Source organism: Lissotriton vulgaris, chromosome 4_1, assembly GCF_964263255.1.
Source record: "Lissotriton vulgaris chromosome 4_1, aLisVul1.2, whole genome shotgun sequence".
NCBI classification, from domain to species: Eukaryota; Metazoa; Chordata; class Amphibia; order Caudata; family Salamandridae; genus Lissotriton; species Lissotriton vulgaris.
The window spans coordinates 1183762186-1183834274 of NC_141691.1; the positions used below are offsets into that span (position 1 = coordinate 1183762186).

The 72089-nt window shown below is 43.8% G+C and overlaps 2 pseudogenes; both read left to right on the forward strand.

Moving 5' to 3' along the window:
- Positions 1-29139: 29139 nt before the first annotated feature.
- On the forward strand, positions 29140-29268 carry LOC147723020 (small Cajal body-specific RNA 14; annotated as a pseudogene).
- Positions 29269-35951: 6683 nt separating this feature from the next.
- LOC147723021 (small Cajal body-specific RNA 14) lies at positions 35952-36080 on the forward strand (annotated as a pseudogene).
- Positions 36081-72089: the final 36009 nt, after the last annotated feature.

The following is a 72089-nucleotide window of genomic DNA, read 5'->3' on the forward strand; positions in this document are numbered from 1 at the left end:
TTTCTTTACTGCTTATTATCCATCCTTTATCAATATCTGTCTGCCTTCTTATTATGTCTGAATGTATGGCACCTGATATGTCTATTACTTTCTTTGTTTTGAAACTAATAAAAAGATTTACAAAAAAACCTGCCTCCATGCAGCCACCAGACTACTTACCAGCACAAGGAAATTTGATCACATCTCTCCTAATCTGAATTCGCTGAACTGGCTTCCTCTCGAGGCCAGAATACAACTTAAGCTGACATGCATCACACACAAGGCCCTACACTCAAACTCCCCTGCGTATCATGCACAGAAACTTGTGATATCCGTAGGAATCAGAAACTCATGGTCTACCAGTGCCCTCCTACTGCAGCCTGCATGCTTTCGGAAAAAGAAACTATAATCAGGCATTCGCTCGGGCTGCACCAAGCATATGGAATTCCTTCCCACCTGCCATCAGAAGAATCCCCTCTCTTGCCCATTTCAAAAAGGAGGCTAAATCCTTCCTCATGAATATTTTCCTCGGCCAAACCCCGTCCCACAACCACCATAAAGCCTATTGCCTCCCTCCTTCGACCTTCGCCCCTCCAAGAAACCTGGGGCCTGTCCTCAGCAACTGTAATATTGACTGTTTTTGAATACTGCCATCCCTCTACTCAGCACCCCCTCCCTAATTTATATTATACTCTTGTGATACCATGCCTCTGGTACAACTCTATGACTCTGTAAACGGCTCTGATACCCTAACGGGTCTAGTTCGCACTCTATAAAACACTGAAATAAATAATATAAATAAACCAATGCAAAAAGGACAAACAGGTTATGTTGTAGAACAGCAAGATCCAGGGGATCCCCAATTAATGGAGAGTCAGGGCACATCCAGAGAAACCAGGAAAGCCCAAGAACAATAAAGATGACCCTCAGAAGGACCCACAGGCTGAATGACCAGGAGTCGCGAGGGGACCTCGATCAAGATTACAAAGGCACCAGCCCACGGAGCACACAGTGTGAGGAGGCTGGAGTTCTTTGGTGCAAATACTGCTCAGGGTCAGGACCATACAGAGTCCAATGCACAAGCTCAGGAATTGCCAGGAAGCATATCTACTTGCAAATCGATGCAGTGCACAGGGGTTCAGGTTACGAAGCCCCCACAAGGGATACTAGCCTCAACATTTGTGAGAAGGTAGATCAAGCTCATGGACCTTCAAGAACCTACCTCCTGTGTTGCTGAAATCTTCGGAGTCTACAGGAGCTCAGGAGCAGCTACAGGTCAGTTGTGCTTTAGGTGCCTGTGAAGCAGGGGAGTGACTCCTTCACTCCAAGGGAGATTCTTCTGTTGTTTGAAGTGCCCCACAGGTCCTGCAGGAAGCCTGCATGGAGTCATGGCACAAACTCAGATTCAAAGAGAAAGGGGGACGAAGTCAAGCCCAGTCAAGGTCCAGCGATGTCCAGGTGTCCAGATAGTAGAAGGTCAGTGGTTTCTTCTTTGTAGAACCTTGCCCATTTAAAATCTAATGTCCTGTAACCAGGTAACCCATTTTATATCGACGCCAGAGAGTTGGACAGATTCAGGGGACCCTACTAGGGGAGGTGCAGGACAGAGAGTTGGCTACACCCATGTCCTTTGTCCAGTTTCGCCCCAGAGCAGGAGCCAGTGACTCCCAGAACTGATTTGAGCAGGACTATGCACAGGGACACCAAATGTGCCCAAACTGCAGACTTTCAGGCACTCTAAGAGTGCACCCACCCAGCCCCAATACACTAAACCCTGTCTGGGAGGTGGTCACACCTTCCTGTGACAGGATGCCGATGGTGCTGCCTTCCCCTACTGAAGGTTGGCTAAGCAGCAGGAGAGCAGAAATGTGTCTCTGGCTGGCAGCATCCATTTTGTGCTGTCCGGTCGAGAAAGCTGGTACGGAGTAGACTGGTGACCCCACAAAGCTCTCTTCTTAAGGACAGAATCATACCTCCCATATCAGTTACTGGTGTGGAGGTATGATTCCAAGGTTTTTTATACAAACACGAAGTGTGTCTATGCAGCCGTTTTCGAGATAGCATTTACCGCAAGGATATAATGCACCTCTACCTAAATGTCCGGCTGAGTCTCCGAAGGCTGCAGAGTGGCTCTGCTCATGCAGGGGCACCCTCTCACATAAAACCCAGTACCCTGCCTTCAGGATTGTTAAGGCCTGCTGTAGGGGTTATTTATAAGTTTTAAGTGTAGTGACCATTAGATATAGTGAACCTAGATCTAAAGTAAGTGGTGCAAGCACCACCTTACACAGGCTGCAGTAGCGGACCTATAGTTCCATTTTGTATGGTCTCTCATGGGTGGCATAATACATGCTTCAGCCCATTGGAGGCCTTCGGGGTACCTATACCCTGGGTACACGGTGTACCATATACTAGGGATTGATAGGGGTAACCGCTGTATCCAATCTGGAGTGTACCAAAGTACATGTATATCAATTTAAGGGAGAAAGAAGATAGGTTGGAGCCCTGGTTAGTAGGATCCCAGTCAGACTAGTCAAAAACAGTGAAACATCAAGCAAAAAGTGGGGTAACCATAAAAAGCAGATTCCAACACTCCTCTTCTTCTTGGGCAGTATTAGCCACTACAATAGCTGATTGGAGGTGAATTAGATTTTCTCCTTGGATTGGACACTGTCCTCTGGTTCATCATTATCATCAGGTGCAATTATCCCTATGCCTTAAAGTACAAGTAGAACAAAGTTGAAAAATATCAAATATATTTATTGGCAATACTTCAAGAAACTAGTTTAACAAACGTTTTTAATCAACATAGCAGCATGTTATGCCCGCTGACATTTCAAAATTTGACAGATATCACCGCCATCAGAGCAACAGCGTAATTTTCTCTGTTGTTCTGGTGGAGAAATAGGCCGTCTGCCAAAATAAAAATCGGACCCTAAGTCTCCAAGTCATATTTGAGTACAGTCATTAGTCACTTTAAAAACAATCCAAAAGTATAATTAGGGTCTTGGAAGAAAAGTTATAGACATCCCCTTGAGCGTGAAAGTGAGATTGTTGTGTGGTGCTGAGTGACATGCACTGTCGTTGGCCTCCTGCACGTGTAATCATTCCTGACCCACTTGAAGCAACCAACTTTGGTTACTTCCTCTTCTCTCTGTCTAGTCCCTTCTCTGTGTTTTGTACTCTGCTGCTCAGCCATTCTCAGTGATGTCATGGAATGTTCCCTTTGTGTATCCTTGAGTGTAATTGTCAGTTGATGTAAGTAGGATAAGCAGCAGGGATGCTACTCCGATTGGGGCTTGTTCATCTGGTTTACTTAATTCTACATGTCTTCCTGTCATGACTGAACCTTGTAATAAAACTAACATCAAGATAAATCTACTTCCCAGTTTACCTCCTTTCATTGAACATCACACTAACTTTCTCAGAAAAAATTACTGCATAAAATAAATGAAAATGAAAAGTAGATTAACATAAATATTAACCCATTTGGGTATATGTTAGAGGCTGCCTTTGATGCATTTGATGAGTAGTCATGTGATGTTAGATAGATAGATAGATAGATAGATAGATAGATAGATAGATAGATAGATAGATAGATAGATAGATAGATAGATAGATAGATGTTAATGTTAATGTTAATGTTAGTGAAACTAATAGAGCGCACGAAGTCCCTGAGGTGTCTTGGCGCTGGATCAGAGTAATACCAGAAGGCAAAAAGGAGACGCAGTGCAGTTAGTTTGAGAATAGCCAGTTTTTTAATTGTTTTCTTAAAAGAGGAGAGGGAGTTCAACCCTCTGAAAGATGCAGAGAGAGTGTTCCAGAGTTTTGCTACACAGTAGGCCGTGCTCCCGCCTCCCCAGCTAGCAGTATGGATCTTAGGTACCAGCATTAATCTGGCATTTGACGATCTTAACTGCCTGCCTGGGTGGTACCATGAGAATAGATGTTTCAAAGGTACCTGTCCTACCCCATTTAATGATTTATAGGCAAGGCAGAGTGCCTTAAATTTGGAACGTTGCACCACAGGCAGCCAGTGGAGATTCCGTATCTCTTCTTTAATCGATTAGTACTTGGGGATTTTCAGAAGTAGCCTAGCTGCAGCATTCTGCACCATCTGGAGCTTCTTTAGATGTTGTTTTTGTAGCCCCATATATAAGCCGTTGCAATAGTCCAGCTTGGGCAACACCAAGGTGGTTACCACTGTTTTTCTAAGATCCTGAGAGATAAATGATAGGACCTTTTTGAGTTTCTTCAGCAGTTAGAAAGAGGCTGAAACTGGCGTTAATTTGATGTACATAAGCGAGCCCTTTATCTATCAGAACTCCGAGATTTTTGGCCTTCACCACTGGTTTTGGGGTTTGCCCTAGTTCAGCCGGCCACCATAGCCCATCCCATTTTGGTTGTAGATTGCCAAAAGTAATCACTTCGGTTTTATCCGAATTGAGTTTCAAATAGTGTCTTCCCATCCAAAGGCTGATAGATAGATAGATAGATAGATAGATAGATAGATAGATAGATAGATAGATAGATAGATAGATAGATAGATAGATAGATAGATAGATAGATAGATAGATAGATAGATAGATAGATAAATAACACATAGAAGGCTAATGTCTAACCTAGTCCAATACTCCCATCAACAGGTTAAGGTGACATTATAAACCACTGGGCCGGCCGAGTGGCTTATGAATGTTAGCAGAATCCAAAGATGGTAGTATAGGACTAAAATATACATGGTACCCATAATGTAATTTTTATGATGCATGTTTATTTTGGGGCAGTTAGTTTGAAACAGATGTTTTTAAAAGAATTTCAGTTGACAATGAAGTACTTATAGGAATTTGAGTGTTTAGGGTGGATCTACCTTCTGTCCCAAATAAATAAAAATCTACTGACAGAAAATTTGCCACTAATTTGCATTTTTTGATGCATAAGTTAGATAATCTTGCCTCATAAGTGGATCCTCCCTGCTGCTTAACACCAGTAGACCTTACAATGTTAAAGCGCTGCAGAGCTGCAAATAGATTTTAAGAAAGGCATTCATGCCAAAATACATCACTCTAATTGGTTTGCCTTCACCTTTCCACATTGCAAGGAGTTTATCCCCACTTTTTCCCCATTTGGACTATTAGCTACTGGGTTTTCGACTTTGAACATGCACTGAGGCCTAGTGTCCAGCCTCAGTGCCAATCTTCTGACCAATTACAAAAGGTATGTTTAATTGGCTACACCCAATTGGCAAGGACTGGCTTACATATAAGTCACTAGTATATGGCACCCAGGGTACCAAGGGTATGTAAGGCAGAATGTTCACCCAGGACTGACGCACTATTTGTGCCACCCTGTATGTGACAGAAACAACATAGATCCCAGACTGCCACTGTAGATCGATAGGACAATGTGTGACACTGCTAGTTCAAATTTGCCATTTCTCCTAATGGCAATTCCACCACTTGCCTTAAGGATATATGTAAGTCTCCCTCAAGGAAGGTCTATGAAGCCCTATGGGAGGGAGCTTAAGTAAGAAATATAATTTTTAGTATACCTTAGCAGCAATATTTCTAAATTGTTGTTTTGTAGTGGAAAGTTTAGGAGCCCCATTGGTTTAAACGTTGCCACCCCAACTCGTCTTAGCAATAAATGAAACCCCCACCTTGCGCACAACCAAAGGCCATGCAAGGCATGGGGTTGGCTGCCTGTGAGGGGTTGACCACAACCCTAACCCTGCGGCCAACCCCTGTGTGTACATTTGGTAAAAGCACAACTAGAAATTCACTAGAAAAAAAGGTTAAAGTGACGTTATAGTTAGGTTAAAATTTCGGTAACAATATAACTAAAAAAGAAAATCCCTGAAATTCACCAATTATTGTTAACTCAAGTAACTATAACTCATTCCCCAAGGAATCTATAACTCACGCCCTTGCCATGCACTGCTAATTACCCCACGTATTGCATCACTCATGACATATTGTATGACATCATTGATAACATCACGGCAACATTAGAAATGCCATCATTGATGACAAGGCTGTGCGTGGGGGCATGAGTTATAGTAATCTACTTTTTGATGAGTCTTCCTTGCATTCAAGGAGTGCAGACTTTTCATGGCTAACAAAATGCATGAGTTGAAAAGGTGAAGGAAAGCATATGTCTTCATTTCATCCTTATGTAGCAGCTGCAGACGTAAGAAAAATGGTTGGATTAGAGGCACTTTTTACATGGCTGTAAACATGTTTAGATGCTCGTTGAAGAGATGCACATGTGGACACGCTCCCAAAGTAAATTAAAACAGGCTTTTCCTGCTCCATTCCTAATGAAGGCGAAAACAAAAGTAAACTTCTTCAAGGATCGTAATGCTGTTGAAAAAAGTCAATGTAAGCATGCCCAATGTGAGATATTGGTTTTGAACACAATATTGACTATTATAGTGGCGTTGCTATGACCGGCAGGGAAGTCACTATCCAAATCTAACATACATCTAACTCATTCTCTGAGACGCTGACATTATTATATAGGTAGGAGTTCCAGTGATGGAGTTACATAGCAGCACAACATTAATTTCAACAACTGTTGGCTCTTCATGATAACACAGACTTCTGTAATCATAAACCCCCCGAGGTGTTGACGCATTTCATGGCCTCACAAACGTGGCCAAGAGAGGCTTTGTCATTAGATTTCAAAGTTCCAACTACTTCAGCACTAACACACATTTAACTTGTGTGGACAATTACAACATTTTCATTGGTATCGAACTCCAAGTAATAGCTTCATTGTTGGACGGTTCTTCGAAATGACTGAGATCCCAGTAGATAAACAAAGGGCCTGGCCTTTTAACTCTACCTGTCTATGCTTGCCTGCATTTGATAACTGTAGGATAGCTGGAAAAAATAAGCCTATTTTAGAAGGCAGATTGACATGACACCGTTTTCCTGGGAAATGTGGCAAATACAAAAACACGTTTTGGGCATGCTTGGTGCAAATTATTAATATACGACGGGTTTTGTTATTCTGCAGCCTATTGCATTTATTGGACAGTAAACTTCAAAACAAAATTATCTAAAACGAAAATCATGTGTACATGGTGATAAAAAGTACAATTTGTTTAGCGTTTGATAATGGATCTACCCAATGTTCCCGATATCTGGGTAGATTTTCAATGATTAAAATAGCATTTAAAAAAAATAAACTATGGACTCCAACCATGCTGCAAACTATTATAGTCTAAAATAATCAGTTCTAACTCCAATACGTTATAACAAACAAGACAGTGATTCTCGATTTTTTTTTTAATGAAAACAAATAATTCATTACCCTATTGACTGACTTCTAACATGGACTGCAATAAATAATATCCAATATACACATCTTTAGCGACTGACTCAAAGATGGCGCAGAAAGCTCTCTGATTTAGAGAGGCAGAAGTACAGCAGAAGAACGTGCGGCCTCCTGGTTTAGGAAATCCCACTAAAGAAATCACCTTCATATTTAGCACTCCCTGCTCACCTACACCTGGGTTTTTTCAGTTACCACCTAATCCTAAAGCTGGCACCTCTGTAGTTCGAAGGGCTGATCTCTGCTGACATTCCTATATTAATTAGTTCTGTAACTTGTTCATGAAGTACTAAGGGTAAACCTGAGAAAAGGTGCAAAGCCAATGCGAATGTTTGTAATAGATCATAATGAATTAAAATAAACTTGAAGGGGGCTGTTTGATCCAGGTTATTTCACGCAGTGTGATGCAGGCCCCAGACAATGTAATGTTGAAAACATCACCCGCCTTGACAACCCTGGGTTCTGTACATTTTACCAATCAATCCCTCCCGGTTTTACCATGTCCATTGTCTTTAGGGAATCCAAGGGGATATGTACAAGGAAGTGGTGGAGTGCTGCCTTAGGTGTCATGGCTTAACACCTCACTCTGCCACTTCTGAAATGCAAGGCTGTGCCTTATTTACAAGGATATGGTGTAGCCTTGCGTTTCCCCCGGCGCTGGCGCTACACTTAGCAGTGTAGCGCCAACACAGGCACCCTTGCACCATAACGCAAAGGTGTCTGCGGGCACGGGAGGATTGTTTATCTGTAGGAATGTGTCCCTTCCTGCGCATAAACAATACTAAAATGCCATTTTGTCACTTTTACGTGTGCTGCTTCATGCTGCACATATAAAAGTCACAAAATTGATATTTTTTACAGATTGTTTATATACAGGAAGGGACACCTTCCTGTACATAAACTACCCATGGCAGTTTGCTTTTTCCATCTTTGCTGCACAAGGCATCAAAGATGGAAATAGCAAAAAGGAGTAGAAATAGTGCATGTTTCCATATTTCGCCAAGTTAAGACCAGGTTTTCCTTGGTCTTAATTTTGGTGCTGCTTCCTATGCATGCTGCCCTTGTACATAGAAGGCAGCATTAATAGCAATGAGTGTTGGGGTGGAACGCCCACCACAACATCCACTGCCCACCACTTTCACGCTAACCATAACATGAAAGGGGCCTTATTTACAAGGCAGTGTTGAGCCTTGGTAAGTGGTTTTACTCTGCCTTGTAAATAAGGCTAAGCCCCTTTCGCCACCACAATGTCGGAGAAAGTGATGTTGTGGTGGTGATAGGGGCTTGTACATATGCCCCCCAGTTTCTTCCCAGACTCCACTTTCTCCATCTTCCCCTAATTGTTTAAGGTCATAGGAGATAGCACTATGAATGATAAGTCTGATGGACTTTCAGCTCTTCAAAAGGAGACACTCCCAATTAGGAATGACGAATATTTTGATAAGACTCACAATAGACTGAATAACATTCAAGAATAGAACAAGATATGCCACACCCCACCTAAAAACACTGATCAACGTCTCTGTCAGCTAGCTAAGCTGGCCCATTTCCTGAGGAGGACAAAAATTGCTCTTCTTCTGTACAATAATAGACTTACTCAAAAAAATATTGCTTCTCCTTGGATACTCATTAAACTTTGTGAACTTAACTGCTTGTGAAACTCTTCTAGAGAAGCCTTGTAATTTAGATAACTCAACATAAAATGTGCATCTTGGTGACACTAACATGTAATGTCAACCTATATGGTCTGCTAATCAATTAACACAATAGCAAACCTGAGATCCTCAGTCAAAATATCTCAAACATAAATTCAAACACTTTCCCATGTCTACTTAACCCCTTGGGTGCGTCCACGATTCTGCGCCTGTGCTGCACATTCCGATCGCGGGTGCAGTCATGACGGCCGGGACCCATCATCAGCGCACGAGCACTGTGTGCCATGACGGCTCCCGGCCATCATCTGCATGGAAGGGGTTAAGGTGTGACCTTGGGTTATTCAGAAGGGTCCTAGACTTCATAATTTTATCACTCTTTGTATACACATTGCAACCTCTTGTTTTATTGACTACATGCTAAACAATTAGGATGCACCAGCCCTAATTCCACTATCTTATTTTATTAGGAATCATGCACACATGCCCCACATGCATCATTTCAACCAACCAGCTCCTGACTACAGCAGGTATAATACTGTTTTCCTCTGAACAACACTTCATTATCAAAGATTTCTTTAATGCCAACCTCATACACTGATATAACAAAATTAGGAGATCATCTTTAAGAATTAGGCGCATTATTCATTTGGGGGAGGGTGGCCCTAATAAATAAATAAAATGTAAACTTGTTAGGTTACAAAATAGTTCACAGGCAGCAAAGGCAGACTCCGTAGGCTTTACCCTGGAGAAAAGCGTGATCAGTTCAAGTAAAATCAAACTGCACTGAAGTTAAGAACACATGCACTTAAAATCCCAAACTAACTTTGATCAATTTAGAAATCTATACTACTATTATAAAGAGAGAAGTCTGACCTTTGAGCCAGGTAAACTCGAAAAGTACACCACCAATCTAAACGCCCAAGGCATCTACGAAAACCTCAGGGCAAGCAGAAGGACATAGGTGATATAAAAATAAAAAATATACGTTATTTAAAACATTTACGAATAAAAATAAAGTAGTCCCTAAAAAGTAGCGCCGGCCGCGACGTCTGCGTGATGACATCGGGAGCGCGGGGAGGAGCGGCGTTCAGGAGCAACAGGAAGAGCGGAGGACATGAGCGCAAGGAGGAGCTGCGGAGGACAAGCGGAAAGGAGCGGCGAGAAGCAGAGGAGCAGTGGCAGTGCAAGGAGGAGCGGCGGATGAGGTAGCAGACAAACGAACAGGAGCGGCGAGAAGCAGGGGAGCAGTGGAGCGGTAAACACAGCAGCGCGGGGAGGAGCGGCGGATGATGTAAGTCAAGTAGCCGCTGGTGCGCAGCAAGGGACGGGCGGGGGCCATGAAAAGAGAGTGAAAGTCGGGACTGCTGCGCCTCTCCTGCTGCGATGCTGCCTCCAGCCCCTTTCTGCCCTGGGCAAGGCCGGGGCGGGCTGCTAGTATATTATAAACAAAAAGTTAAAAAAATTATTAAACAGTAAATTTGACAACATTCCCCATAGGATCAATCTATACACTAACTTTAAGACTCAAAATATTCCAAACGTGTTACCCATTTATCTTACATTCAAATACCACTTATTCACCATAAACAGAACCACAAAAGATAGTGAAAAATAGTACACACAATTTTAATAATACACATTTATCAAGAATAAACATAAATCTCACCTTTTCTGTACATGTTCAGCATTTGAATCACATAAAGAAGTTAAAAACATATATCCCACATCTCAGTTGTTCATGTAGAGTTTCCCAGTGTACATCAGATCCTGCACGGTGAGCAGTCTCAAGGTGGTGGGAAGTTTAATGCATTTCGAGAACTGGACCTCTTGCCTCCATATAGTAGCATTGGATCTGTAGGCTTATGTGCCAAAAAAAAGATGCCCGAAAAAAAGAAACAAGAGTTAGATATTGAGTTTTCGGTTTTGAGGCCAGTCCTGTTTTTAATATTAGAAAACTCTTAACAAACCAACAGGTTGAATGATATTACTACCAGTGGATGATGTGAGGGCACTTTACACGTATCCAATGGAACAATGATCAGAACATTTATTTCACATATTCTAAATAGGAAACAACGTTTACAACCCTGGAAATAGCACGCGGGTAGATAACAACTCGGACGTTACATTGTCCGCGTTAATACCACGCATGGCAATACATTGCAAGTTGTTTCAAAACCTTGCGCTAGATGGTGGGCCACACCAGGGAATGTGTTGGATTTTAAATCCAGTACATTCCCTGCTGTTGCGCTAACTGAAGTAGGAATAGTAATTTATACTATTCCTAAATCCAGCCATCTAGCGCAAGTCATAGAAACCCCTTGCGATGTAAAGCCATGTGTGGTGACAATGCGGACATGTAATGTCCGCGGTGTAACCTACTGCGGGGTAATAGATGGCATAGTAATGTTATACATTCATTTTAAACACATTGGAGCGGATGGAGCTAAATTTCTCTCAAAATATTACCTTGGGATTTTTTTATGTGGGCGATACAGCCATTTGTGTAGTCCTGAATACGGTGTTTTATATTATCATTTCCACTGAAACACATCAACGTATATATATGCAGGTTCTGCTGTCCACTGGGCAACCCCACACAAGCAATTAAGAGAATCGTGAATCCCTGTGGATACTAATAATAGACCTGCATATATTTTTATTGTTGATATATGTGTATTATTAAAAGTGTGTGAATTTTTCACTAACTTTCGTGGTACCTGTTTATGAGGAACAACTGATTTTTGAATATAGGATGAATTGATTGGCAAGTTTGGAATCTTTTAAGTTTGGAAGTTAGTGTGTTGGTTGATCCTAAGCGGAAGTTTGTCAAATGTACTGTTTATAGGTATACTGCCCCCTTGGTGAGAGGGGTCCCTCTCGTTTTGGGAAGACAAAAGAGATTAAAACTTGTTTGAGAGAACTAAATATATGGACTTTTAAAGTTGTAAGGCTAAAAGGCATTTGGAAAACATAGAACGTCAATATAGGTCAATGGCTGCAGTTGACTGGAATTTAAATGTGATTCCAGGCAGACTGAGATATAGCAGTCTGTAAAGCCTTACGGGTATCACTAGTCAAAAGTTTTGACATGGACTTTGTCACTGTTTTGGTACTCAGGTTCTTCTACCATGGAAAAGTAGGTTACTAAAGCTGGCAAGGCTCCCTCAATGCCAGATACGTTGAGTTTGGGCTTTCTCTCAAGCCTCTGTCACTATAAGCTTGGAGCATGACAAAGCTGAATTCTGTAGATGCTGAGGCTGCTCTGCCAATGGGGTAACAGTGTCACCTTGTCTCATCACATTATTGATCTTCAGGCTTAAATTTTTGGCTCTCAAAATACTCTACACCTGGGTAATGTTGGTTGTGGTACCTGGAATGGGGTTCACAAGACCAACTACTCTGCCATTGGGTAGAGCTGAACCCATTTCTATGCAGCAAAAAGCTCTGAGCAATACACACATTTAAATCTTGTCTGCTGAGTTTGTACCTCCTCTCAGTTATGCTCAGGACATTGTCCCTTCCCTCAGAGGTTGAAGACTGTGGCAGAACAGAGAGCCTGCCAGCTGACCCTGGGTGAGCAGTTCCAATCGCTAGGATTAAGTGGTGAACCGGGGATACCTCATGCTCCTTCAAGGCCGAATCTATGTGGAATGTTCACCAAAAATAATTCACCATTTACAGCACTCCCTGTCTTAATCTTCTAAGAGGATTCCTTTATTCAAGTAGACAGCATTCACAGTTTTCTCTAAGAATAGATAAGCTGTCTCCCACATCCAACCTGTTGAAATGAGGAATGTCTTCCTCTTACTGATCCAGGGCAGGTTTCTTTCCAGCTGTGAGCAGAGACACATTTCTGAAAAGACTCTCTGGAGTCTATAATATCAAATGTTGAGGCTTTGCTTTGATCCTTTATGAAACTATCTGTTCTTGGTCACTCTCAAACAGAAAATCTCAAAAAATTGGATATGTTTTGCCTCAATCAGTTTCCGATCTCTAGGTATTGGTCTATTATATTACGTTAAAGCACTTTTTCGCACCTAACCAACTGTTACTAAGTGACACTTGAGAGAATTTACTGGTACTAGTTTAGTACTGTTAGTATTGTAACATAAAGTATGATTTTTAAAGCACACCTTTCCAGTATAGGTTTAAAAATATACTTTCATGACCAATCTAGATTTTTGATAATGAGTTATAGACCGGTTTGTCAAGTTTCTAATATTTTACGGACTGAAGTTATGAATATATATTTTTTTATTTTGGAGTAATTTTATTGATCTATTACAACAATGGTCAATACACACAAAATCAGAACACAAGCGTATACATAGTCCCATATATGTGTACTTAGCCACTCTTGCTCCTCTCGAGTGGCACCATAGTAAACACCCCGGGCATAAACATAGACGTGGCAGGCTGGACGGTGCTGCCAAACAGAGTAATTTTAGCACTGGGATATATATTTTGTGAATGAAACAAAAAGAGGAGTATCCCCAACGGAGAGTTTGAAAAATTCTCTGGAGAGTGAACTTTCTGGCAAAAAGGAAAAAATTCAACCTTTTGTTTAAAACCCCTCACTCACCAACCTAGTGGTGACATGCTTCATCATCGGGGTCCACCCTGGTGACCTAGCGTCACCAGGATGTGCTTCAACACCTGTACTACAGTGGGGCGGGTTGTGACTGTAGGTGCAAAAAATTGTTAAAAATTGTCCTGGTTTAACTCAAAACATAATTTTTATTTTGGAGCAACTGAACAATATTAAAAATATTAGTGGCGAGATACTGGTAGGTGAGTTACGACCAGAGAATCTCTATATGTGTTTGTGTGAATTGGTCAACATGTTTCTACCAAATGGGCGATTGCCCGGTATTCCTCAGGACCAAAAACAGGTGAACGGGAGGTGTGGGCCCCCTAAAAGGCGCACCCTGTCCAGAACCCCTGTGTACCTTATGGCAAATGGCCAGTGGTATATGCGCTCGATCAAATAGATGAGCAGGCAAAAAAATGAAAAATGAAAAACGAAGAGACTTAGGTAAAGGCTCTAACGTGCTTCAACGGGCAGGGGGTAGGCTCTTCACGCCAAGGAAACATATTAGTTGGTGGGCGAAGGAATCGGCCATTAACCTACTGCTACCGTCCTCTGCTCGGCTAGTCGAGCAGAGGTCGGTAGCAGTAGGTTAATGGCTGATTCCTTCGCCCACCAACTAATATGTTTCCTTGGCATGAAGAGCCTACCCCCTACCCGTTGAAGCACGTTAGAGCCTATAACTAAGTCTCTTCATTTTTCATTTTCCATTTTTTTTGCCTGCTCATCTATTTGATCGAGCTCATATACCACTGGCCATTTGCCATTAGGTACACAGGGGTTCTGGACAGGGTGCGCCTTTTAGGGGGCCCACACCTCCCGTTCACCTGTTTTTGGTCCTGAGGAATACCGGGCAATCGCCCATTTGGTAGAAACATGTTGACCAATTCACACAAACACATATAGAGATTCTCTGGTCGTAACTCACCTACCAGTATCTCGCCACTAATATTTTTAATATTGTTCAGTTGCTCCAAAATAAAAATTATGTTTTGAGTTAAGCCAGGACAATTTTTAACATTTTTTTGCACCTACAGTCTAAACCCGCTCCACTGTAGTACAGGTGTTGAAGCACATCCTGGTGACGCTAGGTCACCAGGGTGGACCCCGATGATGAAGCATGTCACCATTAGGTTGGTGAGTGAGGGGTTTTAAACAAAAGGTTGAATTTTTTCCTTTTTGCTAGAAAGTTCACCCTCCAGAGAATTTTTCAAACTCTCCATTGGGGATACTCCTCTTTTTGTTTCATTGAGTTCCTTCCAGTGGAATAGGAGTAATCTCTTCTTCACTCTTAGTGAACAACATCCCTTGCTCTCTCTTTGATTTCAAATATATATTTTGTGAACACAAACTTTTGACTGTATTGATCTCAAAACATCGGATTGTAAAAATATGGCAGACTTCCCCAATTGTCAGGGTGAAATGATACAGCGGGTAGTCAATATACTGGAACAGTAGGACTCGCGCTATGCAGTTACAGCATTACTTCAACATTTGACTTCTGAAAGCTCTGAAGAAGCCCTTGTCTAGGGAGAAATGTGTTGGTTGCATCTATTTGTAACAATCACAAGATAAAAAAAAGAAACAATTAAAAATCTATTAGAGAATATTTGTCCATACCAATGGAATTGTTCTTGTTAATGAACTCGATGCTGCATGTGCTATGTTCATCTATGTGTTGCCTCTCAGGCTCAGTATTCATAATTATACCTTTGGCATTTTTCTTGGTGTGGTCCAAGTGATTGCCCCCATCATGGGTGATATACCTATAGATGAATCTCTCTTCCAAGAGGGTCGTGGAAATCATGGGTCAGTCTGTCATAGGCCCTCCATCTCCCTCAAACTTCTGCAAATTTCCCGGGGCAGCCCAGCGTTCATAGACTGCCCTCTCTTCCTCCATACATTGATTCCTTCCCTCCCACCACATGGCTCCCATGGGTGTACCATTCCCACCCAGAGTTTGGTCAGATCTCTTTTGGCTTCGATAAAAGCCTGGCATACAGAACAGTATTTGATTCCATACGGTGTCCATATTGTTGGGTATGCCTTGATTATTTAGTTGTGGTGTTTTTTTTCGAGAGGCAACCTCCACTAGAGGCGGTTTAGTTGGCATTTACTGAATTTTAGATCACCCCTGTCAGTCTGTTTGCTTGCTTTTTAGCTAGGATCTTGCTTTCTGCATTCCACAAGGAGATCACTCTATAGGAGAAGAATAGGTTGGGTGGTTTACCTTTCTTAGGCATAACTACGATAAGAGCATATTTGCAGTCCAGAGGTAGGTTTCCATCCTCTTACACTGCAATAAACAGGCTCAGCAGGTGTGGATGGAAAAGCATCGCAAAATGCTTATATAGCTCTATTAGAATGCCTCTGGCCACCAGTGTCATTCCCAATAGCATAAATGTTACTGCTTTTCCTGTCTACTCAGTCATCAAGTCAGCATCAAGGGCATCACTATGTGTAGTTCCTAAGACAGGGATGGGTGCTTCTGCAGTAATTCTGTTATTCTGTGATCTGCGTAGTCCCTATGAGCCCCATTGTGCCCGTCACAAACATCCAGGCAATGCTCTTGTTGGAGCAAGAGAGTCCCACATTGTCAATCACTACTTCTGCCACCCATCTCACCTCCTCCTCTCTCCTACTGAAACACATGAGGAGACGGCCCGCCTTCTCTCCTGTATCATAAAGGCATTGCCAAACCCCAATGTAGTGTTTTCGGGCTGCTTGCATCACATGATGATGGTTCTGATCCATTGTTGCCCCCAGGAGCAGGAGGGAAGTTTCCTCTCCCAGGTCCATCCAAGACTTCTCCATCTACAAAAGCCGGCATTCCAACTGGTATGTCCTCTCTTCCCTATGGTGTTTCTTAATGGCAATTTTGGTCAGGGCTTTAACTCAGAGGACCTCTTTACATGCCTCCCAGAGGGTAACCCGGGAGGACACTGATCCCTTGTTTCCATCAAAGTAAAATTTAGTGTCAATTCTTAGGGTTTACCCGATGTCTGCTTCTTTCAGAGCCCAAGCATCTAACTTCTAGGGCTACTTATTCAGGGGATGTTCGTTACCCAATCTAATCAGTAATGAGAGTGATCAGATATCCCCCTAGCTAAATAGTGAGCTTTGTTCACCCAGGTGATCTCTGTTTTTGGAATAAAAACATAGTCTAGTGTGACAGGGACCCGTGGGCCCCAGAAAAAAACAAGTCTTACCTCATGTGCTGGTGAAAACTCTGCCACAAACGTCTAAGCCTCTGTGAAGCTCACAAGCTCCACGGACGGGCTTGCTTTCACTGTCCAGTTTGTACTTTTATCTAGCTCAAATCAAGGACCTCATTAAAATTCCCTCCCATTAATGAAGGTCCCTGGGTGTCTCTATAAGAAAAGGGTCCAAGCACTCCAGTGTTCTCCTCTGATGTTTCGGGGGGCACACATTTATATTCAAGTTATTCTTCCTGTGCCACCTGCCTTTTATAGCCATGTAGTAGCCCTCAGGATCTACCAATGTTTTCACCACCTGAAAGGGGGGCCTCTTCTTGACTAGGATTGCAGTGCCTCAGGAACCCTTTCTAATCCTGCATGGGCCACGACAATATATCTGCCTCTTTGCAGACTCCTGCTGGGGCTCTGCAGCAGGTGTGTCTCCTGAAGGAGCACCAGGCCCGGGGAGTGCCCATGGAGTACTTTGTTACATTTCCTCTCTTGATTTTAGAGCCCTTTCCATTCACATTCCACAAGAGTATCATCAGTGGCTTATTGTGCAGCATTGTCATATGCACTGTTGTCATAGTCCCCACTGTTGATCCCATCAGTATGTCTGCCGTTCTCCCTATCTCGAACCAAGCTGTGCCTATGTGGTCATGCATGTTGCTCCACCCAACCATAAACAACTGAACGTAAAACCCCCCAACTGGACTCCCCATTCTCCATTTTCCTGGCATGAGCTTTGAACTAGTAACAAGGAAAGGAACCTGGGGTGGACAATTTTTAACGGGGTCCAGTGTACGTGTCCGAATCACTAGTAACAAACAGAAGTATAAAGTTCCCCGGTAGGACTAGATAGGAGGCGTGTGTGTGTCCATGGTGTAGACAAAAATATCCAAGAGGGAAGGAGGAAGGGGGAAATTCCTTCTCGGGAACTAGAACCCTCCCACACCCAGCAAGCTAGGTGTCATGCTTCATCATATGGGTCCTGCTCCTCGTCAGACTGGCGCTGCAATGTCTGACGGGCACCCGCGAAGGGGCTCTTTAGTGGAGATCTTTTGTTCCAGCCATATGGTGCATGCGTGTGAGAGGGCAGGTGAATGTGTAGTCGTGAAAAATGGTGGTGAATTAAAAAAGGTGGGTTAGTCTACAAAGAACTTTAATGGCGTGGCTAACTCCCTTGGGTAAAATAGTGGGAGGGGAGATAGACGCCACGAGTATTGGCGGCGAAAATATCTACAACCCTCTGTTTAGGGCAGTGACCACCACTAAAGTATTAACACAATAACCAGTCACAATCATCGGGAAAACATGGCGGCAGTCGGCTGACTGCGGCAGTGCTCCGCTCCGTCTAACCCCGTAGATGCCTTGTCATTAACCGGAGGAATCTGACTCGCCAGCAGTTTAATCTTACGGGTTTTGGCCTTTCAATCGGGTAATTCAGGAGCGTGTCTTTCGTTTAGTGTGCCGCTTGATGTGCCACTTGATGTGCCGAGTTGCTGTGATCCGGAGTTGCGGTCTGGAAGCAGGGCGCGGCTCCCTCAGTAACCTCAGCAGCGAGCAAGGAAGGGAACGCCCTGCTCTCAGCGGTTTCTCACCTGCATGGTATCCGTGGAGGCTAGCCGCTGCCGAGCTGCGTAGAGGGAGACGCTTCCAAAGTCTCTACGGCGTCGGCTTCTCTAACGGAGCACAGCGCAACTTGAATAAGCTCAACGAATCTCCGCCTGCACTGTATCCGGGGAGGCAGCCCGATGCCCAGCTGCATAGAGGGAGACGCTTCCAAAGTCTCCTCGGTGTTGATTTCTCTAACGGAGCTCTCTGCAATCTGAATACCGGTCCCCACGCCTCACCTGCTTTCAAACTACATGAGGATTGTACCTTTTTTAAAGTCTCCAGATCGGTTGAAGTAAGTAAAGTACGAGTGAATGAATGGTCTGGTAGCAAGGCTTATTACGCTTCCCACTGCCAAAATCAGGCATACATGAGTGCTGTTGAGCCCGTGGAGCCCGTTAGGAAACTCAGAGGGAAGGGTGCATCAAAGGACTTAGTGGGAGCAGCAGCACCTCGCAGAAAGAGAGGAAAGAGTACATTGCAAGTTGTTGCCGAGGAGGTGGATAAGGAGGCTTCTGAAACAGGGGAAAGTTCAAAATTAGATCAATTGAACGAAGAAACATCCTCTTATCTCTCAGTGGAGGTTAAAGCAAAAAGGGGGAGAAAACGTGCCAAAGCTAAACCTTTAACAGCTACCATTCCTAGAGTGACCCCCTCTCTGCGCTCATATTTCAAAGTGATTCCTCAGATCTTGAGCCTTGGGAGAGAGCAAACCCAGTCCAGTAGTAATATTTCTAAATCAGGATTCAAGACTATGGAAAACAAAGAGTCGGATGTGCTACCTAGGACCTTAACCACTTTAGTTGAAAATCAAGCTGCCTGCACGGATCCATCCCATACTACACAAGTAGAAGAGACTCCTTTGGTGGAGTTTGTGGCAGAGAGCTCAGATCTGAAAAATATAGCGGAACAAGGCACAACAGACACTGAAAATGCAATGGCAATAGATGGAGTATTATTACCGAACTCCTCAGCAGTTGGTAGAAATGATTCAGTTGAGAGCTCTATCAATCACATTGAAGACAACTATGAGGCTAGAATATTCGATGAAACTTCTTTGGGCGTGTCCCAAGAATTAAGTGAAGTGGTTGTTACAGGCACAGAGACTATTTCTGTAGCCTCGGTACAAGCAATGTTTGCAGCCTTATCTGCAGAGATTAAACAAGGATTTGCTGAGTCAGCGTCTAACCAGAGAGAGATAAGAACTTTTTGTGAATCTCTTGATGAGAGACTAGGCAACCTGACGCTAAGAACTCAAGCTTTAGAAGAGACAGTGGGCCAAATATCAATGAGAGCTGAAGGCACCACGGAAGACATTGTAAAGCTTAGGAAAGAAGAACAAGCCCTCTCCGAAAGAATGGAGACTTTGGAAAACAACGCAAGGCGGAGTAATGTACGTATTTTGAATATTCCTGAGGGGAGCGAAGGTGCTGATATCAAGAGTTATATAACTACCTTACTAAAAGAAACACTAAATATTTCTCAATCTACTGAGGAGCTAGCAGCAGATATTCAGCGTATACATAGAGATCCCTTCAGACGTAACATGCAGCGGGCCAAGCCCAGGAAAATTCTCATTAATTTCCATACCTACTCTTTAAAAGAACACATTTTGAACCAGGGACTTAAGCTCAAGTCACAGACATACAAGGGATATAACTTCCAGATCCGCTCTGATCTATCCCGCTTCACCTTGGATAAACAATGGGAGCTAGGGCGAAGGATGGACGCTTTCCGCAAGTTAGGCGCAACAGTACAGATGGGCTTTCCTGCTTCTCTTAAAATCATGATAGACAACAAAATGCACAACATCAGATCAGTGCAAGCTGCAGATGATCTCCTAATGTCTCTTGGTAATAAGAAACAAAGAGTGTGACATTATGCATTGAGGTCATAATCTTCATATATGGAGAAATCTCCCCCAAAATATAAGGGGAAAAAAAAAAAAAAAAAAGGAACACATAACTACATAACTACATAATTTTATCACCATCAGTTAAGTTCCTAATGCCTGTGCGCAAAAAGTCTTGTTAAAAAAAAAAAAAAAAAAACTGAACGCTACTAAATATTGAACTATCAGGAAAAAACGGGAAAGGAAAAAGAAAGAGAAAAAAGAAAGAGAAAAAGAAAAGGAAAGGAAAGAGAAAATAGGGAAAAAGGAAAAAAAAAAAAAAAAAAACATAAAGAATAAGGGAATAAAAAAGGAATGAAGGATATAAAAAGAATAAGAATAAAAAAAAAAAGGGGGGGAAAAACACACAAACTAAATAAATACACACAAGAATAGTACTTGCCTATAATATGTGTGAATATTTAATGGCGAGTTCACACTAAATATAGTAGAGGCACAAAGGGTCGAGACGGGGAAGAGCTAGGGGCACTTACTTCCGGAAACTCTTCCGGGTGGTGAGCACAGGGTTTTCCCAGGGGGGGAGGGTTGGGCGTGGGGGGGTGGTGGGGCATAAGCACATTTTCATAAAAGAGCTCCAATCTTTGCGTTTAATTAAGTTTGTGGTTATAAGGTTTTATACTCATCTCATCTTAGATAACATGAATCTATACAGACAGCCATATACTTCATTAGTTCTACAGTTAGTCTTACCGAGCAGCCTAAAGCTACAACACAATGAGTAGACTCAAATTACTATCCTGGAATGTTAATGGTCTCCGCACCAAGCCCCGAGCGAATAAAATTATGCAATATCTTCGTGATACGGATGCGGGGATCATTATCCTCCAGGAGACACACCTAACAGAAAGTGAGATACACGAGTTGGTCCAAAGGAGTAGATGGATAGAATCTTCTATTTCCACAACACAAGGTTCTAACATACGGGGGGTTTCAATCCTCTTCAAAAAATCAGTAAGGTTTAAGATAAAACAACAAAAAGTGGATCCTGGAGGGCGTTGGGTCATTGCAGCAGTAGAGTTAGGAGAAGCAAAGGTAACATTAGTGTGCTATTATGGTCCAAATATAGATGACCCCTCTGTATTGAAAACCCTTTTCAATCATTTGCTAAATTTCCCAGACCCGGTGATTATAGCTGGGGATTTTAACATCACTTTAAATCCACTTCTAGACAAATCCCCTAACAGCAGACAAAAAACCACCTCTAAATCTAGATCTTGCCTAGTAGGCTTAATGAACCAGTACGATTTTATCGACATTTGGCGGTTTAGGGAGGGTCTGAGGCAGGATTTTTCATTCAGGAACTCGAAGTATAGACACAAATCAAGAATAGATTTTATTCTCACTAGTAGAGTTCTGGCTGACAATATCACTTCAATATACTATAATCCAATGCATCTTTCTGACCACTCTGCAATAGTGTTAGAATTAAAGTTGGACACGCCACCTCTAATAAGAATGTGGTCCTTTGATAGGTCTTTACTCAGAACAACAGAGGATATCGAATTTCTACAGTCAGAAACCTGCCACTTTTTTAACACCAATATCGGCACAACCCCAATAGGAATTCTATGGGATGCATTTAAATGTACATTGAGAGGTCTTATTAAAAACAAAGTGGCCTATAGAAGAAGACAATATGCAGAGGAAGTAACCCTTATTGAAAACAATATCTTATTAGTACAGGCCGACATAGATAATACAGGAGGAATTGACAACGACAACGACCTCGCCGGAAAACACGCTGAGTTGGACAGGTTAAAGCACTCACTATCCGCAGTTCTAGAGAAACGTGTCCTTCAGAGATGGGAGGCAAGTAAGCTTTCGCATTTCCAATACGGGGAGGGAGCAGGGAAATTACTTGCCTGGAAAATTAAATCAGACCGGGTTCGAAACAACATATCGTCTGTTACATCCACGGAGGGCACCTTTTCAAGGGATGATGAAATTAGAGTAGTTTTTAGAAATTTCTTTCAATCCATCTATAAAGATGACTTAAACGTTACCCAGAATGACATCACGAGTTGGCTAGAAGGTATCTCTCTACCATCTCTAACACCAGAACAGAACCACTCTTTGGACGAGGAGATAACTATTATAGAGGTAGAAGAGGCAATAAGGAAAGCAAAGGGAGGGAAGGCTACAGGCACTGACGGTTTGCCAAGTGAAATATATAAAAAACTTATCACTCAGGTCTCTCCAATCTTAGTGATTCTCTTTAACCAAATACTAAGACACGGCGAAATACCACCTGAATCATGGGACAATGCCTCTATAACTCTTATTTTGAAGCCCGGCAAACCCCCCACAGACTGCGGCTCATATCGGCCTATTTCTATATTAAACGCCGACTATAAAATCTTTGCCACCATACTGGCCAAACGGTTGGGTCGGGTGGCGCCAGATATTATAGCACATAACCAAAAAGGGTTTATTAAGGGGAGACAGCTCTGTGAGCTTACGTATGAATTACTAGGCTCTATAGACATCGCTATAAAGGAGGCTATCCCTCTGGATGTCCTCACGTTGGATGCAACAAAGGCCTTCGACAGGGTGAATTGGTTGTACCTGTCGGAGGCCTTGAGGAAGTTCAATGTGGGGGACAGATTTTTGAGAACGTTGAATTTGTTATATAGGTGCCCATCTGCCTCACTTTTGATAAACGGGGGTTTGACTGAGACCTTCAGGGTCACGAGGGGAACTAGGCAGGGCTGTCCCCTGTCACCCCTTCTTTTCGATGTCTATATAGAACCCTTTGCCCAAATCTTAAGAGACAGTATACTGATTAAACCTTTTATTTTTGGTGGCTGGGATAAAAAGGTGGCACTTTATGCAGATGATATTATGATCTTTACAACGAATTATGATGAAGCATACCCAGAGATAATTGACCAGGCTCTAAAATTCGGTAAAGTTTCTGGGTATGAGATTAATGCCCAAAAGACAGAGTCAATGTCCTGGAATAGTAACTCAATTGGCAACAATGGCACATCTAAAACCCAACTTCGATATCTGGGGATCAATATAGTTAAAGACATTAATTTGATTGCTTCACTTAATTTCAACAAAATAGCTGCAGAGTGCCGGAAACATATGAGAGACTGGTCACATCTTCCTCTCACTGTTTTGGGAAAGGTTAACTTAGTGAAGATGAGTATTTTACCTAAAGTTTCTTTTTTGTTTAATTCTATTCCACTTTTTTTTGACTCAAAATTGATTGTAAAGCTACAGAGCGCGATAACCAGCTTTATCTGGAATAGCAAGAGCCCAAGAATTTCGTGGAAAAAAATCAGGCGACGGAGGGAGAAGGGAGGGTTGGCTGGCCCAGATCTCCAAATCTATGCATGGGCTTTTCAGCTCACGCACACACGTATGCTACTTAAAACCCCTACTTTAACAGGGCTGGGCCTTCTTTTTTCTACATTACTTGAATGTGAAGGAGTAGACCAATCTGCTTTTTTGTTTAAATTTGGTGACCCCAAATTCTTCAAGAAAATAAAATTGAAAGTTTTACAAGGGATTGCATCTACTTGGTATAAAGTGAGGCATGCGATAAATGTTGGATACTATTCTGGGAGGGCTCCCATATGGGATCTACCCGTCCCTCCCGCATGGACAACAGATGCCCTTACTAACCCGCTAATAGAGGCAGGTATAAATAGGTGTGATGACCTGTTTATGGATGGGACATTACTTCCATGGGACTATTTAACAAACAAAGTAGGCACAAGTTTCTCGAGATTTAAATATATTCAGATCTCCAGCTGGTCACAGTCATACAAAGAGCAGCCAGCACGGATTAGTAAGCAGCCTATAGGTGGCAATAGTGACTTGGTAACTTGCCTCATGGACAGCCCCGCCGCAAAAAAAGAAATTTCATGTTGGTATAACAAAATAATCGATGAAATAGATGCCAACTTTCATCTACCGACGTCACTATGGGCTGAACTAATGCCAGGCGTAGATGTTGAAGAACTTTGGATAGCCTCTTGCTCAATGCTTTGGGACCTAGTTAAACCGGCATGGCTTCGTAGAAACCACTTATTCACTATACATAGGGCATACTATTCCCCTCAGAGGTTGACTAAGTTTTCTTTAACAGGCCCAGTCTTATGCCCAAGATGCGGGTTAATCGCAGCATCAGACACTCATATGTTTTATGATTGTCCAAATTTATCCGCTTTTTGGGAAGCCATTAGTAATAAGCTTTCACAATTTCTGGGTGAACATATCTCCATAGACCTTGCTCTTGTTATATTTGGTCTCAAGAGTAAAATCCGCAATGCCGCAACCAATCTAATATTCTTCTCCATTTTAGCGGCGCGTAGGGAGATATGTAGGCATTGGAAAGATGCTCAACCACCTACAGAGCATGAATGGCGAGTTTCACTTCTTCAAATTTCCAAACTCGATCTCGCCAGAGCAGGAAACCCCAATAGGAGAGCTTTTTGGGCAATGCTGGGATAGTAGCGATGAGCCTGGGTTTTTTTTTTTTGTTTTTTTTTTTTTTTTCCCAGGTCCTATGATTAACACGTACATTGCTTATCCTTGCTGCCTCGACTAACAGTCTTGGAGCTATGGGGGTCTCGATAACTTGGGCACTATCTCCGGAGGCACATCCCTAAGCAAAATCATGTTTGGCTGTTGTGATTGGTGCTGTGGGGAACCGGTCTTCTTCCCTCCCGAATGAACTTTCTCCTACCAGCTATAAGCTGAGACAGCACGGCACGCGACCATTCTTTTCTTTGCTCTGTGGCGGTCCTTTGGTTTTGATAGATTGGAGCTATGCACGTAATATGAGGACAAAAAAAAAAAAAACCCTCTGTTTAGGTCAACATGTTTCTTGCTAATCTAGCAATTCCTCAGGACCTCAGTGCTCAATCTAGCAATTCCTCAGGACCTCAGTGCTCAGTACTACACAGTGAATTAAAAACTTGTTAATACAACCTTGAATCTTAAGGTCTGTAATGGGGCAGGCCAACTGGTCCTGCCTCGAATGGTGCAACCCTAAGTATATCCCTATGGTGCCCTGCAGTCTGCTCCTGTGGGACCTGCACTGAAGAGTCAGGGACCCAAGCGGTGTGCGGTCTCTGCCTGCAACCTACCCCCACGCTCCAGATCCCGTACGGATTACGCGTGGATAGGGCGGGCCAAATGGGCAGAGCTTGCAAGTAATTTTGCACATTTTCATATCTGTAGTAACTTAACAGGAAAGCCATGCACTGTGCTCTCACCAAGAGATGGCAAGGAGGAACCTACTCATCACTGTCACTACAGAAGAGATTGCACTCTGACAGATCAGCTATGCATTAACCTGCATTTAAGGATTTCAGATCATTTTTCAAAATGGAATTGTTGAGAAAAAACACTTGCTTTACCTTCGCCAAGCCCAAGAATTTAGGCTGATATGCAAACTCACATGATGCCACTGTGTCTGACAAAATATCTGCTCACTTCATACGTTCTCCCTGTGGAGATGAGATATCACACAGTAATTCCATGCCCGGTAAGTTATGTCAGATTGGGTGATTTCCCACACAATTGGGTGACATTTTTTTCTTTTGTTCGGGAACAATTATCACTGGTGGCTGTGGGTCAATGATTGGACTGGATTCTTTCTTAAAGCAATTTGGGTGCCCGCTGCCCATCTTATCAGGAGGTGCAGACCGGGTCCCTGCCTCAGCATCAGTTCTATAGTTGCTACCAAAGACAATGTGAGGATGGCTTGGAAATAAATTTGCCCATCTATCCTCTGCTGTGTTATATCGTCCTATGTCCAAAGTCGGACCAATAGATATGTGTTGTTCCCAGGTCCTCAAAAGATCCATTAATTCATGGAAATGGGAGTCAACACTGTTTTGGTAATGTGGAGATCTCATCTAATATAATAATGGCTAGACGGGTGGAATGGATTGGTAACTGCCCTAAACAAATTGATGGTGATTGCATCATTGTCAACCTCAATAAACGCGATATAGCTGCCAGGCTTTTTTGGGATGCCTGTGAGTTAGTGAAGGGAGGCATTAGGGCCCTGCCTCTGAGTTTTTTCTACTCCCCTGTAAGATGATTGAACGGGAATGCTAACACTGGTACTGGGTCAGATCGGAAGAGGTCTTATCAGACTCCTTGCTTTACCCGATATAGGATGTGTGGTCCCTGTCTAGAATGGCTTCTTTGGTGTGTAGAAACAGATCCTCAATCACAATCCCCAAGGCCAGGCAACAGAAGTGGAGATTTAGTTTTAACAAATAGATTCCTCCCTCTGTCTCATCTTGACATGAATTACTGACTAGAGGACCCACTGGCTTGTTCTTCCACCCCATGCTTAAATTAACGAGCTTTAGAAGTTGAATTTGTCCAAAATTGAAAAATGGTTAGTAGGAATATTGCTGGTATTAGATCTAATAGGGATGACACGCGGTGGCAGTTATTCATAAAACAATATGCATAAGTGCCTTGCAGGAAATGTGGGATAGGGCGAATAATTTTTGGCTGGATGGTTTTGAATGTTACTGTTTACCTGCACGCCCCACCATAGCTGGCAGAGCCACGGGGGGCCTAGTGCTTCTTTTTTCACTAAAGTTAAAAGGGACATCAAGGATGTTGGAGTCGGGATCTCATAATTGTCTGATAGAAGAATTATCCACCCCCAATTACCATAAAATTGTATTTTTTAATTTTTATAATTCTGGGGAATGTGATGTGATGAACCAACATTTATTACCTTTTGAAAGTTTTTTAGAAAATTATAGATCAAAGCAATCCACTTTGTTCGATATCATTGTTACGCCCGATTATAATATTCATTGTGTGAAAGAGATTGCTGTATAGATGACCATCTGGGACCAGCTCACTCAGTGATGCCTCATTTTGAGCACTCGCCACAGGGGAAGGCTTTGGAGCATCTCCTGGCCGAAGCTAACCTCTTTGAACCTGGATTTAGTGCTCAAACTGACAGGGTCTCCACGTTTAAAGCTGAGGATACGGACACCATTATTAACTATTTTTTTCTGTCAACTCCATTACTAGCTAAGGTAGTGTCTTACAATGCTAGTCTGTCCCCCTTTAGCGATCATAATACTGTTATCTTAGTGGTTAATAAAGACAGTGGCCTGTTGGGAACAGCAGGAAAGGCGGGAGTTAGCTCTGTGGCACCAAGTGACTAGGGGAGGAGGCTAAAATGGTCCAAAGGTATTCCTGATTCTTTCCATGCTGACCTCTGTGAAAAGGCAAACGATAACAATATGTGTGGACCATACTTCCTCAAAGGCAGAGAGTGTGAGAGCCTTTGAAGTAATTTGTGGACAGATAGCTTCTGATTTGACTGTTAAAGCTAAATCGAAACGCCAGTGGGTGAAAGGTGGTTTGACAGTAACTGCTCACGGGTCCATCGAAATCTACTTCAAGCTTTGAAAAATACTCCAAGAGATAGGGAATGCATAGTAAGCTTGAAGAAATCGTATAAGCTGGCGATTCACTCAAGTAAACAGGAGATTAAAGAAGATGCTTGGAATGCACTTTTTTCAGTAGAGGTTTTAAAGGATAGTGCGAGATTCCGGGCCATTGTTAACACTCTTTTTTTTCCGGTGTAGAGAATGATCCCATGGAGAGCAATATCACAGTGGAGCAGTGGCTCACGCATTTTGAGGTACTTTATGGGCTCAATGTGTATGGGGATCCCCCTCTGAGTTTGGCAGCTCGCAGGGCCTTGCTCCTACTGATATTTGACGGTGGATGTAGAAAAGGCAATCATAGAGACTTCTAATAATAAAGCACCTGGCCCTGATTGTTTCCCCACAGATCGGTATAAATGTGAACCCAAATTTTGGGCAAGGATATTAACTAACGTCTATGATGCTTTGGGTACTCAGGGGTTTCCTGCATCATGGGCCCTATCAACAATCTTCCCATTTTATAAAAGGGCCAGAGAGGGGATCCTCTGTTTTATAGACCTATATCCTTAATTGATTCAGCAATTAAAATATTGGGCAAAGTTGTTTTGGTCAAAATCACAGACTGGGTGATTGACAATGAGGTCTTCTCTAACCTCCAATATGGATTTAGACAGGGAGGAAGTACTTTGGATCTTTGTCTGAATCTACATCTCATAATAAGCAAATATACGATAGCCTAAGAAGGTTATTTATATATGGGTTTCATGGACCACTCTTCAGCATTCGACCGATTAACAGGTCGAAGTTGTAGATTATTTTGCTAGATATGGGCATTGATCCTTCTCTAGTTTATTTTCTGGATGATCTGCATCGGGATCTTTCTGCAACAGTCAGGGTTACACAGGATGGCAAATGTTTAAGGCATTTTAAGTCAGGGAGGGGAGTCCAACAGGGATGTATTTTGGCCCCATATCTTTTTACCCTTTTTAGGTCTCCTGGCGTTTAACAGCGCGTCAGCGCTGTGTCCGCCAGGAGATCTTTTGTTGCTGACTATGCTTCCCAGGAGACAGCACTGGCCGCGCGCAAAGGCGATCGGCGTAGGCCACGCGCGCGTGAACACGCTCAGCTGCCGTCTCCTGGGAAGCTCCAACACCCTACATGCATGCGCATGCGCATACGCAGAGACATACACAAACACACACGAGCGCCCATGCACGCATGCACCCCCACATAAGGAGAACTCACCCCTGCTGTCGCATACACACACACACACACACACACACACAAACACACACGTGCACCAAGCGCCCCCGCCCCCCGCCGCCGCCGCCCCCCCGCCCCCGCCACTTACCGCTACTCCGGTCTTCAGCTGCCACCGCGGGGCTCTCTCTAGGGCATGGGCTTCTCTCCGTGGGCGCGGCTTCTCTCCGTGGGCGGTTCGATCCCCGGCCGCTCCTCCTCACACGTGGGTGTCCTCCCTGACGGTTGCATGCGTCAGTAATACCATGTGACCCCAAGGCAGCCACGTACAGCAACGAGAGGGGGACCACTGCCGACAGGACCACCAGGTGCCTGTGCTACGGCTCCCTACAGCATTTTAAAGGCGGCGCGAGGACGCCGCGCGAACCTGCACCGAGATATGGAGATACCGAGACAGGAAACAAACCAAACGTTTCCACCGAAATTTGTACAGACTGGAGCAGTGCGTAGCTTTCAGTGCACGCGCGTGTGTGTAAATAAGTGCGAAGTGGGGATGGGCAGGCCATTTTACAAGCATGCAAAACACACTTTGACGTAAAGGCTCTAGGTTCTGTAATAACTACCTTCAAGGTTGAAGCAGATGGTTATGAAGCCGGGCTACGGGGTTCGAGTCCTTGCAACGGCTCAAACACCCTGTGTTTCCGTGGGGGTTACTTTGGGCTGGCATACGCGCGCAGGAGATAAATTAGTGGAACGGGGGTTAAATGGTTTCCGGTTACCCTGTGTGTAAATGAAGAAAGGAAATACGTGCACAAATACGTGCCATGGCTTATTATCTCCCCTGCGCAAGCCGACCCCTGGTTTTGCTACTAAAAGTTGGTCCTTAGTTATAAGCTGAAGGAATTTGCTGGGGGGAAACAGTTTAATGTGCAAAATGCTTATATAGCTCTATTAGAATGCCTCTGGCCACCAGTGTCATTCCCAATAGCATAAATGTTACTGCTTTTCCTGTCTACTCAGTCATCAAGTCAGCATCAAGGGCATCACTATGTGTAGTTCCTAAGACAGGGATGGGTGCTTCTGCAGTAATTCTGTTATTCTGTGATCTGCGTAGTCCCTATGAGCCCCATTGTGCCCGTCACAAACATCCAGGCAATGCTCTTGTTGGAGCAAGAGAGTCCCACATTGTCAATCACTACTTCTGCCACCCATCTCACCTCCTCCTCTCTCCTACTGAAACACATGAGGAGACGGCCCGCCTTCTCTCCTGTATCATAAAGGCATTGCCAAACCCCAATGTAGTGTTTTCGGGCTGCTTGCATCACATGATGATGGTTCTGATCCATTGTTGCCCCCAGGAGCAGGAGGGAAGTTTCCTCTCCCAGGTCCATCCAAGACTTCTCCATCTACAAAAGCCGGCATTCCAACTGGTATGTCCTCTCTTCCCTATGGTGTTTCTTAATGGCAATTTTGGTCAGGGCTTTAACTCAGAGGACCTCTTTACATGCCTCCCAGAGGGTAACCCGGGAGGACACTGATCCCTTGTTTCCATCAAAGTAAAATTTAGTGTCAATTCTTAGGGTTTACCCGATGTCTGCTTCTTTCAGAGCCCAAGCATCTAACTTCTAGGGCTACTTATTCAGGGGATGTTCGTTACCCAATCTAATCAGTAATGAGAGTGATCAGATATCCCCCTAGCTAAATAGTGAGCTTTGTTCACCCAGGTGATCTCTGTTTTTGGAATAAAAACATAGTCTAGTTGTGACAGGGACCCGTGGGCCCCAGAAAAAAACAAGTCTTACCTCATGTGCTGGTGAAAACTCTGCCACAAACGTCTAAGCCTCTGTGAAGCTCACAAGCTCCACGGACGGGCTTGCTTTCACTGTCCAGTTTGTACTTTTATCTAGCTCAAATCAAGGACCTCATTAAAATTCCCTCCCATTAATGAAGGTCCCTGGGTGTCTCTATAAGAAAAGGGTCCAAGCACTCCAGTGTTCTCCTCTGATGTTTCGGGGGGCACACATTTATATTCAAGTTATTCTTCCTGTGCCACCTGCCTTTTATAGCCATGTAGTAGCCCTCAGGATCTACCAATGTTTTCACCACCTGAAAGGGGGGCCTCTTCTTGACTAGGATTGCAGTGCCTCAGGAACCCTTTCTAATCCTGCATGGGCCACGACAATATATCTGCCTCTTTGCAGACTCCTGCTGGGGCTCTGCAGCAGGTGTGTCTCCTGAAGGAGCACCAGGCCCGGGGAGTGCCCATGGAGTACTTTGTTACATTTCCTCTCTTGATTTTAGAGCCCTTTCCATTCACATTCCACAAGAGTATCATCAGTGGCTTATTGTGCAGCATTGTCATATGCACTGTTGTCATAGTCCCCACTGTTGATCCCATCAGTATGTCTGCCGTTCTCCCTATCTCGAACCAAGCTGTGCCTATGTGGTCATGCATGTTGCTCCACTCAACCATAAACAACTGAACGTAAAACCCCCCAACTGGACTCCCCATTCTCCATTTTCCTGGCATGAGCTTTGAACTAGTAACAAGGAAAGGAACCTGGGGTGGACAATTTTTAACGGGGTCCAGTGTACGTGTCCGAATCACTAGTAACAAACAGAAGTATAAAGTTCTCCGGTAGGACTAGATAGGAGGCGTGTGTGTGTCCATGGTGTAGACAAAAATATCCAAGAGGGAAGGAGGAAGGGGGAAATTCCTTCTCGGGAACTAGAACCCTCCCACACCCAGCAAGCTAGGTGTCATGCTTCATCATATGGGTCCTGCTCCTCGTCAGACTGGCGCTGCAATGTCTGACGGGCACCCGCGAAGGGGCTCTTTAGTGGAGATCTTTTGTTCCAGCCATATGGTGCATGCGTGTGAGAGGGCAGGTGAATGTGTAGTCGTGAAAAATGGTGGTGAATTAAAAAAGGTGGGTTAGTCTACAAAGAACTTTAATGGCGTGGCTAACTCCCTTGGGTAAAATAGTGGGAGGGGAGATAGACGCCACGAGTATTGGCGGCGAAAATATCTACAACCCTCTGTTTAGGTCAACATGTTTCTTGCTAATCTAGCAATTCCTCAGGACCTCAGTGCTCAATCTAGCAATTCCTCAGGACCTCAGTGCTCAGTACTACACAGTGAATTAAAAACTTGTTAATACAACCTTGAATCTTAAGGTCTGTAATGGGGCAGGCCAACTGGTCCTGCCTCGAATGGTGCAACCCTAAGTATATCCCTATGGTGCCCTGCAGTCTGCTCCTGTGGGACCTGCACTGAAGAGTCAGGGACCCAAGCGGTGTGCGGTCTCTGCCTGCAACCTACCCCCACGCTCCAGATCCCGTACGGATTACGCGTGGATAGGGCGGGCCAAATGGGCAGAGCTTGCAAGTAATTTTGCACATTTTCATATCTTTAGTAACTTAACAGGAAAGCCATGCACTGTGCTCTCACCAAGAGATGGCAAGGAGGAACCTACTCATCACTGTCACTACAGAAGAGATTGCACTCTGACAGATCAGCTATGCATTAACCTGCATTTAAGGATTTCAGATCATTTTTCAAAATGGAATTGTTGAGAAAAAACACTTGCTTTACCTTCGCCAAGCCCAAGAATTTAGGCTGATATGCAAACTCACATGATGCCACTGTGTCTGACAAAATATCTGCTCATTCATACGTTCTCCCTGTGGAGATGCGATATCACACAGTAATTCCATGCCCGGTAAGTTATGTCAGATTGGGTGATTTCCCACACAATTGGGTGACATTTTTTTCTTTTGTTCGGGAACAATTATCACTGGTGGCTGTGGGTCAATGATTGGACAGGATTCTTTCTTAAAGCAATTTGGGTGCCCGCTGCCCATCTTATCAGGAGGTGCAGACCGGGTCCCTGCCTCAGCATCAGTTCTATAGTTGCTACCAAAGACAATGTGAGGATGGCTTGGAAATAAATTTGCCCATCTATCCTCTGCTGTGTTATATCGTCCTATGTCCCAAGTCGGACCAATAGATATGTGTTGTTCCCAGGTCCTCAAAAGATCCATTAATTCATGGAAATGGGAGTCAACACTGTTTTGGTAATGTGGAGATCTCATCTAATATAATAATGGCTAGACGGGTGGAATGGATTGGTAACTGCCCTAAACAAATTGATGGTGATTGCATCATTGTCAACCTCAATAAACGCGATATAGCTGCCAGGCTTTTTTGGGATGCCTGTGAGTTAGTGAAGGGAGGCATTAGGGCCCTGCCTCTGAGTTTTTTCTACTCCCCTGTAAGATGATTGAACGGGAATGCTAACACTGGTACTGGGTCAGATCGGAAGAGGTCTTATCAGACTCCTTGCTTTACCCGATATAGGATGTGTGGTCCCTGTCTAGAATGGCTTCTTTGGTGTGTAGAAACAGATCCTCAATCACAATCCCCAAGGCCAGGCAACAGAAGTGGAGATTTAGTTTTAACAAATAGATTCCTCCCTCTGTCTCATCTTGACATGAATGACTGACTAGAGGACCCACTGGCTTGTTCTTCCACCCCATGCTTAAATTAACGAGCTTTAGAAGTTGAATTTGTCCAAAATTGAAAAATGGTTAGTAGGAATATTGCTGGTATTAGATCTAATAGGGATGACACGCGGTGGCAGTTATTCATAAAACAATATGCACAAGTGCCTTGCAGGAAATGTGGGATAGGGCGAATAATTTTTGGCTGGATGGTTTTGAATGTTACTGTTTACCTGCACGCCCCACCATAGCTGGCAGAGCCACGGGGGGCCTAGTGCTTCTTTTTTCACTAAAGTTAAAAGGGACATCAAGGATGTTGGAGTCGGGATCTCATAATTGTCTGATAGAAGAATTATCCACCCCCAATTACCATAAAATTGTATTTTTTAATTTTTATAATTCTGGGGAATGTGATGTGATGAACCAACATTTATTACCTTTTGAAAGTTTTTTAGAAAATTATAGATCAAAGCAATCCACTTTGTTCGATATCATTGTTACGCCCGATTATAATATTCATTGTGTGATAGAGATTGCTGTATAGATGACCATCTGGGACCAGCTCACTCAGTGATGCCTCATTTTGAGCACTCGCCACAGGGGAAGGCTTTGGAGCATCTCCTGGCCGAAGCTAACCTCTTTGAACCTGGATTTAGTGCTCAAACTGACAGGGTCTCCACGTTTAAAGCTGAGGATACGGACACCATTATTAACTATTTTTTTCTGTCAACTCCATTACTAGCTAAGGTAGTGTCTTACAATGCTAGTCTGTCCCCCTTTAGCGATCATAATACTGTTATCTTAGTGGTTAATAAAGACAGTGGCCTGTTGGGAACAGCAGGAAAGGCGGGAGTTAGCTCTGTGGCACCAAGTGACTAGGGGAGGAGGCTAAAATGGTCCAAAGGTATTCCTGATTCTTTCCATGCTGACCTCTGTGAAAAGGCAAACGATAACAATATGTGTGGACCATACTTCCTCAAAGGCAGAGAGTGTGAGAGCCTTTGAAGTAATTTGAGGACAGATAGCTTCTGATTTGACTGTTAAAGCTAAATCGAAACGCCAGTGGGTGAAAGGTGGTTTGACAGTAACTGCTCACGGGTCCATCGAAATCTACTTCAAGCTTTGAAAAATACTCCAAGAGATAGGGAATGCATAGTAAGCTTGAAGAAATCGTATAAGCTGGCGATTCACTCAAGTAAACAGGAGATTAAAGAAGATGCTTGGAATGCACTTTTTTCAGTAGAGGTTTTAAAGGATAGTGCGAGATTCCGGGCCATTGTTAACACTCTTTTTTTTCCGGTGTAGAGAATGATCCCATGGAGAGCAATATCACAGTGGAGCAGTGGCTCACGCATTTTGAGGTACTTTATGGGCTCAATGTGTATGGGGATCCCCCTCTGAGTTTGGCAGCTCGCAGGGCCTTGCTCCTACTGATATTTGACGGTGGATGTAGAAAAGGCAATCATAGAGACTTCTAATAATAAAGCACCTGGCCCTGATTGTTTCCCCACAGATCGGTATAAATGTGAACCCAAATTTTGGGCAAGGATATTAACTAACGTCTATGATGCTTTGGGTACTCAGGGGTTTCCTGCATCATGGGCCCTATCAACAATCTTCCCATTTTATAAAAGGGCCAGAGAGGGGATCCTCTGTTTTATAGACCTATATCCTTAATTGATTCAGCAATTAAAATATTGGGCAAAGTTGTTTTGGTCAAAATCACAGACTGGGTGATTGACAATGAGGTCTTCTCTAACCTCCAATATGGATTTAGACAGGGAGGAAGTACTTTGGATCTTTGTCTGAATCTACATCTCATAATAAGCAAATATACGATAGCCTAAGAAGGTTATTTATATATGGGTTTCATGGACCACTCTTCAGCATTCGACCGATTAACAGGTCGAAGTTGTAGATTATTTTGCTAGATATGGGCATTGATCCTTCTCTAGTTTATTTTCTGGATGATCTGCATCAGGATCTTTCTGCAACAGTCAGGGTTACACAGGATGGCAAATGTTTAAGGCATTTTAAGTCAGGGAGGGGAGTCCAACAGGGATGTATTTTGGCCCCATATCTTTTTACCCTTTTTAGGTCTCCTGGCGTTTAACAGCGCGTCAGCGCTGTGTCCGCCAGGAGATCTTTTGTTGCTGACTATGCTTCCCAGGAGACAGCACTGGCCGCGCGCAAAGGCGATCGGCGTAGGCCACGCGCGCGTGAACACGCTCAGCTGCCGTCTCCTGGGAAGCTCCAACACCCTACATGCATGCGCATGCGCATACGCAGAGACATACACAAACACACACGAGCGCCCATGCACGCATGCACCCCCACATAAGGAGAACTCACCCCTGCTGTCGCATACACACACACACACACACACACACACACAAACACACACGTGCACCAAGCGCCCCCGCCCCCCGCCGCCGCCGCCCCCCCGCCCCCGCCACTTACCGCTACTCCGGTCTTCAGCTGCCACCGCGGGGCTCTCTCTAGGGCATGGGCTTCTCTCCGTGGGCGCGGCTTCTCTCCGTGGGCGGTTCGATCCCCGGCCGCTCCTCCTCACACGTGGGTGTCCTCCCTGACAGTTGCATGCGTCAGTAATACCATGTGACCCCAAGGCAGCCACGTACAGCAACGAGAGGGGGACCACTGCCGACAGGACCACCAGGTGCCTGTGCTACGGCTCCCTACAGCATTTTAAAGGCGGCGCGAGGACGCCGCGCGAACCTGCACCGAGATATGGAGATACCGAGACAGGAAACAAACCAAACGTTTCCACCGAAATTTGTACAGACTGGAGCAGTGCGTAGCTTTCAGTGCACGCGCGTGTGTGTAAATAAGTGCGAAGTGGGGATGGGCAGGCCATTTTACAAGCATGCAAAACACACTTTGACGTAAAGGCTCTAGGTTCTGTAATAACTACCTTCAAGGTTGAAGCAGATGGTTATGAAGCCGGGCTACGGGGTTCGAGTCCTTGCAACGGCTCAAACACCCTGTGTTTCCGTGGGGGTTACTTTGGGCTGGCATACGCGCGCAGGAGATAAATTAGTGGAACGGGGGTTAAATGGTTTCCGGTTACCCTGTGTGTAAATGAAGAAAGGAAATACGTGCACAAATACGTGCCATGGCTTATTATCTCCCCTGCGCAAGCCGACCCCTGGTTTTGCTACTAAAAGTTGGTCCTTAGTTATAAGCTGAAGGAATTTGCTGGGGGGAAACAGTTTAATGTGAAAAGGGTGTGGCGCAGCGGCTAGGGTGGCTGGTTCTGAATGCTGGTTGAACGGATCGATCAACGGCAGCAGGTTACCGCAGCAGCATGTGACATTTGCCAATAGCGCACTTAATGTAACGTTGTTGTAAAAGTGAGTACACACGTTCTCAATCTTGGGGTAATTGTCCCAGTTGAAAAAAACACAAATTACGGCAAATGTTTTCCCCAAGGCAAACGTATGACACAGTATGCCTGCAGCACTCCCAGTGCAGTAATTTGAGACAATAGAGAGCTTCAGGGTAGTGGTCACGGAAATTCGATGCGCAGGAGTACAGTCGTAAGTCGTAGGTAGTCACTAACATATTACGGCGAATTCCAGGCGTATTGTATGTGTATCTTGCCTACACCAGAGGGTGTGCGTGTAGAGGGTGGGCCATTAAATAAGAAAGCTATTTACAAATACGGGAAAGCTGGACTGTAAAAATTGCTTTCTCACGTATGTTAATTCCGTACACATCGTCAAATACATTGTCATGCTTAGGTTACACAGAACGTGCATGCTTTTCTGCCCCCCTTCCCTCGTTGTGCCTGCTAGTCCCTGCTTGTGACCCGGTTGCTGTGTTAGGTGGGGCTAGGGGGAGGGTGGTGGGAGGAGTCCGCTGGTGGGCAGGTGTGTGTGAGGGTGCGGTAGAAGCACTGCGGGAGAGAAGCTATGGTCTGGAGAGCACACACCAACCACGGGGCAAGAACTTGGAGCAAGAAGAAACCACAGTGACGCCCACCCTCAGCACCACTGCTCTCGCCCCAGCACCCGCGCATTTCCAATTGCTGTTTCCCAAGTTTAACCTGCGCGTTTGCCAAAAGAGCTCTATTCTGAGCCCCGCGTCCATCTGCTCCACCCCCTCTTGTGCCCTCAGCTCTGACCGGTGCCCGGGTCCGACATAGCGGCTCTTACCCCTTGGTCATCAACTCTTGCCCCGTACCGCCCTCTGACCTCAAGCAGGGCATTCGTCCCTTGCCACTTTACAAAAATGTCAGAAATACAAATACAACTGGATATCATTTATTTACCTTATTGGCTGGGTAACCTGGCTCATAGTTGACTCTTCATTATTCTAGTTTTAGAGAGGTTACTGCCAGTGCCTTTGAAGATATATTTCTACATGACCAACAGGATGTATCAATACATCTAAGTCCTGTAAATACAACACAAATTACAATAGAAATGCTATAGGTGTCACATTTGCAAAAGTTAAAAAATATTGGCATTGTCATACACAATGTCAATAACTCAAACTTTAATGCTCCGAGATCTATTGCACTGCAAATGCTTGTTTTTGTACTCTTGCGTGGTGAGGTGCCCTCGGGGGAGGAGGAGGCCGTTGTTTTGGGTTTGCGGACAGTCGCAGAATCGAAAGCAGACTTTCAGTGAGTGTTTTTTTTCATTTATTTTTTAAATCGATTGTTATGACTATGCTTTTGTCCCTGCCTGTTCAGCTTCATTACAATAGCGATTGCGAAAGCTATCAATTTCAGTGCTGCTTTTTCTTGCAGCATTTACCATCTTTATACAACAATTCAGAGTTTGATAACAAATTAATGTAACACATTGTAATATACAATGCCAATAGCTCAAACTTTAAAGCTGGGAGACCTATTGCATTGTAAATGCTTGTTATTAATGCTTTGGAAAAATATTTGGTGGATGCTTGTTCGGATATTCCGCGTGTAGTAGAACTGATTTTTCTGGTCCTCCTATACGCGGATGATGCAGTACTATTAGCTGGTGCTGCTATAGGCCTCCAGCGGCTCTTGAATGCCTTTGGTGATTTTATGAAATCTTTGGATCTGATAGTTAATATCAAGAACAGGTAAAAGACATAGGAAAATTAAATTATTTTATTGTAATGGAGGAGTGGTATCTAGGGTGCCCTGTTTTACTTACTTGGGGGTGCTATTTGATGAAAGAGGTTCCTGGGTCCCCCAACAGAAGGCACCAAAGAATGATGTAGTCAGGTCAACGACAGCCCTCTTAGGGTTTGTTCAACATTTTGTGTGCTAGACCTTTTGAAGACATGCTTGGCATTTATGGATCCAAATGTTTGGCTGTTGCCACATATGGCTCAATGATCTGGGGCTATAAACAGCAGGAAGAGGTACAGAAGGTGGAAAATAGATTTTTAAGAACCTTCTTGTCTACCTCTACTTTTGCCATCCATCAGGAACTTGGAATGGGCTATGTAACTGAGTTAATGAGAATTGCCCGTGGTTTGTTGGCTCAAAACATGGCTTAATCCAGTCTTAACCCTGAACCATTGTATCCTGCGGGATTGTGTTTCCCTGGATAAAGCCAGTAGTATCCCTTGGTTGGTCTATGTTAAAAATATGTTTTTTTAAATTAGGACGCCCTGATCTTTTTGCCCCATGGAAGGCATCAGAAAGGAAGTTGTGAAATGGACTAAAATCCCAACTCTTAAATATATTGATGTTGGAATGTGAGGAGCGGGAGCTACATAAACCTCTTGTTAGGGCCCATTATCTGTTAATATCCTCTCCATCAATTGAGCCTACTTGAGATTAGTGACCAAGCCCTTCCATTGGTGGCTCCTGACTAGATTCCGTTTCAATTTAATTAATTTTTCCCTGGGTATTGTCCCCAGCTGGAGTAAACCAGAGAATCTAGGTCCATGTCAGTGTGATCATTTTTCACAACAGAATACATTGCACTTTATAATGTTTTGCGAGTTTTTACACTGAAATACGAAAGAGGTTTCTAGTTCCTCTTTTGAGGGGCAAGGGTTTTTTACATGTCAGGCCAGCTCTCCTCTATTTGCAAATACTTAGCAATACCTGGGACATTTTTAATATCGTTATCTTTCTGGTTGCAGCTGTATGACTTAAAAAAAAAGATTTTCTTTGCTAAATCCTGTTTGAAATCATCTATTTTTACATTGAATGCATTTTATATCTACCTGACTGATTTTAACTTTAATGTAATATCTACTTAAAAATGTTTTTATTTTTTTTTACACGCCCATAATGCTCTATATTTGATATGATTGTTCTAATTCTATAATTTGTATTGCACTTTTTGTGATTTTAAATAATCGAATAAAAGTGGCTTGACTGACTGTCTGCCAAGTCTGCTCTCATGTTATTGAATGCCCTGAGTGAACCTGTTGGACTGTAATGTGTAGTACAGAAATGGTTCCACTAACACCCCCTACAAAATGAACTATTTTAACCCCTCTCTGTCTACAATTGCTCTCATCTGGTTGCCTACAGTTCTCCCTTTAGTGCCCACAGACCTGCACTGTGCACACAAAGCTCTCTAACTCCTACCGGAGAGGCATACACTGTGGCTAGGGCAGGGTGAGGGATCCTCTGAGTTCTGTAGTGCTCATTTTACTAGCACCAGATGGCAGCCCTTGGTAACTCTGCTGCCCAGAATTCCCAGAATTTGGAGCAGGCATTACATGCCCTTCTGAGAATATTGTGGGGCCCGCACAGTGTGTCTTCAAGAGTTGCACTCTTTCCCTCTCAAGTGGTCCGCCTTTCCTCATCTCAGATGACAAGGCAGCCCAGTGGATGAACAGTCTGCTATGAATGTCAATGTAACCCATAAATCAACAGTAATGGGATATAATGCCCCTAAAATAACTTCCGAGATGAAGCCATCAGCCGCAGTGATTATTTGGTACCTGCATCGCCGACGATCTAAACCTAGTTGGAATTCTCAAGCATCTCCCACTTACTATATCACCTCCTTACATTCATTTGATTTAGCTTTTAACACTTTATATGTAACATCTTTTTCTGTTTGGCTGCAATGATACTGGGGGTGTGCATGTGTAATCAACATGTAGACTCTCCCTAAGCAGTGCATTCTGAAATGAATGACAGCAGCATGACACACATTCAAAAAACGTAGAATAGAAAAAATATACGTCATCACAGACGAAACATGTGCAATTCGTTCTTCTCAGCCTGTCGACCAATCTCTATATAATTGAGCAGCAGCATGACTCACTGCAGGCGTGGCACTAGAGGCCTCAGACTCTTTTTAGCTTAAGCAATGTAAGTAACGTCCAAATGTACAAGCAGGACTCAGTTAACAGACCGTAACAGTGTCAGGTTCTGAAAAAAGAAGTGATATTGAGTTTTGCTACTTTTCATTTGTCCTTTACAGAAGTGGCGCTTCAATGCGGGCTCTTGTTATATTTATATTTGTAAGAGCTTCCAGTTGAGGATTAATTTCTGCGAAATGAGCATCAGGGCCAGAATGAAACCTCACCTGCCCTAAAAACATATGCAGACGGGTTGTCAGAGGTGATGGGTTTGGGTGGCTGGCACAAGATTAAATGGCTCAGGGATATTAAAACTCTCCTGGGGGACCTAGGTCTGGGGTCTTGTTGGTCCACACATTCTGCTCCGCCGAAGGCGACCCTAAAAAAACTATACTGGGAATGAGTCTCCACCCAGCTCATCTGCAACCCGCGCCACTGCAATTCCACCGCAGCTTACCTGAAAATAAAAGACGTTGTTGCTTTTGAGCCTTACCTGGACATAATCACAATCTCTGTGGACCGGGCACTCTATATCAAATTTAGACTAGGCACTTTACCTCTATCAGACCTCCTTTCAAGATGGAATATGCCCGCGCAGGCATCAGGCCACTGCGCCCTATGTACAACTAGGCCCGAAACCGTGGCTCATCTCCTTTTTGAATGTCCCGACTACACCTGCCCAAGATCTCACTGGCTTAAACCCCTATGTAGACAACTGGGTACTCGCCAGCATATGGTGGCCTTACGGATTTTATTAACAGATACATCCTCTCCCATAGTTTGTGCTGTATCTAAATTTTTAAAATGGGCATGGTTGATCCGCTTAAAAAGACTGTCCATATCAATTTAATTCACTTTTTATCTAATTTATTTCTGATCAAATTGCCAGTTTTTATCTGCCTTGTTCTTAAATGTACAGTCTTTTACGATGTGCTGTTTTTATATACTTGTTTTGTAATGCTTTTATGATACTCACATATCGAAATAAAGCTATCAACCAACCAACCTATATTTATATTTGTAAGAGCTTCCAGTTGAGGATTAATTTCTGCGAAATGAGCATCAGGGCCAGAATGAAACCTCACCTGCCCATTTCTCCAACAAGAGTCCACAGTTTTGCACAAAATGTCTACCCAACTGGAGTACTTTCTACTGGTTGATTAGTGAGTGCTACCTCGTTGGATAAATGTCCAGTGCATATTCTACATTCAAGCTGCAATAATAGATCACGAGTAAATGTTTCCAGTGACCTTGTGAGTATTTATTTCGGCAATGTGATTGTTCATCAGGCCGTGGTGGGGGGAGCCCCAATTCCCCTGCAGTCCTTGCCAGCTCATTACCTCCAGCAGAAGCCAACATTGCTCCCACATGCTGGGAGCCGCTAAAAATACTGCTTTCTGTGTCAGGAGCAATTTTTCATATGTTTCCCTGCTCGCTTGAGAGTGGGCAGGCAAACAGGTGAAAAGTCTTCTCACAACGATCAGGAACATTTTATTTGCTCCAGCACGCTGGGAGCGATCTTACTGTTTGCTCTCCTTAGCATGAGCTTCAAATTGCTCCAGCCAAGTGAGAATGAACAGAGGTTTCCCTTGCCGCACTAGAGCAGGAAAGAAAACCTCTACGTCCCTGGGGTGGGCACCTAGGGGCTTAGCTGAGTCCGGTCCTAGGGGATGGGGTCCCAATGGCCATTAAAGATTCCGGGAGGGGGGCTGTGTGGCCTCTCTCCCTTTTGATTGCACGGCGAGGCCCCTGGAAGTTGGGTTCACTAGGAACAAAAATTGTTGAGGGTAGGGGTCTGTGCAGCCACTTTACCCTAATTATGCATGGCTGAGCATCGGGGTGGTGGAAACCGAGGCAAACATTGGCCTGAAGAAGAGGGCCACGTATGCCCCCTCTGCCCCCCTCCACCCATTATCATATTGAATCCACCCCTCAGGACCTGGCCCTCCCAGGGGGCATATACAAAACAAGCACGTAGCCTGAACTTGTATTTTTTGTTCAATTTGACTGTGGACTCATGGATCCTCTGTCAAATCAAGGCAAAACTTTAAAAAAATATTTGTGGCCCCCAGCATTTCCCTGTCGGATACCACCAACACGCCCAAGGGGTCAGGGTATTTCTTCCCTGACCCCGTATGTTCATTTTTTTGCTTACTTTTTAATTTGAACTCAGGTGAATCTGAGTCCCAAGACGGCTGCTAACATTGGTTGAAGTGTTGGCTGTCAAGCAGATCTCAGCATTAGATCTGGTGAATCCGTAGAAGGTCCAGGTCCCTGGATATCTATAAATCTTTTTACCCTAATACCTTCAAAACTACAGAATGGATTTGCAACAAATACCAAAAAGCACTCTTTCTGCACCAAGAGCTAGCTTTCTGCCAAATTTGGTTTAATTCCATTCAGTGGAATTATGCCTTGATGACATAACAGATGACATCATCCAACCTTCTGTTGCACACATTGCCTATACCTTAGAATGGCATTTGAGGCCTGAAAGTAAATACTAAATAGCTCAGAATAATATGAGGCATCAATGATGCCATCACAGATACAACTCCCTTGGGTGTAGCAAGCATGGCGTATGTGCAACATTGACCCTAGACGATACAGTTAGCTGGTAGCCTAGTTCACATTAACAATCAACCACAGATATATGGGAAGCCCTTATTGCACATAGTGTTCAATCTGTATACAGGTATTCAGAGAAAGCCTGGTTCCTCAAGATTCTCAACCCCTCTTCCAAAATGAATAACCTACTACGGAAAGACAGTATCTATATTAAACATCTCATAGTCACCAAGCCTACATTGAGAAATTAAGTTGATATGAGTAGAACATTGTGTACTTTATCAATGTTTACTCTGTAGGGAGAGTATACTCTGTACTACACTGTTTGCAGACAGTACAACTCTCATGAGAAATACACCAAAGAGTATTAAAAAACATCTACTAAGGACAGTACACACTCTATGCAAAACTTGTCCACAGAGAACCTATTTGCTTTAAATAACCAAGGTCAGAATGTGCTAATGGTCATACCACCTGCAGCCTTCATGTTGTGCTGTAAACTTTATAGATACACTTTTTCTAAAGCTATACAAGCAAAAGTGCATACTTCAGTATTTGGTGCCCGCAGATTTCTATATTATTTAGCAATTGCTAAGCTGAGACGATTTTGTCTAATAACCTAAGGCTGCTTACAATACATAGGGCCTGATTAAGATCTTCGTGGTAATGGTCCATTCGTTGCTGTTTTGACAGATTCACCCTATGTCTACCTGGTGGCCTGCCCACCCTATTTAAATGTTGGCTGGTGCAAAAAACGAAAGACCACCTTAGTCCCAATGACTCCACCGGGAATTTCAACCTGTATCAAATATGTCATAGGAATAACCGTCAGTTGGTGGGAGTCCAGCCAACATTACAGCCAAGCTTATCACAATGTGCCTTTCAGTTGAGGCAACTGTGCGGGGATACCTTCTACTTTGAGTTGGTGCAATCGAAGAAAATTAGGTAAGAACGTACCTATTTTACTGTTTTTCACTTTCGTTTCCATCCTGAACCCCATTGTCAAGATCCCTTTTTTGCTGCTCAGGCTCAAATGCGATGCCAAATGACTCCGTAGCTTCCAGGATCTAAGGTAGGCAACATTTACAATTGTCTTACTATGAATAGTGTGTTGACAACTTTGTAGCCTAGTGTCTCTTTGCATTGCTCTTATATATCATTTTTCTTACATGTAGTGCAGTAGTGTTCATTTCATAGTTTATCAAGGTAAAATAAATACTCCTGTATTTACACTTAAAAATAAATTGTTGTCGTAGTGCTTGCAGGTTTTTTGTGCTTGTGTTGCCTGTGGGTGTATATTCAACTGTGTGCTTACATTGTGATTGTAAACAAAACAGGTGATGGACAGAATGTGGATCAATGTCACACATTCACCCCAGTCCAAAGATCTGGGCCCAAATCCATCGTTTTTTTGCACTCCACACCACCCTGGGTTAGACAATGGCGATATGCAAATCAGATCTGACCCTGTGCCCCATGGGAACAGTCCAGTCCGAACTACAAAAGCCATGTCCTTCCCAGAACGAAATCAAGCATCCGAGGACCGGACCGGTTTCGAGGTAACACCTCTCATCAGCCCGGCTAGCTTGACTCCAGTGGTGTGGAGTGCCTGGGACCCACGTCTGAGCATCCCCAGCGCACTTATGGCGGCAATTGCAAACAAAACAGGTGATGGACAGAATATGGATCAATGTCACACATTCACCCCAGTCCAAAGATCTGGGCCCAAATCCATCGTTTTTTTGCACTCCACACCACCCTGGGTTAGACAATGGCGATATGCAAATCAGATCTGACCCTGTGCCCCATGGGAACAGTCCAGTCCGAACTACAAAAGCCATGTCCTTCCCAGAACGGAATCAAGCATCCGAGGACCGGACCGGTTTCGAGGTAACACCTCTCATCAGCCCGGCTAGCTTGACTCCAGTGGTGTGGAGTGCCTGGGACCCATGTCTGAGCATCCCCAGCGCACTTATGGCGGCAATTGCAAACAAAACAGGTGATGGACAGAATGTGGATCAATGTCACACATTCACCCCAGTCCAAAGATCTGGGCCCAAATCCATAGTTTTTTTGCACTCCACACCACCCTGGGTTAGACAATCAGATCTGACCCTGTGCCCCATGGGAACAGTCCAGTCCGAACTACAAAAGCCATGTCCTTCCCAGAACGGAATCAAGCATCCGAGGACCGGACCGGTTTCGAGGTAACACCTCTCATCAGCCCGGCTAGCTTGACTCCAGTGGTGTGGAGTGCCTGGGACGGACATGGCTTTTGTCAATAGCTGCGCGGTTCTGCAGAACCGCTCTGCGTTCACCTTGGGCATCTAATAACATGTCAGATAAAATGGTAGAGGTTTGGTTAATCGATTTTACCATCCAACAGGCCATTTTTCCAATTGATTTTGCGTTGCAAACTGCCAACGCTGGGACACCAATAATTGAGATAGCTAAACTAAGGTATTCAGATTTGGAATAGAGATGTAAGGAAGAATCACAGTCCTCATGTAACATCATAGAATCACGGACTACACAGGAATAGGTATTGGGATGTGAGGAAAACATTAATAAACTCAGTCTAGTGATGGCACACGGGCCTCCAGAAATATTTGCAGGAATATAGGGCCAGGAGAAATTACCGCAGGAAAAGAGCCAACCAGAAGGTAACAACATTGTACGGTAATGGCTAGGAGCAACTATTATACTTTTACAGGTCATGTTATTTTTAACAGAAACACATGATTTCAGGAGTCTTCGTAAACACAGCAAGCGTTCATGAGCCGAAAAAGAAATGGCGGCTCTCAATTTTAACTTTACACATTCAGTAATTGCCTTAGGATCACAAGTCAGGAAAAAGCATAAATCACCCTGCGTAATATTGTACGTAGTAATCTGAGAATGAATTGGGGGAATGGACTCTGAGAGAATAGTACATAAGGGACAAAATTCATGGGCCGCGAAATCGCCCAGAATAATATTGGGTCGGGCACTTGATATATTGAAGATGTGTTTCAGAGTCTTCGTTGAGGCAGGGACGGCAACCAAGCAGGTCGCTAAAATGTCAGTTACGGAACGCATAGGTGTCAGGCAAAAATGCGGAGAATTAAATTAAATATCCTACTGAATCTGATTGGCCTGTCAATGACAAGCCATGGTACACTTTGCGCGATGCGTCGCAGCGTTTGAAAGAAGAAGTAATGAAAACTGCAATTTTTCTCAGTACTTCTGACAGGTTGTTGGATGGCTTATTAACATCTTCTGTGCGGAATCGCATTATCCGTTCTTCCCCTGTTGCTTATAAGCAGGTTATGATGACTTTGTTGATTAATCAAACTGGCAATCCTTTGTCTATGGTGCTTGAGTCTGTCCGTCAGCTTGGTGAGTTGGGTGAATGGTTTAAACCTGAGAGACAATCTCGGCCTGAGGGTCGCACTGCTGGCGATTATAGATTCTCTAGACTTGATATGTTCCTTGCACTATTAGCTGATGGTGTGAAAAGGGAGGACATTGACGGTGAACCTAATAATCGCTTATGGGACATGTTCCGTAAGCGTGGTTTGGATCGAAAGGAGGGTGCCCGTCGTGTGCGCAAGAATGATTGTGACCGTGGTTGTTCTGATGACAGTGGTGACGACAGGCGTCGTGTAGATTCTGACCGCCGTGATGAACGGCGCTATGAGCGTGATGAGTCCCCTCGTCGTGAAAAAGTGAGGGGGAGAGAGGGGGAAAAAGAAAGGGGGAGAGATGATCGTGTTTCCAACAGATATAGAGATGAAAGGGATCATTCCCCTGAGTTGAGGAGAAGGGAGGATCGTCACAGGCTTTCTGATCGTAATTCACAGTATTATGAAAATGACAAAAATCCGTTTCGTAATGGAGATGGATATGAACAGGATATTTTGATACCTAAGAAACCTGAGAGCATTTATCCTGATTTGTCTTGGTTGACAGAACGCAGTAAAAATGACTAGGAAATAGGTCAAGCTCCAGTACGCAGGTGGGCTCACAAAGACAATAGATCCTATGTAGATATTGAAATTTTTTGGAAACATCGTAATATCCAAAGGGCCCGAGCATTGGTAGATACAGGAGCGGAGGCCACTTTAATTCATGGTAAATCAAAGAAATTCAAAGGACAATTTTTCACAATTACTGGTTTAGGTGGAAAGGAAACCCCCGCAGTGCAAACTACACTTGAAATGAGAATAGGCAGAATTCCCCAAAGAGAATATTCTGTGTTAGTTGTACCACTCTTGGAGTATATAATTGGAATTGATATTTTAAAAGGAATGACTTTGCATTTGGATGATGGTTGTTATCAATTTGGAACTAAGCACTACATATCGTCCAGACCCGTACGGGTTGGCCGTTTACGAATGCCCCCCATAAAAATTCCCCAAGCTACAAAAGTGATTTCTCAGAAACAATATCGTATTCCAGGTGGTCATGAAGAGATCAGTGCCACAATACAGGATTTGGTTGATGCAGGAGTTATAACTCCGGTTACTTCTGCTTGGAATAATCCCGTCTGGCCTGTACGCAAGAGTGATAATTCTTGGCGCATGACCGTTGATTATCGAGAATTGAACAAACACACACCTCGTTTGACTGTTGCAGTACCAGACATTGTTACTTAATTGAAAGAATTCAAAAGCATCCAGGTACATGGTATGCATCTATTGATATTGCTAATGCTTTCTTTTCAATTCCGATTGCCCCCGAGTGTCAGGAACAATTCAGTTTTACCTGGAATGGGCGTCAAATGACGTTTAGAAGTCTTCCTCAAGGTTATGTACATAGTCCTACGTTCTGTCACCGGCTGGTGGCGGAGCATTTGTCCGAAGTAAATGTACACCCGCAGATTCAAGTGTGTCATTATATTGATGACATTTTAATTCAAGGTGAAACACAAGATCAAGTTCAGAGCCAATTAGATCAAATCCTTGACTGCTTACGTGAAAAAGGTTGGGAGATTAATCCTGATAAGTTACAAGGTCCATCCCAAAATGTCAAGTTTTTAGGTGTCAACTGGCATGAAGGTCACAGAGAGGTGATCCCGCAGATTAAACGAAAAATTTTAGACTTTGCAGTTCCGAGAAATAGAAAAGAAGCTCAAAGTTTCATTGGTTTGTTTGGTTTTTGGCGTCAACATATTCCCCATTTGAGTCAGATATTGGCCCCTTTATATCGAGTTACTCGCAAAAAGCATGCGTTTGAATGGGGTGAACCACAACAGAATGCATTTAATTTGGCAAAAGAAGCGATTCAGTACGCCTTGGATTTGTGGCCTGTGGGCGAGGGTGATGTGGATTTGAATGTGTTTGTACAAGGTCTGTATGCAAATTGGAGTCTGTGGCAAAAGCAAGGCAGACAGAAAGTGCCATTAGGTTTTTGGACTAAAAAGTTACCTGAGGCTGGTGAGCGGTATACACCTTTTGAGAAACAGTTACTTGCATGTTATTGGGCTCTGGTGGATACCGAGCAATTGACTTTAGGTCATGATGTGATTTTGAGACCTGAAATTCCTATCATGCAGTGGGTTTTGAGTTCGCCGAAAACTCATCGAATTGGACATGCTCAAGAAGCGAGTGTGATTAAATGGAAATGGTACATTCAGGACAGGGCACGTGTGGGTCAGAAGGGTGTGGCAGCATTACATGAGCAAGTGGCGCAGGCGCCATTGAATGAGACTGGGAGTGATTGCTCCGTACCTAAGGTGCAAGAATCTCCTGTCAAGTGGGGTAAGCCATTTGATGATTTGTCCGTGGAGGACAGAAAACATGTGTGGTTTACGGATGGTTCAGCGAGGTTCATTGGAGATAAACGGCATTGGAAGGCAGTGTCCTATAATCCTATCACGCAGAAATTACTGAATACAACTGGTGAAGGAAAGAGTAGTCAATATGCTGAATTATACGCAGTTTACCAAGTTTTGAAACAGGAACTACCTGGCACATGTCATATTTTCACTGACTCCTGGTCCACAGCTAACGGACTGGCGGTATGGTTACCAACTTGGCATTCTCATAATTGGAAGTTGCATTCAAAAGAATTGTGGGGGAAAGAATTATGGCAAGAAATTTGGGAAATGCTCCCACGGAGTACTGTGACAATCTTTCATGTGCATGCTCATACCCCGATAGACTCCCTTGACAAATTCTTTCATAACATTGCAGATGAGAAATCTAAAATTGCTGAGGCAGTGGTGGACATGCAAGATTCTGATTTGGCGGGATTGGCGAAATGGGCCCACCAGAAAGCAGGACATTTTGGAGAGAGAGCCACTAGCAGGTGGGCCGCCGATCGAGGAATTTATATTCCGTTAAATTACATTAAAGATGCCATTCTGCATTGTCCCATCTGTCAACATTCTAGACAACGAAAAGTACCACAAATTGTTAAAGGTCATTTACATCGAGGAAAATTGCCCGCTCAAATTTGGCAGATTGATATTATTGGCCCGCTCCCTATGAGCAAAAATTGTCAATATGTTTGTACAATTGTCGATACCTACAGTGGCCTTTTGGTGGCCTTTCCTTGCAAACAAGCTACCCAAATTATTACCATTAAAACATTGGAATTAATCATATTATATTATGGTGTTCCATTTCAAATTCAATCTGATAATGCATCCCACTTTCGTGGAAGATTGGTACAGGAATTTTGTGTGGAAAACAATATAGAATGGGTGTTTCATATTCCTTATTATCCACAGGCATCAGGTCTGATTGAAAGGATGAATGGTTTGCTCAAAGAACAATTGCAAAAGCTAACTGACGACCGCTATAAAAATTGGCGGGATTATTTAATTCAAGCATTGTTAATTATGAATAATCGTCCTTTGTTACATGCTGAATCTCCTTTAATTCGTTTCTTTCCTCCAAATGTTGATGCAAAACCCAACACCATTGGCAATACTGTAATGTACTGGGAGATTACCCCCGGAGCTTTGGCTCCATGCAGAGCTACCCCAGGTTCTGCAGGCTTGGACCTGCATGCTATGAATGACACTGTACTTATGGGTAAAGACCGAATAATTGTCGAAACTGGCATTGGTGTCTGTATACCAGCTGGAAGTTTTGGTCTGATCACCCCTAGATCGGGCCTTGCCTTAAAAGGTGTTCAAGTACTCGGAGGAGTGATTGACAGTGATTATCAGGGAGAGATTAAGGTTCTCCTGCTGAACAGCAGTGAGGTTGATTTATCGATTCAAAAGACTGACCGAGTTGCTCAATTGCTAATCATGCCTGTTTTCAGTGGTGAGATTCAGAAAGGCACTGCCCCAACTTTATTAACTGTGCGAGGCCAAAAAGGATTTGGTTCCTCTGACAACCCTGGAGCGAGAATATGGGTGCAATCGCCTAAACATCCCCCTGAACAGGCTGAAATTATTGCAACCGGTCATGCCAACACCATTTTGGTGATGAGACCAGGGAAAGATGGCTGGGAAGCTGTCCCGGCTGACAAATGTTATTTACGAGAATGAATAATGCCTGTATTTGATTTTCCTTCAGATCATTCTCTGGACTGCTGCTGCAGGATGTGCCGGCGTTGGTCTCCTTTTAGTCTGCTACGTCGGGAGAGGGGAGAACCCACAGACTTTGGTTGATTGGAGAACCCGAGTACCGCGTTCCTTCGCTGCGTGGGATTCATCATCAAACTTTTGGACTACCCTGGCCAAACGGGTCACTAATTCTCCGGAATTAAGCAGACCACTCTTACCCAGTCCAAGGATCAGGGCTTGATCCATGCCCGTTTTTTAGCTCACTGCACCATCCCAGCTCAGAGCTTGGCTATATGCAAATTAGTCTGACCCTGGCCCAGTGCATCATGGGAACAGGGCAGACCAAACTACCAAGCCAATTCTTATACTGGGAAGGAAACAAGCTACCGGGGACCGGTTTCTGGCATTTCAGCCGTCTTCGGCCCGGCTTGCTTGAATCCTGATGGTGCAATGAGCTAGGGGCTCACATCTGAGTATACCCTTCCACGCTTATGGTGGACAAAAATGATTCAGAAAAGGGGGTGGTGATGAACAGAGTGTCTGAATTAAGCAGACCACTCTTACCCAGTCCAAGGATCAGGGCTTGATCCATCACCGTTTTTTAGCTCACTGCACCATCCCAGCTCAGAACTTGGCTATATGCAAATTAGTCTGACCCTGGCCCAGTGCATTATGGGAACAGGGCAGACCAAAATACCAAGCCAATTCTTATACTGGGAAGGAAACAAGCTACCGGGGACCGGTTTCTGGCATTTCAGCCGTCCCCGGTAGCTTGTCTCCTTTCTGGTGAAGAATTGGCTTGGTAGTTTAGTCTGCCCTGTTCCCATGATGCACTGGGCCAGGGACAGACTGATTTGCATATAGCCAGGTTCTGAGCTGGGATGGTGCAGTGAGATAAATAACGGTGATGGATCAAGCCCTGATCTTTGGACTGGGTAAGAGTGGTTTGCTTAATTCAGACACTCTGTTCATCATCACCCCCTTTTCTGAATCGTTTTTGGCCACTACAGGTGTGGCAGGGTATACTCAGACATGAGTCCCTTTCTCACTGCACCATCAGGATTCAAGCAAGCCGGGCCGAAGACGGCTGAAATGCCAGAAACCGGTCCCTGGTAGCTTGTCTCCTTTCTGGTGAAGAATTGGCTTGGTAGTTTAGTCTGCCCTGTTCCCATGATGCACTGGGCCAGGGACAGACTGATTTGAATATAGCCAGGTTCTGAGCTGGGATGGTGCAGTGAGATAAATAACGGTGATGGATCAAGCCCTGATCTTTGGACTGGGTAAGAGTGGTCTGCTGAATTCAGACACTCTGTTCATCACCACCCCCTTTTCTGAATCATTTTTGGCCACTACAGGTGTAGCAGGGTATACTCAGACATGAGTCCCTTTCTCACTGCACCATCAGGATTCAAGCAAGCAGGGCCGAAGACGGCTGAAATGCCAGAAACCAGTCCCCGGTAGCTTGTCTCCTTTCTGGTGAAGAATTGGCTTGGTAGTTTAGTCTGCCCTGTTCCCATGATGCACTGGGCCAGGGACAGACTGATTTGCATATAGCCAGGTTCTGAGCTGGGATGGTGCAGTGAGATAAATAACGGTGATGGATCAAGCCCTGATCTTTGGACTGGGTAAGAGTGGTCTGCCTAATTCAGACACTCTGTTCATCACCACCCCCTTTTCTGAATCCTTTCCAGGTAGTGGTCATCGCTACCCCTGCTGCAATTGCAGTTGAGACAATGGTAATATAAGGAACCCAAATATTATGGTCAGTTCTAAAAAGATCAGTTGAAATCTTATTCAATCCTGGGGCCTTCAGGGAGGATACCGTAGGTGCAGTCTCCGCTAGGGTAAAAACAGCAGGAGAAGGGGCTGACACACAGGCAATATCTCCCTCACAGCTTGTAAGGATTGAATCAAAATCTTGTGGACAAGAGTAAAGATTCCCAAAATGGGCAACCCAATCGCATGGCGAGATAGATGTCTTTCCTGGTTTCCCTGGATTCCCCCTACTTTGGCTTACAAGCCTCCAGAATTTCTTCAGCTCGTTGTTAGAAAATGCATCTAAAAGGTTGTCCCGTTAGTTACTCGCCCAACTAGCTTTGCCTTGCCTTATTTTATGCTTGAATTGAGTTATGCACTCCCTGATCTCCTGTCTTACTCCTTTTTGGATTTCTCTGAGAAGATTTCTCTTTGCCACACTGCAATCAAACCCCCCAAGATTTTGCAGCTTTGGGTGACACATTTTGTGGCCAAAATAGGCCCTACCTACAGTCCAAAACCTCAAATTTTGCAGTATTTTTGCAGTGGCCAAGAAATGTCAGATAGCTCTAAAGTCAAGGTTAGGAATGGCATTGTTCAAGCAGAGGGGGTGTGAGACAGTCTCCTGTTGAGCAATTGTAAAGGCACCTAGGGGTATATATACAAGCCCCTATTGTCACGGAATGTCACTTTTTAGGACATTCCTGTGCCGATAAGGGCCTCACCTCATTTGCTAGGCAGCATTAAGCCACTCAACATAGCTTAACACTGCCTTGTACATAAGGCCCCCTTTCACGCCAAGCTTAGCTTGAAAGAGGTGGGCAATGGGTGTTGCGGTGGGCGTTCCTCCGCAACACCCATTGATTTTGACGCTGCCCTCTATTTACAAGTGCTTCCAATATAAACTTGAGAGAAGAATAAAGAGAGATCTTTTCTTTTGCAATTGACTTTTATAAACCAGTATTAGCAGATCAGCCTGTTACCAGGTGCGAACAACAACTTCACAAAGATATGGCCATACAGCAAGTCGCCCCTAAACAACACCAGTACAGTGAACAGGGACTTCCTGCACACTCCCACATCCTGTGCTTTGTGGTGAACAGCCCAAACATGAATATTATTCAAAATATTTAAAAAATATAGTAGAAAGTAAAACAAATCAATTAATTTCAATAAACACACAAATATTAAAAGATTATTTAAAAAAATATCTACCCAAGTCTTCTATAAAATCCAACCCCCCAAAAAATCAATATTAGAAAAAATTTATATTATTCAAAGTTTAAAATTCCAGAGAATAATATAAAACACAAAAATGAAAAAAACATTCATTTAAAACACTACCCATCTAAAAAACATATATAAACAAAGAACCCCAAAATAAGTAGCATACAAAAATATACTATTAAAAGATTTCATTATAATATTACATACATAATCCATTTTAAACATTATTTTGTAAGACTACTCATTGAGATGTAAAACAAAAACGGAAATCCAAAAACTATGAAACAATATGTATTATTACAAAAATTTTTAAAAAAATATGAAACCAAAAATAAAATATGAACACACACCCCAAAATCCCATTAAAATATTATAAAAAATATAATTAATTAAACATTAATATGATAAAAATAAACCCCACAGTATTAAAGCAAAAGATATTTAAAACATCAACACGATTTTTACAAAAGGAAAAGTGATACACTAGTAATATTCAATACATTGATACACTGGTATCCAAAAAATTATGACTTCAGTAAAATTACAATCAATACACTGCCCTCGTTATTAGGGACCTCATCCTAGAAGGGAGGCTAAGCATTATTCTCACTATGGAATGACAACGTATCTGGTACTTTTCCCTAGTGAGAGGATTAAGGGAACAATGCCCATACATGTGCATCAATACAATATTTACACTTGAACTGCAGAATGGTGGACCTGCAGTGCACTATTTATTAGAGTTAGAAAGTGTAACTTTGATTTTGGAGGGAATTTCCACAATGCTGATGTACTTTACTCCTCCCCATCCAGTCACATTTTGTTGTGAAATGAAAAACCCATCTGTGCTTGCTACATCTAGACACCAAGGGGGTTTAAGAGTGGAGGGGATGTCCGGATTACTTCCACTTCCTCTCTCTGAGGATGCCATGGCAGCACCACAGAGATTTGCAAGTCTGGTGGCCTCCAAAGAAACAAGAAACAGATCTCCATGCTGTTTTTTTCCTACCATAGAATGAGGTTGTGCCAAGACATGGACCTGGATATGCATCAGTTGCTATGGGTTTCATATTACACACCTTACTCGTCATTAGCTGTATGACCCCATTCATTTGGACATTATGCTGTGGTCTTTCAGACATTTTCCTTTTTCTCCCCAGGCAGGCTATCTACATATCCAAGATCAGCAGTCAACATCATTGCATAGTTTCAATATTACTCCAGCAGTAGTGGGAGTAGAGGATTGGCATAGTGCATATTCTTGGCTCCAGTTAAGGGGATGGAGAGTGTTTTAGCTGGAGCAGTAGGAAATCATGATCACATGCATGGAGTAGACACTTGCAATTGGGTCAGCGCAAATGACAATCCATATTCAAGGACTCTGAGGTACAGGCTGGGGATGGGCAGAGCAAAGACAGCATTAACTAACATGTTGGCAGTACTATATATATATACTAAAGGATTGCCTCGAAGCATGCCAACCAGAATATGGATGACAGCATAGAGATTGACGGACGGGCAACAGATAAAAACAGTGATTAGAACCAGGTGGAGAGTCCCTACAATATTGTAGATAGATAAGATGATGATTCCATTTTCTTGTCTGAAATATATCCTACATGATCAGAATGAGCTAGCAGAAAGCCAAACAAGCCAGGAGAGGGCCGTATTGCATGTGTTTCAGCATGTTGTACTTATAGAAATCATTATGACATGCATAGCAATTCAGGACCATACACAGGTGATGGATATAGTACTGGCAGTGACCGTGCACGTCTTACAGTGTTAACCACATCCGCGCTAGTTGAATTCTCCTTCTGTGCTGAGATTTTAAAAAACCCATGCTCCATGACGAGCTGGGCTCGTCATCAGTGTGCGAGGAGGCTACACCATGACGAGCCCAGCTCGTCATGAGCCTGGAAGGGGTTAAAGGAAATCTGTCATGCAATGAACCATTGTTATAGTGGAGCTTTAACAGGCCACATCTCTGCCAAAGGATGACAGTGAGAGCACCATATTGTCAAAAAGAAAAAACATAGGGGGATATTAGCAACAACTTGCGATAATTATCTCAAAAAGCGATTTGCGCTTTTTTTTCATCGCTGGATATTATCATAGAGATAACATGCTATTAGCAACATTTATCTCTAATGCAATAAAATATCCAGCGATAGCTGGAAATCCAGCGATATTCACGCATTAACGCCGTGGTGGACTTAGCCTGACATTCCACCTCCCATTGAAGAAACAGGTAAGTCATGTTTTTAGCAAGTGTTAAATTCTAGCGATAATCAACTTTTTTCATCGCTTCTCCTGCTTTACTAATAGGGGGAAGTTGTGTTAGCGACTGTTTTCAGTAGCTTATAGTTGGGAATGCCTACCTTGCTTGTCATTAGCGATAATTATCGCTGGCATGCAAGGCGACCAGCTGCTATGGCCAGAAAGCTGTTGCTAATGCCTGTTAGAGACAGCTTGCTGATAGGGCGAGAAAAAAATTGCTGCTTTAACAGCAAAAAGTGCTGCTAAAGCGGCGATAAGGCCCTTGGTAATATGTCCCATAACTCTAGGTCACTCGCGCTTCTCATGGGCAATGCTTCAGTTTGATGGTAAATGATGGCATGTCTGTGATCTTTAAGATAGTCAATTGTAATTTGTAAAGACCCAAGTACCTGTATGGTGTAATGTTTTACACAGGGAAGAAGAAGAGTGTATCCACTGTTATTTTGTGTTCATATAGAGTAGTGGTCTTTGGGTGAAAATTAAGCATGAATACTACAAACAAAATTAAGACACAGCAGGACTTTAAAATGCTGTACGTTACTTGGGAGATTAAAGAACATCTACACAACCCATAGTTACATCTGTTCAAGAAAATGGTCCAGTGCGATTTACAACATGAAAGGTGACTTTCAATGAAATACCTGCTAAATCATCATTGCAAGGAGCAGTGGCACTTGTAATGTGGTAAGACACAGGTTAAAAAAGAGCACATTTTCAGTGGAGAAACGTTATGATGCCACGATTGTCTTATCTAAACATCTGGATGGACCCTAAGAACATGGCTAACCAAAAGCACTGATTAAAATATTGATGTTATTGTAAGAGAGTCACTCATTACCACTTATAGTTGTCACAAATAAATAAACGACTCCTGGGAAGTGAGCTAGCTCTATTTTATAATTGAAATAAAGACTGGGACGAGTAAGAGTCAGACACAGAGAGACTCAGATTACATATGTGATGTGATAGGGGAGTAAAGACTCAATCTCGGGGAAAACTCACATCTACTAGGACAGGGATCAGAATTCCAATATTGCACCCTGCAATTTTCTGCTGATACATTTTGTCCAGTCAAACCTGTCGTCATTTACTGGGAGGGACATTCTGCTCTAAAAACACCAATTGTGCCTGCAATCCATCAAGGGACAAGGTGTTTACTTTATTGTAAGTACTTAATTTTCCATTATCAGTATTTGCAGGTGCATTGCCGATATAACTGTTACTGTACACCAAGGCTGTTAAGAACCAGTAAAAATGTGAAAATGACTATAATCTCTGTAGCTACAAGAGAGCTGTCACCATAGTGGCTCCGCTGAAGACACTGAAGCAGGAGTTTGTTAATAAATACAACTTTTTAAAATAAAAATACTATCACTTGGAGTTTTCTCCTAGTAATTGGGGGTAATTCCCTGTTTTTACTGTTTGGGACCACTAAGATTTTTATGGCGGTCATGACCAGAAAAATACAAATTAGACTAATGCCTTAAAATAGGACAGATTTTCTGACTTACATTGACTGGTGGCTCTTAGACAGGTGGGATTTCGGTCAAAGATTTTTGGTGGAGGAAGCTGGCATCTGGCATCAGAAATGTGGCACTTCCCTGAGTCTAAATAGAGCAGTAGAAGAAACAGCTTGGTTTTGCAGGATCAGGATACTTGGAGGATTTCAGGGTGGATGGAAGTTTGTGTCTACCCATAGATTGCAGAACTTTCCAGCACAGAAATGTGAGGAAAATGTGTTGTTGTGTTTTTTACAAAGTTTGGGGTTTGTAAGGGATTCTGTGTAACAGAATCTGGTGAGAGTCACACAAGTCACCCAATCCTGAATTTCATTGGGTGTCTAGTGATAAAAAATAAACAGAATTGCTAGGTTTCCCAAGGTGCAGTCTGAGCTAGTGTCCAAAACCCATAGCTCGGCATATTGAGAAAAAAGGCTATGTTTTCACTGGGAAAATGTGATGAGTCCACATTGGTTTTGGGCCATTTCCTGTTGCGGGTACTATGCCCACCCACACATATGAGGTACCATTTTTATCTGGAGACCTGGGGTAATGCTGGGTGGTAAGAAATGTGTGGTTTCTTTCTGATTCTGGAAAATTATGGCACAGTAATGCAAGGAAAATATGTTACTTTAGTCACATTTTGAGGTGTGCAGGACTCTGAGGGTATGAAAACGTGTTGGGATCCACAAGAGAAATACCGCCATGTACTCCGCTGAGTTCTTGAGTATACGAAAATATCTACAGTTGGTACATTTTCCCCTAGAGAGAATGTACACCTTGGCAGAGAAAGGCAGAAAAGACAATTATTACAGCACAATGATCTATTCCTTAAGTACACACACATACTGGTTGGAGTTGGCACGAGGGTGAGTGCTGATTCAATATGTAACATTTTATTAACATGAGATTTCACAAAACTGAAATGCACTGCTAATAATTGAAAGGAGGAAAAACTGACCAGGTGACTCACAGCTCGTGAGCTGTAAAGCTGCGTCATTGCCCCAACCGCTGCACAGGCAATTCACATACCTTTTGTAGGTGTGACACACACAAAACTAATCACACCGCTAGACGGGGGCCCAGCACATTACAACACTCACATAAACAGTCAGGGCCATTCAAGGGCTCATCACTTTCATATGACTGCATGCCTGACATAGCACCCACACTGGCTGACAGATTGTATAGACTGTATAGACACACAAAGCTCTCCACAACCAAGGCCCAAGATAACTCAACGACCGTCTGACCTTCTACACTCCCACCCGCCAGCTTCGATCGACCAGCCACGCCCTCGCCACCATCCCCCGCATCCGAAGAGCCACCACGGGAGGAACATCCTTCTCCTACATGTCTGCCAAGACGTGGAACTCCCTCCCCATCCACCTCCGCCTGACCCAAGACCACCTCTCCTTCAGGAAGCAACTGAAGACCTGGCTGTTCGAGCAGTAGCGGACCCCCCTTCCCCAAGCGCCTTGAGACCCTCCGGGTGAGTAGCGCACTACACAAATGCTTTGATTGCTTGATTGATTGTGTTTTGCTACCAGTGTGTGTAGTGACCAGCAGCCAGTCACTACTCACACACTATCAGCCAAGCACTAGTCTAAACACACCACCAGCCAAGCCCCAGTTCAGGCGCACCAACAACCAAGTGCCAGTCCAAACACACCAACAGCCAATTGCCAGTCCATGCACACCACCAGCCAAGCGTCAGTCCACACACACTACCAGCCAAGTACCAGTAAACGCACATGGCCAGCCAAGCACCAGTTCATGCACACCACCAGCCAAGCACCAGTCCATGCACACCACCATCACATTTTGGTTTTTTTTTAAACAAAAATAAAGCACAAACAAACTGTAAGTAGATACAAAACTAATAATTGTTTAATGCGTATATGCAACCCCTGTTGGATATCATTAAGGCGTATAACATAAGCGTTATTAATTATGCTGACGGCACACAGCTTTTGATATCCTTGGAGGGGGACCAGGCAGAATCATTGGATTGTTTCCATGCTTGCATGCATGAAATGACAATGTGGCTGAAGCCAAACTCTCTCCAGTTTAACAGTGGTAAAACGGAGGTCCTACAGTGTAGAACGGGGGGAATTGCCCGAAGCCTGCCAGTAGATTTCTGGCCCCTAACTTCAGATGGCACACTGACCCCAGTGAACACGGTACATAACCTGGGGGTCAGTTTTAACGAGAATCTTAACCTGGAGACCCATGTTAATAAACTAGTGGGAACCTGTTTCTCCATAATCCGAGGTCTTTGCAAGGTGCTGCCGCTGCTGCCTACCCATGTTAAATCAACGGTGGTTAGTTGTACCATCCTTAGCTGCCTGGATTATTGCAATGCTTTGCTTTTGGAATCACCGGGGTAATTGATTACCAGATTACAATGTATCCAGACGGCAGCAACGAAGTTAGCACTCTCCCTACCTCGCGGCTCCTCAACAATACAAGCACTGGTGGATCTACATTGGCCCCCAGTAGCCCAACGGATCCGTTTTAAATCTTTGTGCATTGTGTATAGAGCACTTTATGAACAGGGCCCTAAGCCACTTCAGGATAGGTTTCAGTGGTACAAGCCTACCCAGAATCCGCTCCGCTACTACCAACTGCGTAAGAGTGCCCAAAATAAGGAGGGTGACCATGGGAGGAGGAGCCTTCAGCGTGGCAGCGGCTCGCCTTTGGAACAACCTCCCATTAGAAATCAAGAGAACACAAGGCTTGCTGCTGTTCCGGAAGAAAATTAAGACTTGGTTATTCCCCAGGATATAATAAGGGGGTAGAAGTAGATTTTTTGGATAGTATGCCGCTCTTTTATTGTGTAGCCGACAGCCCTTGTGCTCGATAGTTCTCTTAGAGTCAGGATCTCCGCAGGGTTACAGTGCGCTCTACAAGTGTTTATAATAATAATAAGACAAAAGCTCTAAACTAACTAAATCCATCGCTTTAAGGCTAACCTTGAATCTGAACAAAAAATATAAAACAATACAATCCAGGCAGTTCCCTTTTACACTCATGGATGCTCTCAAAAAGTATTTGGCATGTGGAACATTCTAAAACAAGCAGGCACGCACAGCGCATGTTTAGAAGGACAGTCAGACAGTGCATACAATTCTCCTTTCACGCATACAGACTCTACATCTCCCACTGGGGCAGTCTTTTTTGGGTGTGGGAGGAATGTGATCTGGAAAGTGGCAATCTTTCAATGTAGGCACAATCTCCACCCGTCTAGCACTTGGAAACATGCCTGTTCCACTACAACAAGGCTGCCTAGACTCCTGAAACTTAACAAAAGTCATCCTTGACTCTGCAGAACAATTTTTGAACACAAGAGCATTTAAAGTTCCTAAGTGCATATCCAACTTCTTATACCAAATGTAAGTCTTACGAAGAGCAGTGTAAGGTTTCAACCTCTGATCTTCTCTGTCAACACCACCCATGTGCCTATTATAGTCTAAAATACACACAGGCTTGAACACTTCAGCAACCTAAACCCAAACAGTCAAGGGGGAAGTACTTTCATCATGGCTGGAAGTCAGCTTGTAGACATCTCTCCTGTCTGCAAACTTCACAGTTGTAAGTTTATTACCAAGCAAAGCACTGCAATGTCCCCTCTCAAGCTTTTGACAAATAAGCTCTTTTGGGAAACCTTTGCGGTTAGAGCAGATTGTGACACAAGCAACAGTGCCCACTTTGACCAGTTCCCTGAACAACTGCACACCAGTGTATAAGTTATCTACATATAAATGGTGACCTTTGTTCAAAACTCTTCTGCCAAGTTGCCACACAATTTTCTCACTCACTCCGAAAGTGGACGGAACACTAGGGGGTCAATCATGGAATCCCCACCAGTGTACACCCTGAAATTAGAAATATATGTAATCCTACTCCCACACAGCATATGCATCCTAATTCCATAAAGTGATATCTTGCTAGGAATATGCTGCCTAAAAACCAAGTGCCAAAGGGTTTTGGCTCTTATCAGTAAGGCTGATTAAAAAAAATCAAAAAATAACAACCAACCTGCCAATACTGATAATTCTATCCTCAATTACTTGTTTGGGCACAAATGAATAACTTAATGTGACCTTGAAACATCTGTTTCAATGTCCTTTTATTTTTTAGAAAAACAGTTTGTTATTTCTTTTGTCACCAACTGTACAATTTTCAATAGAAATCTTTACAAATACCACAGCCTCAACTTAGATAGACACCTATATTACAATATCATCAATTTACACTAGAAATCCCAAAATGACCAAACATACAACAATGACAACTTTTACACATAATCGAAAACAAAGACAATACACTCAAAACAAAAACTTCACAAGACAAACATGCCCAGACAGATTTGATATAATTTACAATTTTTACAACCTTGTATTTAGGGCAAGACTCAACAGTGTCCTGCCTCCCAAATATCCCTACTCTGTTTTAAAATTGATTGGACTCAATACACACCAATATTCCTGCATTTGAAAACAGTTAGGGATAATGACTTTCTGTAACACTGTTTGAAACAAACTAAGGTCGACGCATTTCGAACCCTGCTTTCAAATCTTGGAGTTCTCTTCAGTACCAAAAGATAGTTATTGAGATCAGCCTATCTCATCTGTTCTAAAGTGAATCAGATACCTCCTTTAATAACACCAAATTTTATCATTTGGGATGTCCATTCTTCCTGTCATTCTTTACATGCTTTTAATTCTTGGACAGGTAACTTGTTTCTTTTTTGTTGTCCAGATGGATGCTGCCATATGTGTTCAACGTGCAAATCTTCAGTAGATATAATTTCAAGCTATGGCGGCGTCCTTCAATTCTAGCCCGGCATCCATAGCTGGATCTGTGTCTTCGTGAAATTATATCTACTAAAGATTTGCACGTTGAACACAGATGAAGATGGTATTCGATCACGACTCATGATTGCAGGAAATATAGCCGTTGCCATCAAGGGACTAGTAGACCAATATGAAGACATCAACAGCTTCCTTATCAAGCCCATAAAGAAAGTTGAACCCAAGAACTACTTCAACTTCTTCAACTCATCCAGATTTGAGGGAGTCCACTGGGTAGTTCTAGAGTGGGGCCGAAGTCTGTCAATTTTGTCCCTCAAATACTGTTCAGCATACAAATTAGTCTGCTCATCAATCTCCTCGAAAAATACATCATCCATCAACATGAGAAAATATTTTATTGGCAAATGTTTTCAGTATCCACTTTACACCCAGCGTTACAAGTAAAGGCAGGCAAAGCTGTCTGCACCATGTATGGGGCAACCCAGAGGTCAGCTCTTCCAATGGAAAACCTTGCAGCCGCAGACTGCAATCCTGATGCCTCTCTTTGCACTATCGGCACATAAATGTCCTCCTCTAAAACAGGCACTTTATCTGCACTGAGAGTGACTTCATGATCGGATGATTTCTCAAAGAGAGAAAATTCACAGCCAGAATCTTCCACTCCTTCCTCTGCCTTAGATGCAGAGTCAGTCTCTAAACCATGGTCAATTGAAGACTTGAAAAGCATACAAACAACCTGAGCAGTCATCCTGTGCCTACTTATAATCCTTACTAAAAAAAGGAAACTTCACAAACAAGTCAACAACAACCAACACTGTGCAAAATAAATAATAAACAAAGTGTGACTTTATCACAAAGATCTGCATACTCAAACACTTAACCATTCACTTGACAGAGACAGCTAGACTCATCAGCACCTACTCTAAAGAGACACAGCAAAAACCAATGATATCCCACTAGAAAGAAAAAAGAATACGCACAAGACAGCACAATACACATTGAGCACAAATGCAACAAGATTTTCACACACAACAAAACAATAGCTAAACATACTGCTGCTATTACACCATTCACAAAAAAACATTAATACAGGGAAATGAGACTCAGTTAGAGTAAATAGTACAAAAAAGTGTTTCCTATCAAACACATGCACCTACACAAACTACAGAACTACCAGTAACAAAACCACAACCTGGAAGAACAGTCAAAAGAGCAAAAGCTTTGAACTAGGATAGCAAGGAGAAATAAAACATTGCAATCACAAATACAAATAACAAGAAATAAAACAATTAACATTATAAACTCCTATGTCACTACCCAAATGCCAGTCCACACATACTGCCAGCCGAACACCAGACACACACAAAAAAATCTTAGTTCCTAGTGGTTTTCTGCACCCCTTGTGGGCAGATGGGCCTACACATTTGTCCAATCTGCCTCCAGTGGGACAGAAAAACAGTCAAAAGTAAATAATAACCAATGCCCCATCTCATTGGGGCAATCCTTACCCAAGGGGGCACACCCAAACATAAATATATACATTTTCCTGCTGCTAGCTGGTTTTCTGCCCCATGGGGCAGATGGGCCTCCAAATAGGACTGATCCACCCCTCTGGGGGGGGCTAAATATAACAAATAACTAATCCCTGGTGCTAGTAAGTTTTTTACCCCCCTGGGGCAGATGGGCCTTCAAATAGGACTAAGCCTCCTGGGGTGGGAACAGGCAAAAGTTGTTTGAAACAATTACATCCCATTGAGGGTGAACCTTGCGCAAGGGATCGCCAACATGCAAAACACTGACATTTCCCTGCTGCTAGTAGTTTTTTCTGTCCCCCTAGGGGCTGATTGGCCTACAAATGGGACTGATCTGCCGGGGCAGAAAATGCTGACACATTTGGAAGTGGCCCTTGCTCAAGGGGTCGCTTCCATGTACTATAAAATAAAATCACTGATGCTAGTGGGGTTATTCCTGTCGAACGATCGCAATTCCATGAGCGATCGTGCTTCAGGAATGCCCTGTAAAGAGACATCGGGGAAAGGAAAACTTCTTCCTCTCCCCTGATGCTTCTGTGCATGCCACCTCCCCCTCCCCATAAGCAGGAAAAACCTAGCTACTTCTTGGGCGCACTGGAACACATAGCTTCCAGCATGTCCAGTGGCTCTTCATGATGTTGGCTTGCGCTATATGTGCCAACCGCATGTGATTGCCAAGAAGGCCAGTCGGATAGCAGTAGAAACTCCGCTACCATCCCTGTTTGGGGCGGTTAGATAGAAGGACCATGTGGGAAGAACCAGGGCTTACCCCATAGACGGTAAAAATACAGAATCTCTCCTTTTTAGCAGTCACCTTTTAGGTTTTTAAGGGATAAGGGTGGGAAACTTTTTAAAAAGTAGATATAAAAATTAATATTGTAATACTGTTTATAAACAATAATTTATGATGAATTATAACATATATTTGATTTGATATATTATTTGTAAAGTGCAGAAGTTACCCAAATGCATCAAGGCGCTATAGACCACCATTGAGAATATTTATATTATATGTGTATTATTTGTAACATAGTATATATATATATATATATATATATATATATACATATATATATATATATATATATATATATATATATATATATATATATATATATATATATATATATATATTACCTACTGGCTATCGCCAGTAGGTATATATAGTTAGGATTAATTCCCTATGGGATTTTTGAAAATTCTATGTCTAATAACTTTGGCGTTTGTGGACGGAATCGGCTGAAATTTTCAGGAAAATGGCACATTTTGTTTCTGAGCAGCCCCTGAAAATTTGGTGGGGTTTCGTCAAGGGGGGGCTGAGAAAAAAGGGGGGTCCCAAAACGCGTTTTTAACATTGAGTTTTCCATAGGGCGGTTGGACTCACTTTTAGCTCGAACGGCTGAATGGATTTGCACGAAACTTGGCAAAATTGTAGGGACTGTTAGCCCGATGTGCCTTTGCTAGGTCTCAATATATGTGCTTCAGTGGATTTTGAGAAATTAACGTTTAAATCAAGATATATATCTGTAACAGCGCTCCGGGCAGCGATCCGGTCCGCTTACTTTTCGCGTTTCGGAACTTTGCACGCAGAAAGCTGATTGGCTCTCCGGTGTCTGTCAACATTCTAAACAGTTCGGAGCGGCCGCCATCTTGTCTCTCGGTAGGATCGAGAGAGAAGAAGAGGTGAAAAACGAAGGGGGAATTTAATGAAAGGGGGCAAGGTATCCCCCTCTTGACCCCCTAGGAATGTTGTTGGGGTTATTAAAGGGTCCCGTGGGGAAAAGAAAAAAAAAATGATTTTTCACGGTAGAAGCGCTTCACGGGCCGCGAACTGGGCCGCAAACTGGTAGCGAAACGGGAATTCGCCATTTTGTGCTTCGTTAATTAAATTACTAGGTATAAGGGGGTGCGGGAGACGTATCCTAATCCCCTATGTTTCCTGAGGGTGGCTGAGGAGGCTGATATATGTTGATACATCTCTTCCAGCGGCTGCGCCATCTTGCCTTTTTTCCAATGCCACAATTTTGTCATGCACGGCAGCCATTTTAGATGCCAGGCTGGTCCCAGGCTATCACCTACCCCTGCGGATGTAGTTTATGGCCCCAGCTGTAGAGAATTCAGACATGCCAACCCTCCCGATTCAGGCGTGAGACTACTGATTTCAGTGCTAGTCTCCCGCCTCCCGATTTCTGCAAGCAAAAACCCGGGGGCATATTACGAACAACTAGCGATAATTTTTGTCTCTAACTTGTTTAGAGACAAAAATTATCGCCGCACATCGGCGATTTTTATCGCAGATAAACCTTGCTATTATCGCAGAAAAGTCAGCGATATTCATGTATTATCGAGCAAATGCTCTTAGCCATGTTATCCACCTCCCATTGGATAACATGGCTAAGAACTGCTCAGGGCAGGTGATTTTGGAGATATTCGCGCTTAGCGCGAATATCTCCAAAAGTTGGTAATAGGAGATAGCGATGTTAGGGACTGTTTCCAGTCGCTAACATCTTGGCACGCCACTTTGCATGTCATTAGTGATAAGTATCACTGACATGCAAAGCGGGGCCCAAGATGGTCGCTATCTCCTTTTAGCTGTCACTAACTGGTGTTAGCGACAGCTTGGTAATAGGGAGATAATTTTATCTCCGCTTTCATGGCTTTTAAAGCCAAAAAAGCGGAGATAAACCCCCTTGATAATATGCCCCACGATTCCTTGGGGGTTTCAGCTGACAGGGCTTGGTATTGTGTTACATGGTAATTTTTCCAGGAAACGTCAGAGGGTCGATGCAGGGGTTCTAGAAGAGGTGATAAACCATTTAAGCCTCATGAACAAGCGCATGGTCTTTTAAAGATTTGTGAAGTACTCGGGGCGGCGGTGTGTGTGTGCCCTCTTTCAGGAGCGGGCGGGGGGGCACTGCCAGCAACTTGCCAGGTCAGGTAGTGTTCAACACGTGCATCACCCTTTCTCTGCCTGCTATTGCGCTCCATGCTTCGGAAAGGTAAGAAAAAGAACGTGCATTTGAGTTTGAAATGTCCGATCCTGCAGCAGCACACTTCCAAAGCCCACACATGACAATAACCCGATTCAAGGCCCCATTCACCCGTTTTTAAAAAAATAGATAACACTCCAACAAAGTAAGATTATAAAACTTTATTAACTTTTAACTATAATGAACGGAACAAAAACTAAAAACATTTAAACATTTTTCAATCCAAAAAGCAACAATGGTTAGAAGCTGTCTTTTGTGCGAATAGTCCCAAGGCAGCACAACGTGCAGAGTTCTGGACGGCACCCAGGTGATGTCGCCTGGGTGCCGCACTGGTTTTGGGATCCTACAATGCAGCACAGAAAAACAGCGTGGGGCGTCCCGGGTGGTGCGGGGGGAGGCCTAGTCAGTAGCGGTCTGTTGTGCGAATAGTCCCAAGGCAGCAGAACGCGTTGAGATGTTGATGGCACTGTGTCCAGTGTCCCATGGCTGACACAACATGTACGACAGGCACCCAGGTGATGTCCAGTAAACTGCCGCACTGGTTTTGGTATCCTACAATGCTGCTCCGAAAATTGGCGTGCGGCGGCCCGGGGGGGGGGGGCGTGGGGGAGGCGGCGTGAACGGGCCTCCCCAGGTGGCGGCCATTCAGCTGAGTTGCGCCCGCTCTTGCGGCTACAGCGTCTCGCTCACCATGTTGTTGAGTTGCTCCCACTCTTGCAGTGCAGCGATAGGCGGCTGCCACATGACTCTTAAAATGGCGGACGGCTCCTCGGTTTTGGGCCTGGTCCACTGAAATGGCCCTGGGACACCTTGGAACTCGGACGCTTGCCTGCTAGGGCTTGGGCTCCATTCTCGAAAAGCGTCCCCTCAGCCGTGAAGATTCTACAAAAGTCTTGGGGGCCCCCGACTCCCGCAGGCTTCCGGTGGGGAGCGGCTGCCATGATTGCTCGCGGAATGACCACGACGGAGCCACGAGATGGTGGTGCTCTCATGCTGACGCCAGCTTCAGTCTGAATGATCCAGAAACAAGGTGGGGCTTTCATCGTTTGGGAAAAAAAAATGTTCTAAACCAATGAAAAGTGTTATTTTTAGGTCATATGACCAAGCCTTCCATCTTTAGGAAACCAAAAGTAAAATGAACCAATGAAAAGTTTTATAAACAAGTCACATGACCTGTTATGCGGCATAGGGCTACAAAAAGCGTAGAAAATCCGTTGGCACGTGAGGCGGCGTCAGTAGCGGACCGATGTGCGAATAGGCCGAAGGCAGCACAACGCGCCGAGATCCGGATGGCACCGAGGTGGTGTCCAGCAAATTGCCGCACTGGTGTGGCCATCCTACAATGCTGCGCCGAAAGACGGCGTGTCCAGCTGAGTTGCGGTCACTGTTGCGGTACAGTGACTCGAACGCGCCGAGATCCGGATGGCACCGAGGTGGTGTCCAGCAAATTGCCGCACTGGTGTGGCCATCCTACAATGCTGCGCCGAAAGACGGCGTGTCCAGCTGAGTTGCGGTCACTGTTGCGGTACAGTGACTCGAATGCGCCGAGATCCGGATGGCACCGAGGTGGTGTCCAGCAAATTGCTGCACTGGTGTGGCCATCCTACAATGCTGCGCCGAAAGGCGGCGTGTCCAGCTGAGTTGCGGTCACTCTTGCGGTACAGTGAGTCGAACGCGCCGAGATCTGGATGGCCCCGATGTTGTGTCCAGCAAGTTGCCGCACTGGTGTGGCCATCCTACAATGCTGCGCCGAAAGTCGGTGTGTCCAGCTGAGTTGCGGTCACTCTTGCGGTACAGTGAGTCGAACGTGCCAAGATCCGGATGGCACGGAGGTTGTGTCCAGCAAGTTGCCGCACTGGTGTGGCCATCCTACAATGCTGCGCCGAAAGTCAAATGAATTCAAGTGAGAGGCCTAATTTCACTTGTGTGTGTTGTCGTCGCACTTATTATAAGAATCAGACTAAGTTGAAGACTGTCTGAAGCTTATTTGCACCTGCTGCAGCTTCACTATTGCCCTGGTGTGGCCAAAGGTCGCACATGACATAGGCGGCCGGCTCCCGAGGTCCGGCGGAACTTTTTTCCTTTTCCTTTCTGCTTCTTTTCCCACAATCCGTTTGACCTGAAGACACGACCAGGTCCCTGAATGTGTGCAGGGGGACGCTATTGATTGAATGAAAATGGCGGCTTGACACAAAGCTGACTCAAGCGTTGCTGTTGATGCTATACAGACAAAAATTGGTTTTCAGTTTGTACATTCTTCAGGATTTTTTTTTCTATCCAAGTCTGATTGAGAGTTTGTAGAAAAATGGCTTCAGATTTTCCACATACTACTCTTCAACATTCTTCCTAAATGAAACAATGTGAAACTCACTAGGAGAACGGCTGTTTCTGTTTCCTTTCAAAATGCTGCCAACAATATTTTCTGAATGGAAGACACCATCTTGTAGCATAAAGGGCCGAAAGGGGTTCTGGTCTGGCCGATGGTTGGTGGAGACATTTTGACTATATCTTGGACCTGCCCGGCCTCGCCCAAAATGGCGCCGGTATAAATGGGACTCGTAACTCCTTGCCCGCAAATGTATATCTAGAAAATGTTATTGTAAGTGGCCCTGTCGTATTTTAATTACAAAATGTACGTCCACCGATTCCGCAACTGTTAGACACCTTTGTTCTTGCAACCTAATGGCCCGCTCGTTACGTTCCTCTACAGTGTAAATGTCTCCTCATCATATACGATTTCAGTTTGCTCCGTGGCCGGCCCACGTGGTTATAGGCCCGTATTTGTATACTGACATTTTCACAATAAAGGTTTTTAAAACAAAACACGGTAGTAGTATTTACATTGGTAAAGTTTTTACTTTTAGTCACTGTTTTCGAATCAGTAAAAGGCAAGTGAAATAAAGCAGTCCAATTACATGACGGATAAAAGGTATAATATGTAGGAACGCAGTAAAGATAAATGGTCAAGGGCAGTTGTGTTTTTCATTTCTGCAACATAAAGTGATCGATAAGAATCTGATAATCAGGCGTATCGGCGACTAAGACAGCAGGCCGAATCTCTTTTACTCAACGGCTCCATCATGGAAGGAAGAAACGCCCTTTTTCTCGAAAAAGGAATTTATTTTACTTGCACGACAGTTGTAAATTTTCCGGGAAAGTACATTAGCCTGGAATATTATAACATATGTTTAAAAAAAAATAATGTTCGAAAACAATAAAAAGCGTAATTTTTAGGTCATATGACCAAGCTTTTCATCATTAAAATAACAAAAGTAAAATGAACCAATAAAAAGTTTTATTAACAAGTCACATGACCTGTTATGCTTACGTTACGCGCTGCACGCCGCGCCTCGGATCACTTCCGGGTGCGCTAACGCGGCGTGTCATATAACGCATTACGCGACAACGTAGGTCAAGAATATAGTCAAAATGTCTCCACCAACCAGCGTTCGGAACACAACCACTTTCAGCAGTCCAAAAAGTTCTGTTAAATGATAACAGAGGGGACAGGCAACAAGAACCATCAGTCAAAGAGGGGAGGGCAAGTTCTTCTCTTCCGGGTCATGTTGGGGCGCTACCGGAACTGATCGAATTGGTAGTCTACAGTGTTTCTGGATGTTTCAGACTAAAGCTGGCGTCAGCATGAGACCACTACCATCTCGTAGCTCCGTCGTGGCCATTCCACGAGCAATCATGGCAGCCGCTCCCCACCAGAAGCCTGCGGGAGTCGGAGGCCCCCAAGACTTTTGTAGAATCTTCACGGCTGAGGGGACGCTTTTCGAGAATGGGACCCAAGCCCTATCAGGGAAGCGTCCGAGTTCAAAGGTGTCCCAGGGCCATTTTAGTGGACCAGGCCCAAAACCGAAGAGCCGGCCGCCATTTTGAGAGTCCTGTGGCAGCCGCCTATCGCTGCACCGCAAGAGCGGGAGCAACTCAACTACATGATGAGCGAGACGCTGTAGTCGCAAGAGCGGGCGGTAAACAGCTGAATGGCGGAAGAGGCACAGTGTAGCAAAAGCGGGCGGAATGGCAACTGAAACGGTAAAGGGGCGCCCCAGTACAGCGTGTCTTCAGGTCAAACGGATTGTGGGACAAGGTTCAGAATTGAAGAGTCATCAAAAGGCAAAAAGTTCCGCCGGACCCCGGGAGCCGGCCGCCTATGTCGGGGGCGATCTCAGGCTACACCAGTGCTATAAGACTTGGGGAGGGTGTCGGAGCCAAGCGTCTTCTCCGAGTCCATGGCCATCACACCGCCCCTCAGGGGCCTCCGTCAAGCTGTTTAGGAAGGTAACATATCACATTGTTTTCTAATGCAGTCAGGTCCACAAACGACACTCACTTACTTTGAGAATAGTGAAGCTGCAGTAGGTGGAAATAAGCTTCAGACAGTGTTACAAGCACTGCTCAGAACTCTTAACTATGGCACCCAACATCCAGAACTTATGCCATTTGAGAATGGCAGTGACATCGAAGCAACTCAGGGACCAAAACCATTAACGTACTTTCACGTATGAAAATCTTACTTGGGGAGGGGGCAGGAGCGAAGCGCCCCCTCCCAGTCAGCGCCACCACACCGTATGTTGAAAATTTGAAGCCATCGTTCTACAAAGTCAACCAAACTTGGATTGAAAAATCTAGAAAAATGTACAAACTGAAAACCAGTTTTGGTCTGCATAGCATCAGTAGCAACGCTTGAGTCAGCTTTGTGTCAAGCCGCCATTTTGATTCAACAAAGCACAGGCATTGAAAAAGGCTCAAACTCAGAACTCTGAACTATGGCACCCAACATCCAGGAGCTTGCCATCCGGATCTTGGAGCCTTGTGCTGCTTTCGACCTATTCACACATCGGTCCACTACTGACATCATCTTATAAACCAACGTTATGTAAATAGTTTTTTAATAAAATGTTTTACCCTGTTTCTTTGCTGGTGTGTTGTCTATATTTTTAATATTTGCATAGGGTTTGTCGTTATTTTGTGCGGGATGGGTGATGGAGCCGAGCTGTCTTGCAGCCCTCATGGTGTGGAGCTCAGTTCATCTCACTATTTTCGTATTTCTCATGAAGGGTTGTTCCTAATATTTCTATTTTAGCGAGGTCAAAAAGAGATCCAATTAGTGGCCTACTGATTTTGCTCGATTACTTTTATTTTTTTACACGATTTTTCACTATCTGCAAAGACTAAACAGAGTATTGCGACTTTGTGCTTGTTTGTAAATAGAGAATGATCCAAAGAGAACCAATTCTAAAACAG